The following is a 72,089-nucleotide window of genomic DNA, read 5'->3' as shown; positions in this document are numbered from 1 at the left end:
AATTAAATCCACTTAGAATATTCTATTTTATTCCTTATTTTAAAAAAATATTTCAATACATGCAACATAAATAGCTGAAACACATATCGAATGAAACCTTCTATAGTAACAAAACAAATGAAAAGTAATGAGATGGTCACAATTAGAATTCTAAGCAGAAATTTTCCATAATATATTCTACCTTCTGGATCACTGTTCTCGACACAGAAGCTCCACTGAAATTCTCAAAATAGAAACAGTCGAGTAATGATGATCAGTCTGACCATTTTGTCAAATGGAAACAGAATGAATCAAACTTAGCTTGCTCTCTTCCTGATTGTAAGAGCAATGTGAAATGATAGCACATGAATTACAACTTAAAACAGGACTGCGTTGACTGATGGTTGTCTACTTGGTGCTGAGCAGGGAGTTTGAATAGTTCAGTATTTTTGATTTTCATTCACAGATTTGGACAAGTAGATGCAAGGGTTAATAGTGACTCAGTAATTGAATGCATTATAAAGTAAAGTTTTGAGCCTACAGTTCAGGAAGAGCAGAAAGGTTCAGTTCCTGTTCCCAACTTAGTTGTACATATACAGGTAGAAGTGAAATCAGTACAATAGGAATTAATGTGCTCAGGCTAGGAAAAGGTTAAAAATACAAGTACTGTCTATCCTCCTTACAGTGCTACTTTCAGGGTCCATGCAAAATATGTGTTACAACAAGGTGCACAATAAAAGGAGTCTCAATAGGCATACTGGTGCTCATTATCACTGTGAAACCTATGTGGAAATCCTGGATATGGTAACAGATCATACAATATATTTCACTTCAATATTGTATTCTCTCAATATCAGCAGTAACCAAGGAAAGATAAGTCCAATCACAGTACTACATCCTTTACCACAATTCAGTACAGTGTAGTACATTAAGATACAATGTCTGGCAAACAAACTGTCAAATGCTCAGCTGGCATGGGACATCTCACTTTGAAGTATTGCCATATTCTAGGTTGTTTGAGTTGGAGCAGTCATACAGAATCAATAACATAAATCCCTAGTTCAGCATCGGGTATAATGTCCACATGCTCAGAGTATGTTTACTCTGTGTATTTACGATCTATCTAACACGTAACAATTAGAGGAAATCTTCCTCTAGATGGAGATTATTTTACATTCAAAATACTTCCCTTATAATTGCCTTTTGCTTTACACTATTCATTTGATTCTTTATTTCTCTTTGTATACATAAAGAGAAATCACTCCCAATAAAACATAGGAAAAGATTCTGTTTTGCCATCATTGGGTTCCCCTTCTAGTTGCTGGACCGTCCTAACACAAATGGATTTTTCCCCCCAAAGTGTTGACAGCTGCAGCTCAAGTCATGGAAGATTTGAAATTACATTGTGGGACAACAGGGTACGAATGCTACTGCTTTTCTCGGAAATCGCTTTATTTGCTGTTTTAATGGAGGCACTAGCCCATTTAAAATAGATGGGATTATGCCAACACTAAAATAGCCAATAATAGAATTTCCCATGACACATTAAATGTTTGTACATTGCTACCCCACCACGTCATTTCAAGGCCTAAATGTTTATAACGGCTTAAGCTGAAACGAAATTGATGCAGCAATGAAATAAAACTTATTTTATTCAGCTTGCCATATTCAAGGGATAAATTCTATATTTGACAGCTTGTTCTGAAGTATAATGTACAGTTTGTGAAATGGTGATGATGGATGAATCAATAACACTTTCTGATGTATGGAATGACTTGAATCATTTCCATGGAGGACTCAGTGTCTTCTGTGGGGGTTCCAAGAATATGTTGCTTGGACTACACATCACCACGGGAAAATCGCTCATGTGAGAATCTGTCCTGTCTATAATATCTAAGCTCTGCACTATAGTGGTTAGAAGCTGCCTCCATCTTTTTCCTGGGCTGAGATGGGACTGAAGGATATCCTTTACCTTCCCTTATAGAACACAACAATCCCTCTCCAATATGTGTAAACCCTACCCATAAAGGTGTGTAGGAGATGCAACATGTCATATGCAGCCTCAATCAGAGTAGCTTGCAATATTGAGGCGTTTTAATGAATTCAAATGTCAATGAGGATTCAAGTCTAACCACCATATTGTTAATTTATCCTCTAGGGTGGATTGGATTTCAGGCATCACCCCTTAATCTTTGAGATGAGTTCTTTGATATTCTTCAGTCCCTGGTCTACGGAATTCCAAACCTGGCCAAATGAGCTGTACCCATTCTGTTACTGCTCCTACACTTTTATTTGAAAGAAGACACCACTAATATCTGTACCCAGCTGCTCCTCCATTCACAGAAAATGCAGTATTTTGCTTTTGCTCCTCCATTCATCTTCCTTACAGCAGTCACATGGCCAAAGAACTTTGCATGCCATTAAGAACATGTTTTTAATGAATACTGAAACAGAGGCCCCGACGTTAACCCGGAGATGGGAATGGAACGGAACGGGAGAAAAGGGGTCCGATAGCGGGCGATGAACGCTCAGCATCGCAGGGCAGATGGGAATGGCCGATTTTCACAGGGATGCCTCATTATCATTTCAAATCCGGGTTTCATGTCTCTGCAGTGTGTGAGTGGGCGTGACGCGGCCCTGCATAATACAATTTCCGTCATGGGGTGGAGGGGTCTGTTAATATCGAGGCCAGAGTACCTGGGACAGACCCCCGGGCAACTCTACTCGGGCAAGCTTTTTCTATTCATCGTCACTTTTTGTTTTTAATTGCCAAAACACTTTTCAATTACACTAATCATTTTCTCATTAATTTCTTGAGTATCGCACCTCAATTTTTTCCAACATCCTCCAAGCTTTCAAGCCTGAATAGCAGTTTACACTTTCTCAGTGCTCCTTCTGCTCCTGGGGATTTCCCCCGTTAGTTTGCTCGCTTGATGATTGAACACAATCTTTTCTTTGATGTATTTTTAACACTGTTAAATTAGTGCCCATTATACCATCTCTTTTTGTTTCTGGATATTACTGTTTGATGCCATGCAAGGGTCACAAACTTCATTTCCATCTTAATCAGATATTTAATTGAAATTATTGATGATGGCTAGCTGGTTTATCTTACTGAGGTAAATTAAAAAGCAGTGGATCCAAATATTTGTAGCTACTGGCTCCCGTAACTCAATGTGGATACTAACCGTTTACTGCCAAAATTGCCTTTTCATCTACAAAACTAAATATAGGACCCATAGGTCAACATTTTACTCTTCCTGGTGGTTCCTGTGGGTATAAACCTTCACTTTCACAAATGCCTTTCAGACAACAACTCTCCAACTATCAACCCCTGTTTGATATTACTGTAAAAAAACCAACATAGCATTTACAACATTATTGGATCAGGATAATAGGAAATACTTCAATAAATAAAAAAGCTACGTTAACATGTAACCTTGACTCTCTAATGGATAATTGTAGCATAATATATTTATAAACTATAAGACTTTATTTATTCCTCAGGGTGACCCAGGGCTGGATTTACAAAAGTATCTTGTGATTTTTGTAAATCACAAGGCCCAAGTGAGCAAGAACAGAGCGTAGTGGAAGGGACAGCTGATAAGATTACACGCAGGAGGGCGCCGTCCTCTCCAAGCTCTGCTGATCAGGACAAAGATGCAGAACCCCTGGGGCCAGTGCTGAAAGGGAGTCTGCTGGAGGCACAGCAGCAACTGCGTGAGGTGTTGGCAGGCTAGCTAGGTGCAGTGTTCACAATGGCAGAGAGGGCGGAGGAGTCCAACCCGAACATATGTGGGGTGTGACACAGGGCTTTTCAACTCTGCAATCCACCATGGAACGTGTGGCGAGCTCTATGGAAATTATAGCCAGCTGTTTACGTGAGTCAATGCTGATAGCTGTCCTGTCCTGCATACAGGCTTAGATGGTGGCTCTGCAGACTAAGGGCACGAACATCTCTACCGGTCTTGACAAGATCGTAGACAGACTAGATCAGGGTTTCCAAGGCGTCATTGACCTCCTCCACTTTGCTCTCCCTCAGACAGGTAGGACTGAGGTGCCGTTGCCTCATGGGAGGGAGGATAGAGGAATAGGCGAGGCAAGTGCAGACCTTTCTCAGAACATCTGAACGTCTCATCCATTGCCACCTCCTCAACCAATACCCGAGATAGTACTTCTGCTCCAGCTGGCCCGCACTGCTCCTGCACAAGTGCAGGAGGAGCAGTCAGTGACAGGGCTCTCAGGGGCTCCAAAACCCAGAGATCATCGGCCACGAACAACCCATGACACTGAGAAAGGTGAGCAGCAGCCTTCCACGATCTCTACTGAAACCACAGGGCAGCACCTGCGGGAAAAGGAGATGGTGGACCTGTTGGTTGGTTCCCCGAGCAGACTGTTAAAGTCATTTGGCAGAATACCTCATCGCCAGAGCTCTCAAACAAGCACCAAGACATAGCTTGGCTGGTGGTGAGAAGGGCCCTTCCCGCCAGATCCTTCATGCACTCCAGGTGTCTCAGTGCCACCGCGCGCTGACTCCGAGGAGGCTGCGGTGCAGATGAGACCGTCACCCATCTCTTTCTGGAATGTGCCTTTGCAAAGAAGGTCTGGAGAGAGATTCAGTGGTATCTGTCCAGGTTCATCCCGAGCAGTTCGGTAACACAGTACTCTGTGCTCTACGGGCTGTTCCCGGGGACGCACACAAGACAGACATCAACTGCTGCTGGAAGACCATCAGCTCGGTGAAAGACGCCCTTTGGTCTGCCCGAAACTTGCTGGTCTTTCAGTGCAAGGAGCTGTCCTCGACCAGTGTTGCAGACTGGCACATTCCAAGGTCCAGGACTACGTGCTCAGGGACGCATTGAAGCCGGGTGCAGCCACCGCAAAGGCTCTGTGAGGAAAGGCTACCGTTTAGAGCCTTCCTGCCATTGCATACAGAGGGGCTGCAATCAGGGAAAAACCCCCTCGGGCAGAATATAAAACATAAATTTATGTAATGAAATGCAAGGTACCTGTAATGAATCTGTAATCAATAAGCTTATTGAGTGTAATGCAATGAGGCACCCTAGAGTGTTATGAACTGTAATTATGTACAATGTGTAACTGTATTGTTGGAATCATATTTGAACTGTACTTTACGCATCTTGCAAACTGTATAATCTGTATTGTGTACGTTCGAAATGTGATATGACAACTGTATTGTATGTATTGTTACAAATTTTATGAATAAAGTATATTTTTTGAAAAAAAACTGTAGAAGTGATAGACATAGAAAGAGACATAATATATAGATCACAGAGGGTTGACTCGTGGGTGTCACTTTTTTTTGTCTTGATCCATTGATTTATTCACCAGATTAAACATTTGCAACTCACACCATTCCCATGTGTCCCTTTGTTGAATGCAGACTTCACAGTCAGGTTTTAATTTAATGGGTGTGGAAGGTGGAGAGATGATTTGATTCTCACAAGTTGGGGGATGTTGGACCAATGCATTGAGGGTCACAAGACTGCTGGTGTGAGGTGGGTATGGTTGGTGGGGCGACAATGGTGCAGTTGACATTGGTTAAACTGAACCTACGTGCTATTAAAGCATCCCTTGCGTTACGGGCAGCAACATGTTCCCCTGGCCGTACGTCCGAGTCCCCACCTTCTCCATTATCATAGTTCTCCTCATCCGATGAGGAGTCATAAGTGCCTACTTCATCCTGCACCTCCAGATCTCTTGTCTGCATAATGTTATGTAGGACGTGGAATGCAACAATGATCCACGGCGCCCTGGTTGGTGAATGCTGTAGCGAACGTCCAGACCTGTCAAAGCACCTGAACATTAACTTCAGTATTACTATGGCTTGCTCGGTAATGCATCACGTGGTGATGTGGTTGGTGTTGTACCTCTCCTGTGATTGAGTGGAGGGGTTCCTCATAGATGTCATGATCCAAGGTTGAAGGGGGTATCCCTTGTCCCCAAGCAGTCATCCTGTTAAGTTTGTCCCAGGTAGAAATATTGTGGGAATATTCAACTGTCACAGTATGAAAGCATCATGGCAGGTCCCAGGGAATAGTACACAGACCTGCATGAACCTCTTTTTGTGGTTGCAGATGAACTGAACACTGATGGAGTAGAAGCCCTTGTGGTCACAAATGCTCCTGGCTGGTTGGGGGTGCTCCCATTGCTGCGTGCCTGCAATCTATGTCAGCCTGCACCTGTGGGAAGCCTGCCAGAGATGTGAACCCCGCTCTGTCTGACTATCTTCATCAGACAGAAACGTTATATATCTGTTGGCCCTGGAAAATAATCCATCCATCACCTGCCTGATGCATTTGTGTGTTGCTGAGTGCGACACCCTCGATATGTCTCCTGTCGCACCCTGGAAGGAGCCGGAAGCAAAGAAATTTAGGGCGATGGTTACTTTAACTGCTATTGGCATGGAACGGCCGCCAGGTTCAGCTGGCAGAAGGTCTTCCTCTCGGAGGCTGCAGAGGTTGGTAGCCACCTGCCATGTCATCCGGAGCCTCCTAAAGCACTGCTCCTCCAAGAGGTCAGGGAAATTGAGCCTCTGCCTGTACACCCTGTTGGGTGGGTAAAGCCTTCTGTGAGCACGGGCTTTATGTTGCTGCCTTCTCTGCTGCCCACCTGCAGCGTCCTCTTCAGCTTGCTGTTGCTGCTGGTGCTCCTCTTCCTCCATCTCTTCATCAGTCCAGAACACTGTAACAATGGCAGCAGCCATAATGGACTTATCCCTGGCCAACTCTAGAGTCTCAAAATCACTGTCTGAAGCCAAGTACTGTAACAAAACGGTGGCCTACAAGGAACTGAGGAAGCACCTGTGAGTGCAAAAGCTTTCACATGGGAACGTGTATTTAAGCATTTAAATAAACATCCTGCCAATCCTGCCTCCGTTTCTCTGGCGTCCTTGCCGACCCGCGGGAAACCTGTGCTCCTGTAGTTAAATATAATTTGGGGTCCTTATTGCATCATAGGACCCCGATTTAAATATGTTCATGAGCCTCCCACCTCTCCATAGTGGGACACTCATCGGACCCGTTGAAAGCCCCCATGCAAATTGCAACCAATGCATCCGCGTCGGGTTGGGGATGTGTTGGCCAATTTGTACATTTTAACCATTTGCCCGACCCTCTCCCGCTCATTGATGGTGGTGGGGTGGGGGGGGGGGGGGGCGGGGGTTGTTAATATCGAGGTCAGAGTACCTGATACAAACCCCGAGGCACTCTACTCGGGCAAGCTTGTTCTATTCATCGTCACTTTTTGTTTTTAATTACCAAAACACTTTTCAATTACACTAACCATTTTCTCATCAATTTCTTGAGCTTTGATCGTTTCTGAAAGTTTCATTTAAGGAAATTTATCAAAGAAAATAAGTAAATTGAGATTATACCATATCACCTTCACAATCACATTAGGTACCCAGCTCATTTATGTTTGCTGATATGATTATTTATTTATTAATGTATCAGGTAATGATTTGACATGCACTCTACTCTTAAATGATATATACGTTAATCAGTTCATGTCTGTCAAATTTTGATCGCCAGATAAACAGACAAGTCAACTGATTTTGGGATGAAATATACAATACGCAGATAAATATGCACCTCAATCTTTTCCAACATCCTCCAAGCTTTCAAGCCTGAATAGCTGTTTACACTTTCTCAGTGCTCCTTCTGCTCCTGGGGATTTCCCCCGTTAGTTTGCTCGCTTGATGATTGAACACAATCTTTTCTTCGATGTATTTTTAACACTGTTAAATTAGTGCCCATTTTACCATCTCTTTTTGTTTCTGGAGATTGCTAACCCCTTCTCCATGCAAGGACTTTGCAGATTAATTCCACTTCCAAAAGTAGACGCTCCACTGATCACTGCCTCATTTTCCACAAACTTAACTTCCTATTTATCAGATTTTAAGTTTTCTGGTTTTCTCTCCCATTTGTTATTAGGCTTGTCAGTCATATAGTTTTGGGCTAGACGGTTTGGTTATTTTGAATGGACCGTCCAAAAATTTCTAAAATGTAACCTGGACATCATTTTCTCCACATACATCTGCATCTTACTTTGTGGAGATATTAGTTATTGAGGTTTTCAATGCAGTTTCATCAGGAGCATAGCAAAAATCAAAACTTAAGCCTTCATTTCCTATTCCCTTGGTAAAAGTTAGCAGCCTTATCTGTCATTTTCTGAGCAACTCTGTTGTGGATATTACTGTTTGATGCCTTGCAAGGGTCACGAACTTCACTTCCACCTTAATTAGATATTTAATTGAAATTATTGATGATGGCTAACTGGTTTATCTTACTGAGGTAAATTAAAAAGCAGTGGATCCAAATATTTGTAGCTACTGGCTCAGCCGTAACTCAATGTGGATACTGACTGTTTACTGCCAAAATTGCCTTCTCATCTGCAAAACCAAATATAGGACCATAGTTCTGAGTTGACATTTTACTCTTCCTAGTGGTTCCTGTGGGTATAAATCTTCACTTTCACAAATGCCTTTCAGACAACAACTCTCCAACTATCAACCCCTGTTTGATATTACTGTAAAAATACTATTTCTTCATTTACCAACATAGCATTTACAGCATTACTGGATCAGGATAATAGGAAATACATTGATAAATAAAAAAGCTAAGGTTAACAAGTAATTTGACTCTCTAGTGATTAATGGTAGCAGAATATATTTATAAAATATAAGACTTTATTTATTCCTCAGGGTGACCTAGGGCTGGATTCACAAAAGTGTAATTTTTGTAATTACTAATTGCAGACATTTACAATTGTTTTTAGTTTAATATTATTCCAGAAGCTTTTTGTTCTTATAATTTCTAGGGTTAATAGGAATTTTCATAGTTTGTTCATTTCTGATGAATAGCAGTGAAGCTCTTATAAATATCCTTTATGATTTGTCTACTCAAGGTGGATGAGCTGAGCGGTAGATGCTCATGAAATATCCGACTAACGACTATTTTGGAACACCTCAAAAAAATTATCACACTCAGAAAATATTAACAAACATCTGAGGAAGGATTTTCAGGGGCTAAATAGCCTCCTAAACCTCCACTATGAAGGGCAGGGAGGGCACGGTCATTGTGAGCCAGCAGTACACCGCCCACCATATTGATAAATGCCAGAAAATCGGTGTGCAGTGCTGGCACCCCCTGCACCAACCCCCCACTACTACGGAAAGCCACCACTACCGCCTGAGCCTGTAGCCACCACCCACCCCACTTCCTGGTCGCCCTTCCTTCCTCACTCACCCGTGGGCCATTGCGACGCCAGCAGTGGCCCGATTCTCCATTGCATCTCCCCTGTAAGCTGCCTGTTGCTCCTGGCAGCTCACTGGCTCGATGTAAATGAGGCCCAAGGCCCAATATCGGCGTTATCGGGCCTCACCATTCAGACGCAGGTACTGTTACCTGCGCCATTGCCCCCCAACCCCCACCCCCCCCCCACCGTGCACCGGACAATGGACACACCTGAGTTGCTAGGCCATTTACTTGAAAGTGTTACTTGCATTGCCATTTATGATTCCATGCTGCCATGCATAAGGTTTGACCCTGTGGAACTCAAAACACCTCAATTATTTTTAGTCCTAATTAGAAGCTATTAGGGTGTTTCACTGCTGCCATCTTACAAACTGTAATCTGTAGAGCACTGGATATGCAAATAATCTGTCAATCATGTGAAAAATTTAATTAGCAGAGATGCCAAGACTAAGGTATTGTGATGTTGGAGTTTTCAAACAAATCCTGCATGTCTTTTTGACTGTCATTTAAAACTGCAGCTGTAGTGCCACAGCTTGTTAATCTGATCAAAGATGATTATTTCAGAGAGTTCAACTAAGTGTTATACAATTAATATCTGAAAATAAAAACACAAAAATACCGCACTAGCTCATTACAGAATAGGGGCAATTGGCTTTAATCTGGAATTAAGTCAGTTAATTTCAGATCCAATTCAGATTACAAAGGAATTACTGTGACATCTCTAGGTTACACTATTGTATAGTTAGATATTGGGCAATATGGGAACACCCCTAAATGTAAGCAGCTCAGACCACTTACAGGAGTGACCAGCATCACTGTACCCAAGAGAACATCTAAGACAAAATCTTGAAATTGTAAGAATCACTCTATGATGGAGCCAGTCTTGGGAGGTGTATGAACCATACATCCATCTCACCAAGGAGGGATCACATTTAATGCATCTCTAATTTGTTTCCATATCAGATGTTACAGGTCAAGCACCAACACAGCTGTAGTTTCAAAGACAGCTTCAGTATCAAGCTGCTGCAACTTCAGTATCAAACTACTAGATCTGGAAGTATCCCTTCACTCATGTGTTTACATTCATTCAGCCCAAAAGAACGTCCCCACCTAGTGAGCTGAAATAGAAGTTAAAATGAGGCGGGTTCAGTAACAGGCAGACAATCAGCTCTGCCAGATTACCATCCAGGTGGCAGAGTTGAAAATTAATCCCAATGAGTTATGACCATACCCTGATTTTTGCAGAGAAAGTGAATCAAGTGCATTACTTAATAATTAGCAGTTGTCTTTTCAATGGAAAGGAAAACCAGGTGGAGTGTATAACGGCTGCCTGTTTTACGCCATCGCCAAAAGTTCAAATTGCCCCCAGTATCTTACCTCATTGGTCATTGTCTGCTGGAAGATATCTGTTGTGTGTGTAGATATATGAGGAGTAGTACAAAGTGTGACCCTAGCAGTCTAAAGGAAGTTTGCATTTAGCAAATGTTGTGCCTTTGTTTAAGAAGGGAGGCAGGGAAAAGCCTGGGAACTACAGACCGGTGAGCCTGACATCTGTAGTGGGTAAGTTGTTAGAGGGTATTCTGAGAGACAGGATCTACGGGCATTTGGAGAGGCAGGGACTGATTAGGAACAGTCAGCATGGTTTTGTGAGAGGAAAATCATGTCTCACAAATTTGATTGAGTTTTTTGAAGGGGTAACCAAGAAGATAGATGAGGGCTGTGCAGTAGACGTGGTCTACATGGACTTTAGCAAAGCCTTTGACAAGGTACCGCATGGTAGGTTGTTACATAAGGTTAAATCTCACGGGATCCAAGGTGAGGTAGCCAATTGGATGCAAAATTGGATTGACGGCAGAAAACAGAGGGTGGTTGTAGAGGGTTGTTTTTCAAACTGGAGGCCTGTGACCAGCGGTGTGCCTCAGGGATCGGTGCTGGGTCCACTGTTATTTGTTATTTATATTAATGATTTGGATGAGAATTTAGGAGGCATGGTTAGTAAGTTTGCAGATGACACCAAGATTGATGGCATTGTGGACAGTGAAGAAGGTTATCTAGGATTGCAACGGGATCTTGATAAATTGGGCCAGTGGGCCGATGGAGTTTAATTTAGATAAATGTGAGGTGATGCATTTTGGGAGATCGAATCGGGCCAGGACCTACTCCGTTAATGGTAGGGCGTTGGGGAGATTTATAGAACAAAGAGATCTTGGAGTACAGGTTCATAGCTCCTTGAACGTGGAGTCACAGGTGGATAGGGTGGTGAAGAAGGCATTCAGCATGCTTGGTTTCATTGGTCAGAACATTGAATACAGGAGTTGGGATGTCTTGTTGAAGTTGTACAAGACATTAGTTAGGCCACACTTGGAATACTGTGTACAGTTCTGGTCACCCTATTATAGAAAGGATATTATTAAACTAGAAAGAGTGCAGAAAAGATTTACTAAGATGCTACCGGGACTTGATGGTTTGACTTATAGGGAGAGGTTGGATAGGCTGAGACTTTTTTCCCTGGAGAGTAGGAGGTTTCGGGGTGATCTTATAGAAGTCTATAAAATAATGAGGGCATAGATAAGGTAGATAGTCAAAATATTTTCCCAAAGGTAGGGGAGTCTATAACGAGGGGGCATAGATTTAAGGTGAGAGGGGAGAGATACAAAAGGGTCCAGAGGGGCAATTTTTTCACTCAAAGGGTGGTGAGTGTCTGGAACGAGCTGCCAGAGGCAGTCGTAGAGGCAGGTACAATTTTGTCTTTTAAAAAGCATTTGGACAGTTACATGGGTAAGATGGGTATAGAGGGATATGGGCCAAGTGCAGGCAATTGGGACTAGCTTAGTGGTATAAACTGGGCGACATGGACATGTTGGGCCGAAGGGCCTGTTTCCATGTTGTAAACTTCTATGATTCTACGATTCTAGTTTTGTTAGTGGCCCAATAGTGAGAATATATCTGACCTCTGCATCAGTAACAGGTATGTGTCCACTTTCCATAATGTGCTGAATGATCCAGAGGATAGTCTGCTTCTATCCCCTTGAGGAATAATGATAACTGCTCATGTTCCCTAAAGGTATAATGAAGATGATGTTTCTGTTCTTGCATGTAGTCCAAGGAGATCTACATACCTCTGAAGTCAAATCCTAATGAATCCTGTTTCCTCATCAGATAAACATTAGCCACAAGGTCCTGGACAAAGGAAGCCAGCAAAGATTAGCATTCAGCCACCCATCTTCCATTTCCCAGGAAAAGGAACAAGATTTCTAACACATAATCATCCTCATAGAGTCTATGAATGGGGGTAATTTTCACCTTCACTGCTTGGGCGGTAAGATGGTGGAATGGATTGCCCACTCATTATCGAACCCGCCTGATTTTCATTTCAACTCTGCTAATTTACTGGTCAAGTGGTGAATGTGAAAATGACTCCCAGTGTCTTCTACATTCCCATGAAAATGAGCCTAGAAATTGCTTACGGATGAATGCTTAACACGCTTGGATGACATTACTATATCCATTATTTTAACAGAAGCATTAGCCTTATTATTTTACCATCTCTCCTTTCAATAGCAGACAGAGGGATATCATTTGAATATGTTGTGTTCCTCAGCTATTATTTCAAACAGTAATTTCTAGCCAAATGCAGGTTAAGCGAGCTCTAAATTGTGCCCCAGTTGGGATTTATCAAGAAAAAATGACATTGTAATCTTTGCCTTTAGATATCAACTTTTGCCTTTTTCAGCTTCGTGGACCATTTTCTGTGTTTACATTGTTTTAACAAGTAAATCCTTGATTATATTACAACAAAGTCAAACCTCGATACTGAGCAAAAAAAAAACAGAATTTCTGTTTTTCTATTTTTCCTATGATCAACAGTTCTGTACTTCCAGCCTCCTATTACTATTGCAGCATTAGCCAGGTGAGTATGAATCTCCATCCATCACATAACCAATTGCCAATGTTCTGCCCAGGGATTTGGCTGAGTTCCAAACAGAATTTTTGAAATACAAAGGATTACAATAACAATTGGTTAAATCAGATCCATAAAATTTGTGATCTACTTATGGTAAAGGACAGCTCCTTTAAAGTGATCTAATTTATTTCCACAAGGCAATAAGCATTTTTTTTTCTCTGACTCCAACAAATTTTCAGTATCTTTTTAAAGTCCTTGATATGTCCTGGTTTCAAAATGAATTCAAAACACAAAACTTCAAAGTTGCCAAACCAGCCTTGGCACTGAAAAATCAAAATTTATCTTGACAGTAAATTTTACAATTTGTGCTCCTACTGCCGCCAGCTGGGAGCACATTTCAGGAATTTGAGGTTGGTGGTCAGCAGGCCCCACAGAATTTCCTGTCTCTAATGGGTTCCTCTGACTTCCAGGCCTGAAATCCTGATATGAACCAGTGGGCAAAGCTCCGTGCCAGGACCATGAATCCCTAATGCATACCCATTGATATTATCCTTACTGGGTTTAAAATTTAGATTTAAGTTTCCAGCTATTTATTCCTTTAATTTTTCTCTTCCTTTTCTGAAGGTGCTGACTCATGCTGGTTTATAGTTTCAACAGACAATTGTTCTTGTGTGTGCCTGGTCAATAAGTGGCAACCGGCTATTGAACCATGAGGATGTTACCCAACGCACACACATAGGGAGTGATTTTAAAACGGAGCCGGGAAGGGAGCGGGGGGGGGGGTTCATATTAAGGTCGGTAAACCTATTAGCACGGGTTTCCCGGACATCCTTACGTCTTTTTTTTGTCAGTTTCTCGTCCGACTGACCGGCTGATTGACAGGCTGGTCTCAGTCGGACGGGAGACAAGCCGGGGCCAGGGAGAGGACGTCTTCAAGTAAGTCTGCAGGTAAGTCTGTTTGTATGGATTGGGGGGAGGGCATGGGGGGGGCATGGGTGGGCAAGGGGCATGGGTGGGCAAAGATTGGCATGGTGTCGCGAGTCATGGGGATGGGAACGGGGTCAGTCACGGGGGGGGGGGCGTCGGGATCGGGGGACATCGTGGGGGTCCGCGGTCCTTGAGGGGGAGGGTTGGGGTTTGAGAATCGAAGTGAGGGGGTAGATTGGGGCCGGGGGTCAGAGGATTGGGGTCGGGGATCGGGGGGGGGAGGATCGGTGTTGGGGTCCGTGATCGGTGGTCGGGGGCCCGCGATTGGGGGCCAGGGGTCTGCGATCGGGGGGGGTCCGCGATCATTGGGTGGTCGGTGCAGGTAGGCTTGTTGGGCCTGGGGGGGCACTCTTGCTCCTCCGTGCCCACAAGCTGTGCCTTTCTAGGCACCTACCTGTTAGTCTCGGGCCTTCTCGCCTCCTTTCACGAAGCCTAAAACAGAAGGGCCAGGAATCCCGCCCCCCACCGGGGTTGAAATCGGGAATTGGTGAAAAATGGAGGCCTGAAGCCGCCTTGAAAGTTTTTAAGGCCCGACCCACCTCCTGGGAGTGGGTTGGTCACCTGCCCCTCGTCCCACCCCCGTGAAAACCGGAAATGGGCGGGCTGGGAGTGGGTCTGAAATGGTGGCAATTTTCATTGCCCCCCCACCCCCAACCCACCCATTTTTTAATTTGAAAATTGAGCCCATAGAATCATAGAAGTTTACAACATGGAAACAGGCCCTTCGGCCCAACATGTCCATGTCGCCCAGTTTATACCACTAAGCTAGTCCCAATTGCCTGCACTTGGCCCATATCCCTCTATACCCATCTTACCCATGTAACTGTCCAAATGCTTTTTAAAAGACAAAATTGTACCATATGCTTTCCAGTAATCTAAAGTGGTACAAACCAAGCATCAGAACTGGGATCTTCCTAATCTGTATGGCTCAGTACCAACCAGATGTTGCATCTGCTCACAAAGCTATTGGGAGAGTTCCAACATTTCCATAGTTAACTTGAAAAAAGCTCTATTAATGATACACCGTTTTGTAAGAATAATTAGAAGCTGTTAAATCTAATTAGTAGTTACAGATTTGAAATTGTATGTCATCAATGTATGTGTGGTACTATGATATTGCTGAAAGATACCTATATAACTCAGACATATGCCTGGAATTGCTGTTTTGTGCATTATTGTGCAATTAGCTGAGCTTTGCAGGCTATAGCACTGGTAGACTGTGAGCTTTGCATTCACCTGAAATGGGAACAGTTAACTCTGCCAGATCTCCCATTGTTGGCCTTCATTTTATATGCTCACTAAGCTCCCAGCCTGGAGTGGGCCTTCCACAGGGGGCTCACAAAATGTGAGAGGGTGCAGAACATCCAGGATGTTAACACCCCTTAAAAAGCTGCAGCAGGGACTTCAAGAGATGAAGCCGCTTAAAAGTAAAAGGGGTCCGAAATGTTTGGCCGTCTTTCTAAAGCTGTGGGCAAAAAGAAGTACCTGGCAAAAAACGGTGAATGGCAAAACAAGTGTGGAGGCAGGAAACAGAATCCATGGGCAAGCGATGCAACATCTGAACCCCTGTTCAATGGATGGTGAAGTTGAGGTACTGCTGCTTGGAGTAGACGCAAGCACAGTTGCCCTTTTTAGTGCTGCAGAGCACCATCTATAGGATAGTGTGTAATATAATAAGTTAACAGCTTGGTATAGGTAAAGGGCATCATGGGTTAGCATAGAGGGCTACAGTAAAGGAGAAGGTGTAGAAACCGTAGCTGTGCATTGGGTATGATTTAGAAACTCTGGTGAAAAATAATGAGTAAAATAGCTTACCAATACAGAATCAGTATTAATATCTGTATTTTATGAGAATGCATTCAGTGTGCTACAGGCTAACACAGGGTTTAAGTCGTTAGGATTCTGCAGGCCAAAGCTAAATAAGCAGGATGTGTCGTCAGTTTAAGGCAATTTACAATACATCAAAGGACCTGTATAAAGAATTATGGCTTTGTTTGGAGACAACGGCCTACAAATTGGCTTGCGCCAACCCGAACTGGGCAGACTGAACACAGGGATCGATTGGGATGGGGGTGGGGTCGAGCGGTGGCTGACAGCGACCCCTGGTTTAAATGGGGGGCCAGGAGGAGCACTCCTGCACCTCCCAGCTCTACATTAGTAAGTATTTTTTTAAAACTTACATTTTTGGTGACAGACTGCAGTGGTCCCTTTAAGGACCACCTGTTAGGCCACATGTAGACCTGGTTTTCCTGAACGACACCGAGATTGACCTCAGAGACTGCATGAAGGTATAATGTTCCTCAAACGTCCTTCTTTTCAGGAGAATACCCACTAGATCTTCTCCTCAGCCTCCACTGGGAAGGTGGCACATCGTCACCCCTTTCTCCAGTTCACTCATGCTCTGTGAATCACCTGGTGCCACATCCTCACTTCCACTATCTAATTGCCCCAGATGAAAGTGGTGAGTTGAAGAAGGTTGGGGCAAAGGAAAACTCGGCAGGACTGGGCAGCTCTAAATGGTGGGGAGCCTGATCCTTGTCCTCGTCTTCCTCATCATCATCATCACGAGGGAAAAAAAATCTCCTCAGTTCTTCCTCATCATCATTTCCTCTTCCTGTATCGCTCAGTGCTTGGTGGGTCTGCAGGAAAAGAGGATAGAGGGTAAGAATTGGATTAAAACCGAGAAATGGGCTGGTTCATTGTGTATGTGTGTCCTTCAGAGGGATGAGTTAGAGACGCCCTTAACCAGAGCGCGGGGTTAGTTGTGGAAGGTAAAAGGTGTGCTTGTGGATACGGTGGGCAAGGAAAAGAATGGGTAATTTGGCCAGCCCTGAAGAAGTCGTTGAAATTTTCGCAGCACGGTTCTGCTGTCCTGGGGGTCAGAGAGTTGGCGCTCGGTACCAGTGCCACATCCCTTCAGGCAGAATGAGTGACATTTCTGGCTGGCTTGGTAGCACCCACACCCAGGAGTCTGTGCATTCTGTCTTTGATTTCCTTGGGGAGGGCTTAAAGGTCTGAATCATTGAAGTTTTACATTCTTCTCTGCTGCCCTCTGGGTCCAGGTGATGTCTGTGCAGTCATATTTCTGGACAAGTATAATAAAAATATTATTAAGACGTAATGAAGTTATTAGTGAGTAAAATGAAAAAGCAAAGTGTATTCCTCTCTTACTTGTTTGTCCTCAGTCTGCTGAAGATTGCAAGCTGAACTGTCTTTTTAAAGCTGTCTACACCGATTTTAGATAGGTTTTACGCCAATGATTGTACCAATGGGAAAGCAAATAAGCGGACCCAGGAAACCCACGGGTATCTCCCTCTGCCGGCCACCAACAGGCACAATTTTTTTAAAAGGGGCATAACTTATTTTGAAGAAATTCTAGGCCTCTATTTTAGCAAAACAACAACAGTGTGCATTTATATCGCATCTTTAATGTAGTGAAACGTTCCAAGGCACTTCAAGGAGTGTTATCAGACAAAAGGAGATATTAGATCAGGGGACCAAAAGCTTGGTCGAAGAGGTAAATTTTAAGGATGTCTTAAAGGAGAAGAGAGAAGTAAAGTGGCGGAGAGGTTTATGGAGGGAATTCCAGAGCTTAGGGCCTAGACAGCTGAAGACTTGGCCATCAATGGTGAGGTGAAGGAAATTCGGGATGCTATGAGAATCATAGAATCATAGAAGGTTACAGCACGGAAGGAGGCCAATGGCCCATCGAGTCCGTGCCAGCTCTATGTATGAGCAATCCAGCTAGTCCCACTGCCCTGTCCTATCCCCGTAGCCCTGCACATATTTTCATTTCAAGTACTTATCCAGTTCCCTTTTGAAGGCCATGATTGAATCTGCCTCCACCACCCCCTCGGTCAGTGCATTCCAGATCTTAACCACTTGCTGTGTAAAAAGCTTTTTCCTCATGTCACCTTTGGTTCTTTTGCCAATCACCTTAAATCTATGCCCTCTGGTTCTTGACCCTTCCGCCAATGGGAACAGCTTCTCTCTATCTACTCTGTCTAGACCCTTCATGATTTTGAACACCTCTATCAAATCTCCTCGCAACTGTCTTTGTTCCAAGGAGAACAATCCCAGTCTCTCCAGTCTATCCACGTAATTAAAGTCTCTCATCCCTGGAATCATTCTAGTAAATCTCTTCTGCACCCTCTCTAAGCCTTCATATCCTTCCTAAAGTGCGGTGCCCAGAACTGGACACAATACTCCAGTTGTGGCTGAACCAGTGTTTTATAAAGGTTCATCATGACTTCCTTACTTTTGTACTCTATGCTTCTATTTATAAAGCCCAGGACCCCGTATGTTTTTTTAACCGCTTTCTCAACCTGCTCTGCCACCTTCAACGATTTATGCACATATACCCCCAGATCCCTCTGTTCCTCCACCCCTTATAGAATTGTGCCCTCTAGAGGCCTGATTTGGAGGAGTGCAGAGTTCTAGGAGGTTGTAGGGCTGGATGAGGTTACAGAGATCGGGAGAGGTGAGGCCATGGAGTGATTTGAAAACACAGGTGAGAATTTTAAATTCTCAAATCATCTCAGCTTCCCTCTGGCTCCAGTTTAAAATCATGACCTAAATTATTAAATAGCCTGTCCCTGATTAGCCAAAAAAATGATTTAACAATAAGTTTTTTTGACCAACCAGTGCTGCTTTTATTCCAGTTCAACTAGATCACATCATAGTTGTGATGCTGTTAAACTGAAGTGTATCGCACCAAGTCTCAAATGTGGCAGAATTCTTGTTTGTAAATTGAGAAATCTAGCTGAAAGGCCAAGGCCGAAGTGCAGAATGTTACCAAGGCTGAAAGAGTCAAAAAAAAGATGTTTTGTTGATCCCAAGCTTTGGTTCTATAGATTGTAGGAGGAAAGGAAGACTGAGGAAGATAAGGTGTTGGACAGTTTCAAGATCCTGAGAAACACAGAAACATAGAAATATAGAAAATAGGAGCAGGAGTAGGCCATTCGAGCCTGCTCCGCCATTCAATATGATCATGGCTGATCACTTATCTCAATACCATATTCCTGCTCTCTCCCCATACCCCTTGTTGCCTTTTTTATCTCGAAATATATCTATTTCTTTCTTAAATATACTCAGTGACTTGGCCTCCACAGCATTCTGTGGCAGAGAATTCCACCGGTTCACCACCCTCTGAGTGAAGAAATTTCTCTTCATCTCAGTCCTAAATGTCCTACCCCGTATCCTGAGACTGTGACCCCTCGTTCTGGACCCCCCAGCCAGGGGAAACATCCTCCCTGCATCCAGTCTGTCTAGCCCTGTCAGAATTTTATACGTTTCAATGAGATCCCCTCTCATTCTTCTAAACTCTAGTGAATACAGGCCGAGTCAACCCAATCTCTCCTCATACGACAGTCCTGCCATCCCAGGAATCAGTCTGGTGAACCTTCGCTGCACTCCCTCTATGGCAAGTATATCCTTCCTTAGGTAAGGAGACCAAAACTGCAGACAATACTCCAGGTGTGGTCTCACCAAGGCCCTGTATAACTGCAGTAAGACATCCTTGCTCCTGTACTCAAATCCTCTTGCAATGAAGGCCAACATACCATTTGCCTTCCTAACTGCTTGCTGCACCTGTATGTTTGCTTTCAGTGACTGGTGTACAAGGACACCCAGGTTCCTTTGTACATCAACATTTCCCAATCTATCACCATTTAAATAATACTCTGCCTTTCTGTTTTTCCTTCCGAAGTGGATAACTTCTCATTTATCCACATTATACTGCATCTGCCATGTATTTGCCCACTCACTCAACTTGTCTAAATCGCCTTGAAGCCTCTTTGCATTCTCCTCACAACTCACGATCCCACCTAGTTTTGTGTCATCAGCAAACTTGGAAATATTACATTTGGTTCCCTCATCCAAATCATTGATATATATTGTGAATAGCTGGGGCCCAAGCACTGATCCCTGCGGTACCCCACTAGTCACTGCCTGCACCCGGAAAAAGACCCATTTATTCCTACTCTCTGTTTCCTGTCTGTTAACCAATTTTCAATCCATGCCAGTATGAATGCCAGGAAGGAATGAGTTTGAGTAGAAGATGGTACAATGACCCTTGATTTCAGCGCAGTGAGGATAGAGGGAGGATTAACAAGGGAAAAGTTCAGAAATGCAATGCCTATAGCAGTATTTATAAAACAGGGACAAGAAAGTATGTGACAAAGAAAGAGAGAGAGAGGTTACAGGATAGAGATAAGAAGAGGATGGCTATCAGACTACAAGCTTTTTCTTGTATCCTGTCCAGAGAGGAATGTCAGAGTGACTGATGCTCTCTTCAGTTCTGCCTGGGAAAGAAAGAATGAGGATAAAAAAACACACGAGTCAATTTTGTGAAATAGTATCCAGTAAGAGGAGGTACTAGCAGGAGTAAAAGCTCTATATACTATTGGCCATGTGAGTGAAGGGAAGTCAAAGAGGAAAATAACAGAATTAAGTAATGAAGCAATTGCTGATAATAGCAAGTATCCAATATATTCTGAATATTTCTGTGTCTGCATCAAGGTCAGCCACCAAAGTGTCTCATCACACAACTGACCAATGTCAAAAGTAAATGTGTCATTGAAATGTTGCTAAAATCTCATGTAATACTTTCAAAATGTTAGAATCTGTGGTGTGAACTAGATACTTTTTTTGCAATTGTTTTTTATTTCTGTAAAGGTATCATTTTTGCTGAATATTGTTTTCAAGTTAAGTACGGGGACATTTTTCTGCTCTTTGCCCTAATGCCAACAAAAGGTACGCCTGTTAGATATCGCACAGGTTAGATGCGAAGTAACGATCCCTCTACACTGCCTCTGAACCTTCTCAACCAATGCGTCATTTCCATTTCTGACACAGCTAACCTGGTGGTCTTGCTACGGGACTGGCAATTTAATGTCAACTTATGAGCTGATTCTGCAGGGGATTTGCAGCCACTTGGAGCTGAGTTGGCATTCTTCAAACTCCATTGTTTTAGGACCCTAGCAGCTGACATATAGGAAATTTGCTGGATTGAAATATAAGCAAAAAAGACAAAAGAACATTTTAATTCACTGCACTACTAAGCCCCCAGAAATTAAAACATTTGTGACTCAAATCACAGAATCACACTTGTTACATATCAATAAGGAAGTGGCTTCAATAGTCCATTTTTTATATAAATTAGCAATAGTACTTGTTCAAGTGTTTGTTTTTCCAAACAAGGCTTTCTATTTGCACCTGTACAATTTCATTGTAGAGGACAGGACAATTGTACAGGTCAGGACCATACATTTAGAAGTTTTCTTTGATAATTTCCATTGCTGGTTTTAGTGGCCCCTGGAGAGCTGTGGTTGGTTAGATCTGCTCGTCTCCAAAATGTTGTGCTGAACTGCGTATAAAGTTATTTCAAAGTGCAATAGCAACACTTGCTGGCAAGATTACTCTACTGCATGAACATAAACATTGGGGTCTATATCGTACCACCAAAAGCTAGACACAGCTGGTGAAAATTTTAGCTGGTTTGGGACATAAAACAAAATAAAACTTTGAAAAAAATAAAGACAACTACAATTAAGGTTGAAAAAATAAAGTAACAACTCTTGACCTGTACATTGATTTATTATTTGTTAACAATTTTAGGTTAAATTTTCTAATCTCATCAATTGCATGTAGAGGACAAATATTTGTGCAGAAACAGGACAAATCCAAAATACTTAATGATAAGGTAATGATACCTCAGTGAAATGTAACTTTACCTTATGGTTAAAACATTCAGCAAACAAAACAAACAGGTTGAACAGAGTGAACTCAGCCTCCACCACTTTTGGGGCAAAGAATTCCAAAGATTCACAACCCTCTGGGAGAAGAAATTTCTCCTCATCTCCGTCTTAAATGAGCGACCCCTTATTCTGAGTCTATGCTCCCTAATTCTAGATTCCCCTATGAGGGGAAATATCCTCTCAGCATTTACCCTGTCAAGCCCCCTCAGAATCTTACAAGTTTCAGTAAGATCTTCTCTCATTCTTCTAAACTCCAGTGAGTATAGACCCAACCTGCTCAATCTTTCCTCATAAGAAAACCCTTCCATGCCTGGAATCAACCTAGTGAACCTTCTCTGAAACACCTCCAATGCAAGTATACCCTTCCTTAAATAAGGGGACCAAAACTGTACGCACTACTCCAGTTGTGGTCTCACCAGCACCCTGTGCAGTTGTAGCAAGACTTCCCTGCTTTTATACTCCATCCCCCTTGAAATAAAGGCCAATATTCCATTTGCCTTCCCAATTACCTGCTGCATCTGTATGCTAACTTCTTGTGTTTCATGTACGAGGACACCCAAATCCCTCTGTACTGCAGCATTCTGTAGTCTTTCTCCATTTATATAATATTTTGCTTTTTTATTCTTCCTACCAAAGTGGACGACTTCACGTTTTCCCAAATTATATTCCATCTGCCAAATGTTTGCCCACTTGCTTAACCTGTCTCTACCCCTTTGCAGACACTTTGTCTCCACCTCACAACTTACTTTTCCACCTATCTTTGTATCATCAGCAAATTTGGCCACTGTACACTCACTTCCTTCATCCAAGTCGTTGATATAGATTATAAATAGTTGAGGCGCCAGCACTGATCCCTGCAGCACCCCACTACTTACAGATTGCCATCCTGAAAATGACCCCTTTATCCCGACTCTCTGTTTTCTGTTAGATAGACAATCCTCTATCCATGCTAATGTATTACCCCTAACATCATGAGCTTACCTTGTGCAGTAACCCTTTATATGGCATCTTATCAAATGCCTTTTGGAAATCCAAATACACTACATCCACTGGTTCCCCATATCCACCCTGCTCGTTACTTCCTCAAAGAACTCTAATAAATTTGTCAAACATGATTTCCCTTTCATAAAACCATGTTGACTCTCCTTGATTTTATTTTGAGTCTCCAAATGTCCTGCTACTACTTCCTTAATAATTGATTTTAGCATTTTCCCAATGACAGATGTTAGGCCAACTGGTCTATAGTTACCAGCTTTCTGTCTCACTCCCTTCTTGAATAGGGGCGTTACATTTGCGGTTTTCCAATCCGCTGGTACCTTTCCAGAATCGAGTGAATTTTGGAAGATTACAACCAATGCATCCACTATCTCTGTAGCCACTTCTTTTAAGACCCTCGGATGCAAGCCATCGGGTCCAGGGGGCTTGTCTGCCTGCAGACCCATTAGTTTGCCTAGTACTTTTTCTCAAATGATAGTGATTGTTTATCGATCCTCCCTCCCCTTTGCCCCTTGATTATCTACTATTATTGGTATGCTTTTAGTGTCTTCTACTGTGAAGACAGATATAAAATATCTGTTCAATGCCTCTGCAATTTCCTTGTTTTCCATTATTATTTCCCAAGTCTCATTCTCTAAGGGACCTATACTTACTTTAGCTACTCTCTTCCTTTTTATATACTTGTAAAAGCCCTGTTAGTTTTTATAATTCTTGCTAGTTTACTCTCATAAATCTATTTTCTCCCTCTTTATTATTCTTTTAGTCCTCCTTTGCTGGTTTCTAAAGTTTTCTCAATCTTCGGGCTTACCATTAATCTTTGCCATGTTGTATGCCTTTTCTTTTAACTTGATACCATCCTTAACTTCCTTAGTTAGCCATGGTTGGTTCACCCATCTCGTAGAGTCTTTCCTCCTTACTGGGATATATTTTTGTTGAGAGTCATAAAATATCTTTTTATATCTCATACCTTCTAATCTGTTTTCCCAGTCCACTTTAGCCAACTCTGTCCTCATGCCATTGTAATTGCCCTTATTTAGGTTTAATACAGTAGTTTCAGATCCAAGATCCTCACTCTCAAACTGGATGTGAAATTCTATCATATTATGATCACTGTTTCCGAAGGGATCCTTTACTTTGAGGTCATTAATTAATCCTGTCTCATTACCCATTACCAGATCTAAAATGTCCTGTTCCCTGGTGGTTCCACAAAGTATCGTTCTAAGAAACAGTCCCAAATACACTCAATGAACGCATCCTCAGGGCTCCTTTTGCCATTTTGATTCGTCCAATCTATATGAAAGTTAAAATTGCCCATGATTATTGCATTACCTTTTTTACAAGCACCCATTATTTCTTGATTTATATTTTGCCCTGGAGTGTAGCTACTGTTAGGGGGCCTATAGACTACTCCCACCAGTGATTTCTTACCCTTGCTATTTCTTACCTCCACCCAAATTGATTCTACATCTTGATCTTCTGAGGCAAGATCATTTCTCACTATTGTACTAATTTCATCCTTTATTAACAGAGCTACCCGACGACCTTTTCCTTTCTTCCTATCCTTCCGCAATGTCAGATAGCCCTGAATATTCAGTTCCCAACCTTGGTCACCTTGCATCCACGAGATCATACCCATTTGTTTCTATTTGTGCTGTCAATTTATCTATCTTATTATGAATGCTGCGCGCATTCAGTTAAAGAACCTTTAAATTTGTCTTTTTACAATTTTTTCCTACTCTGACCCCATTTGTGGCTGCACTCTTATGTTTGTTCACTCTGTCCCTTCCTGTCACAATAGGGCTATCATTACCCCATCTCTTCCCTGTACTACTTCCTTGTCCTTTCTCTTCAACATTCTAAATTTCCCCCCACCTGAACCCTCCCCCCCACACCCCCCATTTAGTTTAAAGGCCTATCTATAGCCCTAGTTATTCGATTTGCCAGAACACTGGTCCCAGCATGGTTCAGGTGAAGCCCATCCTGATGGAGCAGCTCTCTCTTTCTCCAGTATTGGTGCCAGTGCCCCATGAATCGAAACCCACTTCTCTCACACCAATCTTTGAGCCACGCATTTATCTCTCTGATCTGATTTACCCTGTGCCAATTTGCTCGTGACTCAGTTAATAATCCAGAGATTATTACCTTTGTGGTTCTGCTTTTTAATTTAGTCCCTAGCTGCTCGAACTCTCTCAGCAGAACCTCTTTCTTAGTCTTACCTATGTCGTTGGTACCTACGTGGACCACGACAACTGGATCCTCCCCCTCCCACTCTAAATTCCTCTCTAGCCTGGAGGAGCTGTCCTTAACCCTGGCACCGGCAGGCAACACAGCCTTCGGGAATCACGCTTTTGGCTGCACAGAACTGTATCTATCTGCCTAACTATACTGTCGCCTACTACTATCACCTTCCTTTTTACTCCCCCCACTTGATTGGGTTCCTGTACCACGGTGCCATGGTCAGTTTGCTCATCCTCCCTGCAGTCCTTGCTCTCGTCCACACAGCTTGCAAGAACCTCGTAATTATTAGACAAGTGTAAGGGCTGAGGCTCCTGCAATGCGACCTCCTGGATCCCTGTACCTGCCTCACTCGCAGTCACACCCTCCTGTCGCTGGCCACGGGCCAAATCTAAAGAATTCAGTCTAAGGGGTGTGACTGCCTCCTGGAACAAAGTGTCCAGGTAACTTTCTCCCTCCTTGATGTAACGCAAAGTCTGCAGCTCGGACTCCAGCTCCTCAACTCTGAACCGAATTTCCTCGAGCTGCGGACACTTACTGTAGATGTGGTCGCCCCGGACAAGACTGTCTAGTAGCCCCCCCGTATTGCAGCTGCAACACATCTGCTGCCCTGCCACATCTATAGTATTTATTTAATTAATTACGTCACTGTCAATCAAATTATTTGATTGACAGAGACATAATTAAGTGAACCAAATTGACTGGATACTGATATCTGTGCTGTTGGGGACCTCAGGTGAAGATCAAATAGGATTATCCACTTAGTACCTTTGGCCGAAAACACTTTCAAACAGTTCAGCCTTGTCTCTTGCACTCATATACTGAGTTCCACCATGGTTGCGGATGAGGATGTTCATGGAACCTTATTCACCTGTTACCGACCTGGTTACCACTATCATTTTTGATTGGATGTGGTAGGATAGATAGCTTTGCTCTGATCCGTTGGTTATGGAACCACTTAGCTCCAGCTGTTGTTTAGCATACAGGTAGCCCAGTGTAATAGCTTCATTAAGTTGGCAACTCATTCTATGGTATTGCTGGTGCTGCTCCTGGCACATCCTTCTACACTCCACATTGAACCAGTGTTGGTCTCCTGGCTTACTGGTGATAAAAGAATGGGGTATCATAAGGTTTAGAATAGCGATAGAAAAGGACACAGACCACTCGAAAGTAAAAATACTCAATTGGAGGAGGGTCAATTTCAATGGGATGACCCGGGTAAATTGGAATCAAAGATTGGCAGGCAAAACTGTAATTGAAAATGGGTGGCCTTTAAGGAGGAGATGGTTCGAGTACAGTCTAGGCACATTCCCACGAGGCTGAAAGGTTGATAAAGCCAGAGCTCCCTGGATGACAAAAGAAATAGTGAGTAAGATGAAACGGAAAAAAGGGGGGTATGACAGATGTCAGGTTGATAACACAAGTGAGAACCAGGCAGGATATAGAAAGTTCAGAGGGGAAGTGAAAAAGGAAATAAGAGGGGCAAAGAGAGAGTATGAGATTAGACTGGCGGCAAACATAAAAGGGAATCCAAAAGTCTTCTTCAGGCATGTAAACAGTAAACAGGTAGTAAGAGGAGGGATGGGGCCAATTAGGGGCCGTAAAGGAGATCTACTCTTGGAGGCAGAGGGGATGGCCGAGGTACTAAATGAGTACTTTGCATCTGTCTTTACCAAGGAAGAAGATGCTGCCAGAGTCTCAGTAAAGGAAGATATAGTTGAGATACTGGATTGGCTAAAAATTGATAAAGAAGAGGTACTTGAAAGACTAGCTGTACTTAAAGCAGATAAATCACCCAGTCCAGATGGAATGCATCCTAGGTTGCTGAGGGAAGGGTGCAAATTACGGAGGTACTGGCCACAATCTTCAAAACATCCATGGATGCGGGGGTGGTGCCAGAGGACTGGAGAATTGCAAATGTTACACACTTGTTCAAAAAAGGGTGTAAGGATAAACCCAGCAACTATAGGCCAGTTTAACCTCAGTGTTGGGGAAACTTTTAGAAACGATAATCCTGGACAGAATTAACAGTCACTTGGATGAGTGTGGATTGATGAGGGAAAGCCAGCACAGATTTATTAAAGACAAATCATGTTTAATGAACCTGATAGAGTTTTTTGATGAGGTAACAGTGAGGGTAGATGAGGACAATGCAGTTGATGTGGTGTATATGGACTTTCAAAAGGCGTTTGATAAAGTGCCGCACGGTAGGCTTATCATCATGATTGCAGCCTATGGAATAAAGGGGGCAATAGCAAATAGATACAGAATTGGCTAAGGGACAGGAAACAGAGAGTAGTGGTGAACGGTTGTTTTTCGGACTGAAGGGAGGTGTACAGTGGTGTTCCCCAGGGGTCAGTGCTGGAACCACTGCTTTTCTTGATACGTATTAATGATTTAGACTTGGGTGTACAGGGCACAATTTCAAAATTTGCAGATGACATAAAACTTGGAAGGATAGTAAACAGTGAGGAGGATAGTGATAGACATCAAGAGGATATAGATAGGCTGGTGGAATGGGCCGATATGTGGCAGATGAAATTTAATACAGAAGAAAGTGAAGTGATACATTTCGGTAGGAAGAACGAGGAGAAGCAATATAAACTAAAGGGCACAATTCTAAAAGGGGTACAGGAACAGAGAGATCTGGGAGTATATGTGCACAAATCATTGAAGGTGGCAGGGTAGGTTGAGAAAGCAGTTAAAAAAGCATACAGGATCCTGGGCTTTATAAATAGAGACATAGGGTACAAAAGTATGGAAGTCATGATGAACCTTTATAAAACACTGGTTCGGCCACAACGGGAGTACAGTGTCCAGTTCTGGGCACCGCACTTTAGGAAACATGTGAAGGCCTTAGAGAGGGTCCAGAAGAAATTTATAGAATGATTTCAGGGATGAAGTTATGTGGACAGACTGAAGAAGCTGAGGTTGTTCTCCTTGGAACAGAGACGGTTATGAGGAGATTTGATTGAGGTATTCAAAATCATGACGGGTCTAGACAGAGTAGATAGAGAGATACTGTTCCCCTTGGCAGAAGGGTTAAGGACCAAAGCACATAGATTTAAGGTGATTGGCAAAAGAACCAAAGGCGACATGAGGAAAAACTTTTTTACACAGCGAGTGGTTAGGATTTGGAATGCACTGCTCGAGGGGGTGGCGGAGGCAGATTCAATCATGGCTTTCAAAAGGGAACTGGATAAGAACTTGAAAGGAAAACATTTGCAGGCCTATGGGGAAAGGGCGGGGGAGTGGGACCAGCTGGATTGCTCTTGCATAGAGCCGGCGCAGACTCGATGGGCCGAATGGCCTCCTTCCGCGCTGTAACCTTTCTATGATTCTATGTGCTGGGCCATGAGTTTACAGATTATGACGGTACACAATTCTACTGCAGCTGATGGCTCACAGTGCCTCACACTCAATGTTGGGCTGCTAGATATGTCCTTAGGTTTGTATGGAAAGGGTTATTCAGTTTGGCAGCAGAGTTTTTCCAACTGACTTGAAGTGATCTGTTGAAGTACGTTAATATAATACTGCTATTGATTTGTCTTTATATTGTAGTAATGTTAACTTTTAACCATTGTTTAAATGGGGAAGTATGATTCATAAATTGTAATGTCTTAAATTTGTAAAGATGGAGACCATTGAGCTTTTGAACTAGGAACTGACCCTTACGTTAAGTTAATTGGAAAGGTGCTGGTCCCAAGTTTGAGAAAATTGCTACACTCAGATAATTGCAAGAACAAAACATCTGGGTAAAATATTGGCCTCAATATTAATCCCCGCACAACGGACAGAAGGTGGCCAGGGGGGTGGTGTGTAAAAAACTTAAATATGGAAACGCGTCCACAGCATGCACTCACGCGCCCGCTGCCTTTATTATGGCGGCGGATATCAGGGTGTCCAAGTGTCCCGCCGTGGAGAGGCCGGACATATTAAAGTATTTAAATCGGGCTCCCACAGTGCAATTGGGAGCCTGATTTAAAATTCATTGCTGTTGCACAGGAAACTGGGCAGTGAAAAGGAGATGGGAGCTGCCGCCTCCACAAGGTAAGTGCCTTTTGCAGCACTCCATCTGGGCCAGGAGTACTCCCCCCACCACCCCTAGGAAGCCTTCGGCCTCTCCCATGCCGATCGCCTCCCTCTCTCTCCCCAGCCCCGATGGCCTCCCTCTCTCTCCCCAGCACCGATGGCCTCTCTCTCTCTCTCCCCAGCACCGATGGCCTCTCTCTCTCTCTCCCCAGCACCGATGGCCTCTCTCTCTCTCTCCCCAGCACCGATGGCCTCTCTCTCTCTCTCCCCAGCACCGATGGCCTCTCTCTCTCTCTCCCCAGCACCGATGGCCTCTCTCTCTCCCCAGCACCGATGGCCTCTCTCTCTCTCTCCCCAGCACCGATGGCCTCTCTCTCTCTCTCCCCAGCACCGATGGCCTCTCTCTCTCTCCCCCCAGCGCCAATGGCCTCTCTTTCCCCCCAGTGCCGATGACCTCTCTCTCTCTCTCCCCAGCACCGATGGCCTCTCTCTCTCCCCAGCACCGATGGCCTCTCTCTCTCTCCCCAGCACCGATGGCCTCTCTCTCTCCCCAGCAAAGATGGCCCCTCTCTCTCCCCCCAGCACCGATGGCCTCTCTCTCCCCCCAGCACCGATGGCCTCTCTCTCCCCCCAGCACCGATGGCCCCTCTCTCTCCCGCCAGCACCGATGGCCCCTCTCTCTCCCGCCAGCACCGATGGCCCCTCTCTTGGCCCAGCACCGATGGCCCCTCTCTCCCGCCAGCACCAATGGCCTCTCTCTCTCTCCCCAGCACCGATGGCCTCTCTCTCTCCCTCCCTCCCCAGCACCGATGGCCTCTCTCTCTCTCCCCAGCACCGATGGCCTCTCTCTCTCTCTCTCCCCAGCACCGATGGCCCCTCTCTCTCCCCAGCTGCAATGACCTCTCTCTCCCTCCAGCCACGATCACCAACCTCCCCCCAACCCAGTCCCGATCACCGACCTTTCCTCCCTCCCGATTGCCAGTGACCGTCCCCCAGCTGCTCCCACTCTGCCGCCGTAATTTCACCGGAAGCAGGGCAGGAATGGTGTTTCCACCATACTTCCAGTGAAGTTTAGGCAAGAAAGTAGGAGCTGCTCCGAGGAAATTGCAGACCATAATTACTTTCAGTATAGTCACTTGATTTGATGTCATTGGCATATATTTTGGACCGTTTTTGAGTTGTCAGCTTTTTCAACAGTGTTGGTCAGCATTTGCTAGCTGTCTAAGATGACATGTATGCCCTAGTTAGATAAGGCAAGTTGTGTGCAAACTGCTGTACGACAGACCACACAAGCTGCTATATTATTTTGCCATTGTGTTAGTGGTTGAGGTAGAAACTATGTCAACATTCAAGATTAGATCGGATAGGTGGAGGAATAAAAAGTGGATAAACAACAACAACTTGCATTTATATAGTGCAGTTATACTGAAACGTCCCAAGGAGCTTCACAAGTGTGTTATCTAACAAAATTAGGCACCGAGCCACATAAGGGAATATTAGGACAGGTGACCAAAAGCTTGGTCAAAGAGGTAGGTTTTAAGGAGGATCTTAAAGGAGTAGAGGGAGGTAGAGACGTGGAGATGTTTAGGGAGGGAATTCCAGAGCTAAGGGCCTTGGCAGCTGAAGGCACGGTGTGATTAATATCGGGGATGCGCAAGAGGCCAGAATTGGAGGAGCGCAGAGATCTCGGAGAATTGTAGGGCTGGAGGAGGTTACAGATATAGGAAGGAGTGAGGCCATGGAGGGATTTGAAAACCATGATGAGAATTTTAAAATGGAAACGTTCCTGAACCGGGAACCAATTTAGGTCAGCGAGCACAGGGGTGATGGGTGAACGGGACTTGGTGCGAGTTAGGATACAGACAGTAGAGTTTTGGATGAGCTCAAGTTTATGGAGGGTGGAGGATGGGAGGCCGGTCAGGAGAGCATTGGAATAGTCAAGTCTAGAGGTAACTAAAACATGGATGAGGTTTTCAGCAGCAGATGAGCTGAGGCAGGGGCGGAGATGGGTGATGTTACAGAGCTGGAAGTAGGCGGTCTTGGTGAAGGAGCGGATATGTGGTCGGAAGCTCATCCCAAATAAGACACCAAGATTGCGAGTGGTCTGGTTCAGCCTCAGACAGTGGCCAGGGAGAGGGATGGAGTCGGTGGCTAGGGAACGGAGTTTGAGACGGGGTCTGAAGACAATGGCTTCGATCTTCCCAATATTTATTTGGAGGAAATTTTTACTCATCCAGTACTGGATGTCGGACAAACACTGTGATAAATCAGAGACAGTGGAGAGGCCGAGGGTGGTGGTGGTGAGGCAGAGCTGGGTGTCGTCAGCGTACATGTGGAACCTGACGTGTTTTCAGATGTCACCGAGGGTCAGCGTGTAGATGAGAAATAGGAGGGGGCCAAGGATAGATCCTTGGGGAACTCCAGAGGTAATGGAGCGGGAGCGGGAAGAGAAGCCATTGCAGGTGATTCTCTGGCTATGACTGGATAGATAAGAATGAAACCAGGCGAGCGTACTCCCACCCAGCTGGACGACGGAGGAGAGGCTTGGAGGAGGATGGTGTGGTCAACCGTGTCAAAGATTGCAGACAGGTTGAGAAAGATGGTCAGTCACATAGGATGTCATTTGTGACTTTGATAAGGGCCGTTTCAGTGCTGTGGCAGGCGCGGAAACCTGATTGAATGGGTTCAAACATGGAGTTGTGGGAAAGATTGGCACGGATTTGGGAGATGACAACACGTTCAAGGATTTTGGGAGAGGAAAGGGAAGTTGGAGATGGGGCGGTAAGTTGCAAAGAAAGAGGGGTCAAGGGTGCATTTTTTGAGGAGGGGTGTGATGTCGGCAGATTTGAAAGGTAGGTGGACAGTACCTGAGGAGAGGGAACGGTTAACATCAGCTAACATGGGGCCCAGGAAGGGAAGTTGGGTGGTCAGCAGTTTGGTGCGAATAGGGTTGAGGGAGCAGAAGGTGGGTCTCATCATGGATAAGATGAGCTTGGAGAAGGCATGAGCGGAGCTAGGGATGTGAGTTCAGGGCTAAGGAAGGAGGGAACCTATGGGGAAGTTTGGCTTGGTGGGCTAGGGGAAGGAAGGGAAGCGGCAGAGGCAGCTGAACGGATGGTCTCAATATTAGTGTCAAAGAAGTCCATGAGCTCCTCGCACTTGTTGTTGGTGAGGGTGGAGGGGAGAGGGGTTTAAGAAGATGGTTTGTAGTGAAGAGAAGCCAGGATTATCGAACCTAAATTAGTGAGCAGTTTTGGGAAAGGAGAGCAGGACCCAATAATGCTTTATATGGTCCAGCCAGATCTGGCGATGAATGGCTAAACCAGTTGTCCTCCATAACCATTCAAGTCTGCATCCCTTGGACAAAAGGGAGCAGAAATGAGGGCCGTACCTGGGAGAACAACCAGGGAGAGAGAGAGAGTAATGATTTTAATGGGGACAAGGGCATCAAAGGTGGAGGTGAGGGTGTGATTGAGCAGATCGGTAGCCACAGATATGGTATGGTGAATGGAGGGCCAAACGCTAGACAGTTCGATATTTGAAAGTGCCATTTTGACTTGGGGGAAAGAGTATTTTCCAGGGGCGGACACAGAAGAAAGTGGGGTTGGGAGGGGGAAGAGGACGTGAGTGGAGAGGGAAACAAGGAAGTGATTAGAGATGGCCTTGTATGAGAACCGTAGAATCATAGAAAGTTACGGCACAGAAGGAGGCCATTCGGCCCATTGTGTCCGTGCCGGCCGAAAAAGAGCTGTCCAGCTTAATCCTATTTTGCAGCACTTGGTCCGTAGCCCTGTAGGTTAAGGCACTTCAAGTGCACATCCAAGTACTTTTTAAATGAGTTGAGGGTTTCTGCCTCTACTACCCTTTCAGGCAGTGAATTCTAGACCTCCACCACCCTGTGTGTGAAAAAAATTCCCCTCAGCTCCCCTCTAACCCTTCTACCAATTACTTTAAATCTATGCACCCTGATCACTGACCCTTCTGCTAAGGGAAATAGGTCCTCCCTATCCACTCCCCTCATAATTTTATACACCTCGATTAAGGCACACCTCAGTCGCCTCTGTTCTAATGGAAACAGCCCCAGCCGATGTAATCTTTCCTCATAGCTAAAATTCTCCAGGCCTGGCAACATCCTTGTAAATCTCCTCTGTATCCTCTCTAGTGCAATTACATCTTTCCTGTAATGTTGTGACCAGAACTGTACATAGTACTCAAGCTGTGGCCCAACTAGTGTTTTATACAATTCTAGCATAACCTCCCTGCTCTTATATTCTATGCCTCAGCTAATAAAGGAAAGCATCCCATATGCCTTTTTAACCACCTTATCCACCTATCCTGCTACCTTCAGGGATCTGTGGACATGCACTCCAAGGTCCCTCACTTCCTCAGTATCCTCCCATTTATTCTGTATTCCATTGCCTTGTTTCCCCTCCCCAAATGCATCACCTCACACTTCTCCGGATTGAATTCCATTTGCCACTTTTCTGCCCATCTGACCAGTCCATTGATATCTTCCTGCAGTCTACAGCTTTCCTCCTCACTATCAACCACACGGCCAATTTTAGTATCATCTGCAAACTTCTTAATCATGTCCCTTACATTTAAGTCTAAATCATTAAAATATATCACAAAAAAGCAAGGGGCCGAGTGCTGAACCCCACTGGAAACAGCCTTCCTGTCACAATAACACCCGTGGACCATTGACTATGGGAAGAGTGCGGGTCAATGTGCTGATTTGCCGGTATGGAGGGTAAACACCCACATGGACTGGTGGGGCTCGAATGGCCAGTTTCTGGGTTGTACCTTCCATGTATTTTTTTTCTCTCTCTCTCTCTCAGTTCCAGCCCGTGTCCCGGCAGTTGGCTGTATTTCGGTCCACCCTGTAGGTCGGTGGGGCCGGGTCGGTGCTGAAGTTCAGGCCGACCCCGGGGAGCGGGAGAGAGGCGGGCCCACTGCACAGTGTTAAACCAATCCGCACTCGCGCCCCGAGGTGATTGACGGCGCTCCGGACCAATCGCGTCGCGGATTCGGCCCAGTTTATGACGTAACCCGACCGCCCTATTAGCATTCGCAGGAAAGGAAGCAAATAAGGCGGGACTTCCGGTGTGACGTGTGCGGCCCTCATGGAGAGGGAGGAAGAAGCGACGGCGGTGCCAATAGACGCGATCAGTAAGCTGCGTATTACTGGTGTCTGGACTTTCCTATTGTCCGTAAGTAAGGGAAGGGGGGGGGGAGTCGTCTGGTGTAATAACAAGCGTCAGGTGCTGGTCACTACCGAGCGTTTGACACGTCACGGCGGCTCGCCTTCTCCTGGTGACGCGGAATCGGCGTTGCTAAGGTGGCGTCAGGACTGGTTGACGTCATCTTCCCACGGCGCTGACGTCAGTCAGTCCACGTGCTTCAGTGTCAGTGATTGTTGGTAAATGTGGGTCCCAGTAACAGAGCCTGCGGAATGAGGGCAGGGACAGGAGCAAAAACCCCTTCACCAGCTGAAGCAACCATGAGTTGTAAGAATGCCATGAAATGTTTAGAAAAAACACTGTTTCGGCCGCAACTGGAGTATTGTGTCCAGTTCTGGGCACCGCACTTTAGGAAAGATGTGACGGCCTTAGAGAAATAATGCAGAAGAGATTTACTAGAATGATTCCAGGGATGAGGGACTTCAGTTACACGGATAGAGTGGAGAAGCTGATTCTATTTACATCTATGATTCTATTTACATGGGTAAGATGGGTATAGAGGGATATGGGCCAAGTGCAGGCAATTGGGACTAGCTTAAACTGGGCGACATGGACATGTTGGGCCGAAGGGCCTGTTTCCATGTTGTAACTTCTATGATTCTATGTTCTCCTTGGGTAGTAGTAAGTGACAGTATAGTTAGGGGCACAGATACTGTTCTCTGCAGCCAGGAGCATAAGTCCCGAAGGCTGTGTTGGCTACCTGGTACCAGGGTGAAGGACACCTCTCTCAGGCTGGAGAGGAACTTGGAGGGAGAGGATCCAGTTGTTGTGGTCCACGTAGGTACCGACGACATAGGTAAGACTAAGAAAGAGGTTCTGCTGAGAGTATGAGCAGCTAGGGACTAAATTTAAAAACAGAACCACAAAGGTAATAATCTCTGGATTATTACCTGAGCCATGAGCAAATTGGCATAGGGTAAATAAGATCAGAGAGATGAATGCGTGGCTCGAAGATTGGAGTGGGGGAAGTGGGTTTTGATTCATGGGGCACTGGCACCAGAACTGGGGAAAGAGAGTGCTATTCTTTCAGGATGGGCTTCACCTGAACCATGCTGGGACCAGTGTTCTGGTGAATTGAATAACTAGGGCTGTAGATAGGCCTTTAAACTAAATGGGGGGGTGGGGGGAAACTTAGAATGTTGAAGACAAAGGACAAGGAAGTAGTACAGGGAAGAGATAGGGGTAATGATAACCAGAGTGTGACAGGAAGGGACAGAGTGAACAAACATAAGAGTGCAGCCACAAATGGGGTCAGTAGGAAAAAATGGTAAAAAGACAAAATTAAAGATTGTTTATCTGTGCGCCGCATTCATAATAAGATAGATGAATTGACTGCACAAATAGAAACAAATAGGTATAATCTCGTTGCCATTACAGAGACATGTTGCGAAGGTGACCAAGGTTGGGAACTGAATATTCAGGGGTATCTGACATTGCGGAAGGATAGGAAGAAAGGAAAAGGTGGTGGGGTAGCTCTGTTAATAAAGAAGGAAATTAGTACAATAGTGAGAAATGATCTTGCCTCAGAAGATCAAGATGTAGAATCAATTTGGGTGGAGGTAAGAAATAGCAAGGGTAAGCAGTCACTGGTGGGAGTAATCTATAGGTCCCCTAACAGTAGCTACACTGTAAGGCAAAATATAAATCAAGAAATAATGGAGGCTTGTAAAAAAGGTAATGCAATAATCATGAGTGATTTTAACTTTCATGTAGATTGGACAAATCAAATTGGCAAAAGTAGCCCTGAGCATGAGTTCATAGAGTGTATTTGGGAGTGTTTCTTAGAACAATATGTTCTGTAACCAACAAGGAACTAGCCATTTTCGATCTGGTAATGGGTAGTGAGACAGGATTAATTAATGGCCTCAAAGTAAAGGATCCCTTAGGAAACAGTGATCATAATATGCTAGAATTTCAACTACTGTATTAAACTTAAATAAGGGCAATTACATTGGCATGAGGTCAGAGTTGGCTAAATTGGACTGGGAAAACAGATTAGAAGGTATGACGGATAAGCAGTGGCAGACCTTTAAAAAGATATTTTATGACTCTCAACAAAAATATATCCCAGTAAGGAGGAAAGACTCCATGAGGTGGGTGAACCAACCATGGCTAACTAAGGAAATTAAGAATGGTATCAAGTTAAAAGAAAAGGCATACAACATGGCAAAGATTAGTAGTAAGCCCGAAGATTGGGAAAACTTTAGAAACCAGCAAAGGAGGACTAAAAGAATAATAAAGAGGGAGAAAATAGATTTATGAGAGTAAACTAGCAAGAAATATAAAAACTGACAGAGCTTTTACAAGTATATAAAAAGGAAGAGAGTAGCTAAAGTAAGTATAGGTCCCTTATTGCATGAGACTGAGGAAATAATAATGGAAAACAAGGAAATTGCAGAGGCATTGAACAGATATTTTGTATCTGTCTTCACAGTAGAAGACACTAAAAGCATACCAATAATAGTAGATAATCAAGGGGCAAAGGGGAGGGAGGAACTAAAAACAATCACTATAACTAGAGGAAAAATTACTAGGCAAACTAATGGGTCTGCAGGCCGACAAGTCCCCTGGACCCAATGGCTTGGATCCGAGGGTCTTAAAAGAAGTGGCTGCAGAGATAGTGGATGCATTGGTTGTAATCTTCCAAAATTCACTCGTTTCTGGAAAGTTACCAGTGGATTGGAAAACCGCACATGCAACGCCCCTATTCAAGAAAGGAGGGAGACAGAAAGCTGGTAACTATAGGCCAATTAACCTAATATCTGTCATTGGGAAAATGCTAGAATCAATTGTTAAGGAAGTCGTAGCAGGACATTTAGAGACTCATAATACAATCAAAGAGAGTCAACATGGTTTTATGAAAGGGAAATCATGTTTGACAAATTTATTAGAGTTCTTTGAGGAAGTAACAAGCAGGGTGGATATGGGGAACCAGTGGATGTAGTGTATTTGGATTTCCAAAAGGCATTTGATAAGGTGCCACACAAAAGGTTGCTGCACAAGGTAAGTGCTCATGGTGTTGGGGGTAATACATTAGCATGGATAGAGGATTGTCTATCGAACAGAAAACAGAGAGTTGGGATAAAGGGGTCATTTTCAGGCTGGCAATCTGTAAGTAGTGGGGTGCTGCAGGGATCAGTGCTGGCGCCTCAACTATTTATAATCTATATCAATGACTTGGATGAAGGAAGTGAGTGTACAGTGGCCAAATTTGCTGATGATACAAAGATAGGTAGAAAAGTAAGTTGTGAGGTGGAGACAAAGTGTCTGCAAAGGGATATAGACAGGTTGGGTATATGGATAGGTTGACACTCCAGTGCAGTTTCTGAGGGAGTGCTGCATTGTCGGAGGTACCGTCTTTCGGATGAGGTGTTAAACTGAGGCACCGTCTGCCCTCTCAAGTGGAAGTAAAAGATCCATGGCACTATTTGAAGAAGAGCAGGCTATTCTCCCTGGTGTCCTGGCCAATATTTATCCCTCAACCAACATCACTAAAACAAATTATCCGGTAATTATCGCATTGCTGTTGTGGGACCTTGCTGTGTGCAAATTGGCTGCCATGTTTCCTACATTACAAAAGTGACTACACTTCAAAAACTACTTCATTGGCTGTAAAACGCTTTGGCACATCCTGAGGTCGTAAAAGGCACGATAAAAATGCAAGTCCTTTCTTTCCTTAAGATATCACTTGCCCTGTTGGCAGCTTTGCCCATTTGTTTTGAACACTGCTCTGATGATCAGCAGTAAAGTTGTTGAACATACGAATTAAGAGCAGGAGTAGGCCATTCGGCCCCTCAAGCCTGCTCTGCCATATTCAGTGACTCTGCCTCCACCGCTCTCTGGGGAAGGGAGTTCTACAGACTCACGACCCTCTGAGAGAAAACATTTCTCCTCACCTCCGTCTTAAATGGGAGACCCCTTATTTTTAAACTGTGTCCCCTAGTTCCAGTCTCTCCCACAAGGGGAAACATCCTCTCAGCATCTACCCCTTCAAGTCCCCTCAGGATCTTATATATTTCAATAAGATCACCTCTCATTCTTCTAAACTCCAGTGTATACAGGCCCAACTTGTCCAAGCTGTCCTCATAAGATAACCCCCTCATCCCAGGAACCAGTCGAATGAATCTTCTCTGAACCACCTCTAAAGTAGTTATGTCCTTTCTTAAATATGGAGACCAAAACTGCACACAGTATTCTAGATGTGGTCTCACCAATGCCCTGTACAACTGTAGCAAAACATCTCTACTTTTATATTCCATTCCCTCACATTAAATGACAACATTCCATTTGCCTTCCTAATCACTTGCTGTACCTGCATACTAACTTTTTGTGATTCATGTACTAGGACACCCAGATCCCTCTGTACCTCAGAGTTCTGCAATCTCTCTCCATTTAAATAATATACTGCTTCTCTATTCCTCCTTCCAAAGTGGACAAGTTCACATTTTCCCACACTATACTCCATCTTCCAAATTTTTGCCCACTCACTTAACCTATCTATATCCCTTTGCAGACTCCTTATGTCCTCTTCACAACTTACTTTCCTACCTACCTTTGTGCCATCAGCAAATTTAGCAACCATACATTCGGTCCCTTCATCCAAGTCATTGATATAGATTGTAAATAGTTGAGGCCCAAGCACTGATCCCTGTGGCACTCCACTCATTACATCTTGCCAATCTGAAAATGTCCCATTTATGCTTACTCTCTGTTTCCTGTTAGCTAACCAATCCTTTATCCATGCTAATATGTTACCCCGTTCATCATGAGCTATTATTTTGTGTAGTAGCCTTTGATGTGGCACCTTGTCAAATGCCTTCTGGAAATCGAAGTACACTACCTCCACAGGATCCCCTTTATCCACATTGCTTGTTACTTCCTCAAAGAACTCTAATAAATTAGTCAAACATGATTTCCCTTTCACAAAGCTGTGTTGACTCTGCCTGATTGCATTGAGATTTTCTAAGCTATAACCTCCTTAATAATAGATTCTAGCATTTTCCCTATGACAGATGTTAAGCTGACTGGCCTGTCGTTTCCTGCTTTCTGTCTCCCTCCTTTCTTGAATAGAAGATTTACATTCATTATTTTCCAATTTGATGGGACCCTTCCAGGATCTAGGGAATTTTGGAAAATTGATACCAATGCATCTACTATCTCTGCAGCCACTTCTTTTAAGACCCTAGGATGAAGTCCTTTGGGACCTGGGGACTTGTCAGCTTTTAGTTCTAATAATTTTTTCAGACCCCTTTCCCTGGTGATTGTAAATGTTTTAAGTTCCTCCCTCCCTTTTACCTCTTGATTCACAATTATTTCTGGCATGTTATTTGTATCCTCTACAGTGAGGATGGACGCAAAATATCTGTTCAATTCATCCGCTATTTCCTTGTTCTGCATTATTAGTTCCCCAGACTCTCTCTTTAGAGGACCAATGCTCACTTTACTTACTCTTTTCCTTTTACCTGTAGAAACTCTTACTATCTGTTTTTATATTTCTAGCTAGCTTTCTCTCGTACTCTAATTTCTCCCTCCTTATTATTCTTTTCGTCATTCTTTGCTGTTTTTTATATGCCGTCCAACCTTCTGACCTGCCATTAATCTTTGCGGAATTGTATGCTTTTTCTTTCAATTTGATACTATCTTTAACTTCCTTAGTTAGCCACGGATGGTATGTCCTTCCCCTAGAGTCTTTCTTTCTCACTGGAATGTATCTTTGCTGAGTGTTATGAAATATCTCATTAAATGTCTGCCACTGCATCTCTACTGACAAATCCCTTAACCTAAGTTCTCAGTTCACTTTAGCCAGCTATGTCTTTATGCCCTCATAATTGCCTTTATTTAAGTTTAAAACACTAGTCTTAGACCTACTCTTCTCTCCCTCAAACTGAATGTGAAATTCAATCATATTGTGATCACTGCTACCTAGAGGCTCCTTGACAATGAGGTCATTAATTAATCCTGTCTCATTACACATTACCAGATCTAGAATAGCCTGCTCTCTGGTTGGCTCTAGAACATGCTGCTCTAAGAAACTGTCCCGAAAGCAGTCTATGAACTCATCTTCCAGCCTACCTTTGACAAGATTCTTCCAATCTATATGTAGATTAAAATCACCCATGATTATCGCCGTTCCTTTCTCACAAGCCCCCATTATTTCTTCCTGTATACTCTGTCCTACAGCGTGGTTACTGTTGTGGGAGTAGTTTATAGACCCCCTAAGTGACTTTTAGCCTTTACTATTTCTTATCTCTACCCAAAATGATTCTACATCTTGGTCTGTAGAACAAAGCCATTTCTTTCTATTATACTCATGTCATCCTTAATTAACAGAGCTACCCCTTCACCTTTTCCTCGCTTCCTGTCCTTCTGAAATGTCAAGTACCCTTGAATATTCAGTTTCCAGCCTTTGTCATCTTGCAGCCATGTCTCTGTAATGGCTATTGTATATATTTATTTCTATTTGAGCTGCCATGTTGTTACGAATGCTACGCGCATTCAGATCCAAAGCCTTTAGTGCTGTCTTTTTACTATTTTTGCAACCTCTAGCCTTGTCAGCTGGCGCACTCTTAAGTTTACATGCTCTGTCCCTTCCTGCCACTCTGATTATTATTTCCATTAATGTTACCATGCTCTCTTGCCTTGTCTTCTTTCTTTAATTTAATTTATCACATCTTCCCTTACTTGATCCATCGCCCCCATATCTAGTTATGCAATTCATCACAACCAGCACGGTTCGGATGAAGGCCGTCCCAGCTCCCACTTTCCCCAGTACTGGTGCCAGTGCCTCATGGATCGAAACCCATTTCTCCCACACCAATCTTTGAGCCACGAATTTAACTCTCCAATCTTATTTACCCTATGCCAATTTTCTCATGGCTCAGGTAATCCAGAGATTATTACCTTCAAGGTTCTGCTTTTTAATTTAGCCCCTAGCTGCTCATACTCCTGAAGCAGAACCTCTTCCCTCATCCTACCTAAGCCGTTGGTACCTACATAGACCACAACAACTGGATCCTCCCCCTCCCACTTCAAGTTCCTCTCCAGATGTCCCGAACCCTGACAACACAGCCTTCTGGACTCTCGTTCTGCAGAGAAATGTGTCTATCCCCCTGACTACACTGTCCCTTACTATCACTACATTCCTAACTCCCCCCTCTTGAATGGCTTCCTGTACCGTGGTGCCACGGTCAGTTTGCTCATCCACCCTGCAGCCACCACTTTCGCCTCTACAGGCTGCAAGCATCTCAAACCTGTTGGACAATTGCAAAGGCAGAGGCTCCTCCACTTCTACCTTCTCGATCCCCTTACCTGCCTCGCTCGCAGTCACACCCTGCTGTCTCTGAACACTGACCAATTTAGACGACCTTATCCAAAGGGGTTTGACCGCCTCCTGGAACCGAGTGTCCAGTTATCTTTCCCCTTCCCTGATGTGTCGCAGTGTCTGCAGTCAACCTCCAGTTCGATGACTCTGAGCCGTAGCTCCTCAAGCCGCAGACACTTACTGCGGTCGCGTTTGCCCTGGATCATACTGGCGTCCAGGAGCTCCCACATTCTGCAGTTGCTACACATCACCTGCCCTGCCATCTTCGTTATGTGTTAATTAATTTATTATTTTTCTTAATTTAATTTATAATTTATAAATCTACTACTCCCAATAAACTTTACAACTGCTAGTAAACCTTCTACTACTAAAACCTTACAATTACTAAGTTGCACTAGTTTTGAAAGTTAAACGAGTCAAATAGTCACTAACCAATCACTTACGTTTTTCCCTGTGTTGTCACACTTGATTTTTCTCAGAACGTGGTGGGTGGGTTCTGACTGGCAGCGACTGAACTCCTGCTTTCTCCGCGCTGTTTATATCCCCACTCTGGTTTGGATCTTTCCCGCCACTCGCCGACTGAACTCCTGCTTTCTCCGCACTGTTTATATCCCCACTCTGGTCTCGCTCTTTCCCGCCACTCGCCGACTGAACTCCTGCTTTCTCCGCACTGTTTATATCCCCACTCTGGTCTCGCTCTTTCCCGCCACTCGCCAACTGAACTCCTGCTTTCTCCGCGCTGTTTATATCCCCGCTCTGGTCTCGCTCTTTCCCGCCGCTCACCAACTGAACAAGGATCACAAACTCTTGTTTAGTAGTGGTCCTTGATACCAAAGTGAGATTATTGTATGTAAGCATGTTACCCACCCTGCCTGCTTTCTGTGGAGGAAGATGTAGCAGGAAATGGAACTGCCCTGTATTAGTCCTATGGTAGCCTCAAATTTTTAGCATTGGTGTGAAGCAGTTATGGCTTTGCAATGATGCTAAACTTGTAAAATGTAAATCACTTGTCAAAGTCATAACTGACTCTGAACTGAAGTGAAATGAGACATCCTCCTCTAGGGAATCTTGTTTCTGTATGCTCTGGTGTCAGCACAGTCCCCAAGTCTGGACTCTGGCTTTAATTACACGATAACTGCAGTCCAGTGTGACACAAAACTGCTACTTGGGTTTGTGGCTAACAAGCATTTCGTGAAATTTATATGCTTTATAGGTGAGAACTGGAACTATAATCCATGCATTCTGATTTATGAATCATTTACACTGAGAATTAAGTCCCTGAAATTAGAGCCCCCAGCATCATTGAATTACCCTATTATTGAATCTTATTTTAAAATCCATCCCACTGATGGGCATTCTGTTTAAAACAATTGAACACAAAAATGTACATTTTGCATGGATATTTTTAATTCAGGATGGGAGTTTGGTAGGTGGTGGGGGATGGCCAGGTGGGTTGAACATTATGATCTGTAAACCTTCACTGACTCTCAAACTCCGTACCTTTGCAATCTTCGCATTCTATTCAATCTCCTCAAATACTCTCCATCAAAAAGGCCGTCTACTTTCACATTTGTAACACCACTTACCTCTGCCCCGCCTCAACTATTTTCCATAAAAATCCTCATCCATGCCTTTATCACCTCCAGACTCGACTATTCCAATACTCTCATGGTTTGCCTACCATTCTTCAACCTTCGTAAACCTCAGCTCATCCAAAACTCTGCTACCCATAACCGCACTAAGTCCCACTCATCCATCACCACTGTCCTTGCTGACCTACATTGACTGCTGGTCCCCCAATGTCTCATGCTTAAAGTTCTCATGCTTGTGACTATATCTGTTCACAGCTTTGCCCCTCCCTATCTCCGTAAATTCCTTCAGCCCGACAAACTTCCCGACAAACTTTCCGTTCCCCTGATTCTGGCCTTTTGTACACATGCCCCCCCCCCCCCCGCTGCTGCCAACGTGCACCCAACCATTGGCGGTCGTGTCTTCAGCCGTCCAGGTCCCACGCTCTGGAATTCCCTCCCTAAACCACTCTACCACCTCTTCCTTTCAGCCCCTCCCCAAAACGTTCGTCTTTGATCAAGCTTTTCTTAATACCTCTGTGAAGCGCCTTTGGACAACTTTCCATATTAAAAGCATTATATAAATGCAAATTGCTACTGTGCTGGAAAAGCTTAGTAGTATGTTTGTCTCGCAGCACAAACATTCTGAACTCTTGATTTTTTTTTGAGTGATCATGTTAAAATAAGGATTGAGATAGAATCATAGAAAGGTTACAGCATGGAAGGAGGCTATTCGGCCCATCGAGTCCGCGCCGGCTCTATGCAAGAGCAATCCAGCTAGTCCCACTCCCCTGCCCTATCCCCATAGCCTGCAAATTTTTTACTTTCAAGTACTTATCCAGTTCCCTTTTGAATCTGCCTCCACCACCCCCTCGGCCAGATCCTAACCATTTGCTGTGTAAAACAAAAAGTTATTTCCTCATGTCACCTTTTGGCTCTTTTGCCAATCACCTTAAATCTATGCCCTCTGTTTCTGGACCCTTCTGCCAATGGGAACAGTTTCTCTCTATCTACTCTGTCCAGACCCTTCATGATTTTGAATACCTCTATCAAATCTCCTCTCAACCTTCTCTGTTCCAAGGAGAACAATCCCAGCTTCTCCAGTCTATCCATGTAACTAAAGCCCCTCAACCCTGGAATCATTCTCGTAAATCTCTTCTGTACCCTCTCTAAGGCCTTCACATCTTTCCTAAAGTGCGGTGCCCAGAACTGGACACAATACTCCAGTTGTGGCCGAACCAATGTTTTATAAAGGTTCATCATGACTTCCTTACTTTTGTACTCTATGCCACTATTTATAAATCCCAGGATCCTGTATGCTTTTTTAACCGCTTTCTCAACCTGCCCTGCCACCTTCAACGATTTGTGCACATATATCCCCAGATCTCTCTGTTCCTCTACCCCTTTTAGAATTGTGCCCTCTTGTTTATATTGCCTCTCCTCGTCCTTCCCACCGAAATGTATCACTTTGCATTTTTCTGCGTTAAATTTCATCTGCCACGTGTCCGCCCATGCCACCAGCCTGTCTATATCCTTTTGAAGTCTATCACTATCCTCCTCACTGTTCACTATCCTTCCAAGTTTTGTGTCATCTGTAAATTTTGAAATTGTGCCCTGTACACCCAAGTCCAAGTCATTAATATACATCTAGAAAAGCAGTGGTCCTAGCACCGACCCCTGGGAAACACCACTGTACACCCCTCCCTCCAGTCCGAAAAACAACCGTTCATCTCTGTTTCCTGTCACTTAGCCAATTCTGTATCCGTGCTGCTGCTGCCACCTTTATTCCATGGGCTGCAATCTTGATGACAAGCCTACCATGTGGTACTTCATCAAACGCCTTTTGAAAGTCCATATACACCATATCAACCTCATTGCCCTCATCTACCCTCTCTGTTACCTCATCAAAAAACATCAGGTTAGTTAAACATGATTTGCCTTTAACAAATCCATGCTGGCTTTCCCTAATCAATCCACACTCATCCAAGTGACTGTTAATTCTGTCCCGGATTATAGTTTCTAAAAGTTTTCCCACCACTGAGGTTCTGTCAGTCAAAGCAATCATTTTGTAATTAAGTCTGCTGGGAGATGCTACTGCACATTCCTCGAGCATGCAGTCTGATACCACTTACACAACTATATTTGGTGTTACAGTTTGGGCTATTGACATTGCTTTTTATTTGTGCCTTCTGTAAACGCCAGCTTCTATAGAAGTTAAGCTTGACATAATGCACAAAATGTCTAGGATAGTGAGCTGCAGGTTGAACAGTGAGCCCTTTTTTACCATTCGGGGGACTATTATTAATCTTATTAAGAAGTATTTTTAAAATGATAATCTGTGGCTGAAGAACACATGGTCGCGCCAGTGTATTTGGCAGAAAATTCATGTTTGTTTTTATAAAAAGGCCTCTGGAGAATCCGAGATATTGGGCAGCATTTTAGCACCCACTATCGGGTGCGTTCCTGGCAGGGGGGCCCCGAACCCGTGCACTTCCGGGTTCCCCGCTGACGCGCCGGCGTGCGCGCGCAGCCCCCGCTGGTGGGAATCCCGCAGGCAATTAAAGCCAGCGGGATGCCACTTGAAGGTATTTATTTGGCTTGTTCAGGTCATTAACTGACCTGATTAAGGGATTATGTGAGGAGGGGTGGGATTTTAGAGCAAACTGGAACTGTTTCCCACACTGGGGGAAACACTCCCAGTTCAAATGGACCTGTTGCAGCCATCAGCCTGTGGCAGCTGCAAAGGTCCATTTGACAGGTGTGGGGGGGAGACCCTCACTCATTGCAGGAGGCCACTCTGTCACTTGGGACAAAGTTTGGCCTCCACCACCCTCCTCCTGACAATCAAAGTCACCAACTTGTACACTTACCCCGGTGTCCAGACACATGTACCTACCTTGCGGACCCCCTCAGGTGTACATCTTCCGGATGGGGGCCGCCGTAGCTGCAGTCATGACCTCCTCGGAGGGCGAACAGCATCACCAGCCTCGCCATCCACGCCATCCACCTCTGACACGTGGAGCTCCACAACAGAGTGCTGACACACATCCACCTGCACAGCAGGAGGGAGGGCTACCGCAGAGAGAGATGCGTCGCAGAGGGCACTACCCTCGCCACAGGGTGTACAGACCGAGGCTCAGCTTCATGGACCTCTCTGAGCAGCAGTGCACACGGAGGCTCAGAGTCACTCGACATGTAGTCGTGGACATCTGCAGCCTCCTTCATGCCAAGCTACTCCTGGCTGGCCCGAGCACCATCTTCTTACCTGTCGCTGTCAAAGTCACCACTGCCCTCAACAACCTCTCCTCCGCATCCTTCCAGGGTGCAACCGGGGACATCACCAACGTCTCTCAGCCGTCTGCACAAAAGAGCTCTGCAAATACACCTACACTCACTCTGCAGTGACACAATGGGTGGCATCAGTTGTGGGTCTTCATAGTGATCCTCAGGAGAGGGCATTATTGCACAGACCAGACAAGATTCGCGAAGACATGGCAGTAGTGGTGCCAATATAATATGTAATGTGAGTTGGTCAGAAATTCAATATAAGTAACAACCATGACAAACCCTCAAACACCCTTGTGCATCCCCTTCATGCTCACGACACGTTTGCCTTACGCTGCCTACTGCACATAAGTGATGCATGCCCTGTGGTTGCAGCACAGGTAGTGGCAGGTTGAGTGAGGCTGACCGTGAAAGAGATGCACGAGAGGGTAAGTACGAGATAGAGCCATGAGATTGTATGAGGATTGGGTTGAGTGGTAGTGGCGGGATGAGTACTGGCGAGGTGAGTAGGTGCAGGTAAGATGAGGATGAGGTTTGAGTGGGTGTGAGGGGTGATGTGACAGAGTAGTGTTGGCAGTGCAGAAGGAGATGTGGGGTGGGGGCGGTGATGTGGCAGATGGAGTGTAGGGGAATGAGTAAGTGTACTCACTTTGGCTGACCTACTGCGGTCATTGGAACGCCTCCTGCACTGTGTGCAGGTAGGCGATATGTTGGTGGTGCTGGTGACCTCCTCTGCCACCTCGAGCCAGGCCTTCCTGGTGGCAGAGGCAGGCCGCTTCCTCCCGCCCGCCGGGGGGAAGATCTCTGTCCTCCCCCTCCTCCTCACCCCATGTATTGATACCTGGAGTGAGGCATCATTAAACTGGGAGCAGCCTTCCCCCTGGGCTGCTCCATGCTGTAATTTTTTCTGTTTGTTGCAGCGTCAGTCAGTGGAGGACTGCCCCTTTAAATAGAGCTCCTCCAGCTGACAGATCTTACTGCGCAGTGGGGAACCCGGAGGAGCAGGTAAGTGGATCCAATTATGCTACGATCGCGCGGGGAGCTGACTGATTTCGCCGGGCGCGTTATCCACGCGCCCGATAGCCCCCCCCCCCCCAGCCAAGAACCCACAGCCCTGGTAACATCGGGCCCATTGTGAGCAGTTTTATCCAATATGCCCTGTGCCCAATGCTGGTTGACCATGGGGTTGCTCTCTCCAGTTTAATTGTCCCAGTGAAAGGTGAAGTTAAAGAAATAGATCACATTATTAATGAGTGAAAACTACTACTACAGATTACAGAAAACAGGAGAGTTCATTTTAATAATTTATTACTTATTTACTTGGGGACCTTCAAGAGCCATAAATATAGAACATTACACTAATGGACTCTAAATGAGACATGAGTTATGTCTGTTATATTGGTAGTCAGTTATTTAGTTCAACTGCTGATGTCAGCACTTTTTTTTTGTCTTGTCTTGTTTGAGTGGACTTAAAATGAGACACTGGGCAATGCTGCAAATAGAGTTGCTGAAGGAGCTTTTAAATTTGTGCCTGCGATTTGGCTGACACTGGCAAGGCTGCATTTATTGCCCATCCCCAATTTTCCTGACAAGGTGGTGATGGTGGCGGCCTTCTCCTTGTAGTGCTTGTGTCAGTGGTTCTCTCACAATGGTGTTGGGTCGAGAATTCTAGGATATTGACCCAGCAATAATGAAGGAACAATGATATATGTCGAATTTAGAAAGGTGTGTGACTTGGAAGTGATGATGTTCCCATGACATTGTTGCTGTTGAGCCTCTCGGAGGTAGAGGTCACACAGGGAGTGAGTTGCTGCAGTGCATTCTGTAGATCGTATATACTGCAGCCACAGTGCGCTGGTGGTGAAAGGTGGATACAGAGTCCAGTGACAGGAGTACCAATCAAACTGCTCTGTCCAGAATGGTGTTCAACTTCTTGAGTTTTGCACCTGCTTCCAATCAAATGAATGGTAAGTATTCCATCACAATCTTGACTTGTAGGTGGTGAAGAGGCTTTGAGGAGTCGGGAGGTGAGTCACTTGTTGCAGATTACCCAGCCGCTGCCCTGTTCTTGTAGCCATGCTATTGATATGACTGGTCCAGTTCAGCTTCTGATCAGTGATGATCCCCAAGATGTTGATATTGGGGACTCAGTAATGATGGTGTCATTGAATGTCAAGAGGAGATGGCTGGGATTTCTGTTGTTTGAGATGGTCATTACCTGCCATTTATATGGCATGAACGTTACCTGCCACTTGCCTTGTTTGTCCTCCCTAAATTCTGTACCTAACACGTCACCAGATTGAATTCCATTTGCCACTTTTCTGCCCACCTGACCAGTTCATTGATATCTTCCTGTAGTCTACAACTTTCCTCCTCACTATCAACCACACGGCTAATTTTTGTATCATCTGCAAACTTCTTAATCATGCCCCCTACATTTAAATCTAAATCATTAAAATATACTACAAAAAGCAAGGGACCTAGTACTGAGCCTTGCAGAACCCACTGGAAACAATATTTCAGTCACAAAAACTCCCATCGACCATTACACTTTGCTTCCTGCCACTGAGCCAATTTTAGATCCAACTTGCCACTTTCCCTTGGATCCCATGGGCTTGTACTTTTTTGACCAGTCTGCCATGAGGGATCTTGTCAAAAGCCTTGCTAAAATCCATGTAGACTACATCAAATGGGCTTCCCTCATCGACCCTCCTCATTACCTCCTCAAAAAAAATTCAATCGACATGAGTATTAACAAAGTAGCAACACAGTTGGGTAGTTGAAGGCAAAAAGAAATTTGTACAAAGTATAAAGCGGTCGATTTTACGATTTAACATTTCCGGTGCAGGGCCCTGCACGATGGGAATGCACATTGGGAAGTTGGGTGTGAAAGTCATTGTGCCCAATTTGTGGCCCTTGTTGCACAAAGCCATGTGCCGAGAAGACCACGTTGCAAAATCCACCCCAAGAACTTTTAATTGAGAGCAATTAAGTAAAAACGTAGAGAGATTTATATTACAAGTCTTTTTTTTTTAAAGTGATCTTAGTTATTTTGTAAATCTGCTCTTCATTGTTTTTTGTGTTACAGGTTCAGTGGTCAGAGCCATGGCTGATTGGGCTGCTAGCTTTTCATGCTCTATGCTTCCTACTTACCTTGACAACAATTAAATTCTACAGACTGCAGATTGCCCATTTTCTTTTTATGCGTAAGTTGCTTTTATGTTTGTATTGGTGTGAAAAATGTAAGATTGTAGAAGTATTGGGTATTCAGTCAGGGCGTAGGGCCTCATACATCGCTTGTGATGAAGCTGTGATTGAGATGGATTGTGTACATATTTGTTGCATATAATTCTGTTTATACTTTTTCATATATTTTTAAACGAGTCCAAAAATGACTTCAAGGATTCGTAGTTCTAGGATGCCCTGATTAACCTATATTGACACCAGAACACTTAATAGGCCAAATTATTATTTTCTGTGTAGAATATCAATATATTTAGAAATACTTAATCTTCATTTTTTAAATTATACCATCTGACAGAAATGTAAATCAGTTAAACACAATTTTAGATTGCACAGCAGAGGATGTCCAAAATCGGAATCTGTCTTGCATGACTGGAGACTGTGGCCGTGTTACCCGTTGGTGCTAGTTTGCTTTTCAAAACGCCTCTGTCCCTTCCTCACTGTTCTGGCTTGGATCATGGTTTACTCACGGTTCCATCTGTCAGAGGGCTTCTGCACAACCCTAGTCTCTCCCTATTTCACTCTAAATAAATTGCAGAGCACCTGGCAAAGCATTTTTTTTTTACCTTACTGACCATGAGTGGGGAAGTGTGGCTGTGACTCGTGCCGAGGTGATACCTGGAGAACATCAGTTAAAGTTCTTACAAGAGAAAATACCTTAGTTTCTCTATCACTCGTTCATTGAAAGCAACTGGCCACAAAATGTTGGAAAAGCTTTCAGATTTTACTGAAGTACTGCAAGTCTGTTATGTAACTAAACAAATGTCAGCTACAAAATTGAGCTTCAGTGTGAGTAATGTTCCTCCATCTCCAATAGCATATTCTTGTTACTTCTGTGCTTGAGTTAGTAGTACCCATGCTATCTAGTGTATAACATTTAATGTTTCTATATCATGACACCTTCATCCACCATAACTGGGGTGCAAAACTACTATCTTGCAAAAATGAGGTAGATTTGCATGTAGGACAAACAAAATGTTTTGTTTAATTCATGTGAATTAGGGAAACACTGAAAATAGTGTTGCAGACCAAACTGCTCAACCTCTTTTAAACTTTTGTAAACAATTTTACAACACCAAGTTATAGTCCAGCAATTTTATTTTAAATTCACAAGCTTTCGGAGATTTTCTCCTTCCTCAGGCAAATGTTTCAAGATCTCCTTGAAGCCTACGCATTTATACATAAATGCGTAGGCTTCAAGGAGATCTTGAAACATTTGCCTGAGGAAGGAGAAAATCTCCGAAAGCTTGTGAATTTAAAATAAAATTGCTGGACTATAACTTGGTGTTGTAAAATTGTTTACAATTGTCAACCCCAGTCCATCACCGGCATCTCCACATCTTTTAAACTTTGCAGTAACAGGCACAAAGTTTGTAGTAACGCTTGGCATTGCAGTATGATTATTGCCACTAGAGGACAGTATCGTGCTTTGTAAATCTATTGTAGTAGACATGGAAGTACTACACAGCTACAAATAACCTGTTAAACAGTGGAAAGATGTTACAAGGCAGTAACTTTATTGAAAAGTGAAACCTAAGCAATTTATCCAACTGATCCTCAATTTCTTGTCTTTAATTCACACTTACATTTTAATATTTAGTACAATGATCAGTGTTTTGAAGAAATAGAGCCAGTGTCATTGAAGCTGGGTGAATCATAGAATGGTTACAGCATGGAAGGAAGACATTCGGTCCATAGAGTCCGTGCCGGCTCTTTGCAAGTGCAATCCTGCTGGTCCCACTCCTCTGCCCTATCCCATGGCCCTGCAATTTTTTTCCCCTTCAAGTACTTATCCAGTTCCCTTTTGAAAGCCACGATTGAATCTGCCTCCATCACTCTCTCAGGCAGTGCATTCCAGATCAAGAAAAGTTTTTCCTCGTGTCATCTTTGGTTCGTTTTCCAATCATCTTAAATCTATGTCCTCTGGTTGTTGACCCTTCAGCCAATGGGAACAGTTTCTCTCTGGCTACTCTGTCTGGACCCTTCATGATTTTGAATACCTCTATCAAATCTCCTCTCAACCTTCTCTGCTCTAAGGAGAACAACCCCAGCATTTCAGTCTATCCGCGTAGCTGAAGTCCTTCATCCCTGGAATCGTTCTAGTAAGTCTCTTCTGCACACTCTCCAAGGCCTTCACAACTTTCCTAAAGTGCGGTGCTCAGAACTGGACACAATACTCCAGTTGTGGCCGAACCATTGCTTTGTTGTTCATCATAACCTCCTTGCTTTTGTACTCTATGCCTCTATTTATAAATAGCCCATGATCCCGTATGCTTTCTGAACCTATCCTGCCACCTTCAACGATTTCTGCACATATACCCCCAGATCTCTCTGTTCCTGCACCTGTATCTTTCAGCTTATATTGCTTCTCATCGTTCTTCCTACCAAAATATATCACTTCACACTTTTCTGCATTAAATTTCATCTGCCACGTGTCCACCCATTCCACCAGCCTGTCTATGTCCTCTTGAAGTCTATCACTATCCTCCTCACTGTTCACTACCCTTCCAAGTTTTGTGTCACCTGCAAATTTTGAAATTGTGCCCTGTACACCCAGGTCCAAGTCATTAATATATATCAAGAAAAGCAGTGGTTCCAGCACTGACCCCTGGGGAACACCACTGTATACCCTCCTCCAGTCCGAAAAACAACTGTTCACCACTACTGTTTGTTTCCTGTTACTTAGCCAACTTCGTATCCATGCTGCCATTGGTCCTTTTATTCCATGGGCTTCAATCTTGATGAAGACAAGCCTATTGTGCGGCACTTTATCAAACGCCTTTTGTAAGTCCATATACACCACATCAACCCTCTCTGTTACCGCATCAATAAACTCAATCAAGTTAGTTAAACATGATTTGTCTTTAACAAATCCATGCTGGCTTTCCTTAATTAATCCACACTTGTCCAAGTGACAGTTAATTTTGTCCCGGATTATCGTTTCTAAAAGTTTCCCCTCTACCGAGTTAAACTGACTGGCCTGTAGTTGCTGGGTTTAGCCTTACACCCTTTTTTGAACAATGGTGCAACATTTGCAGTTTTCCATTCCTCTGGCACCATCCCCATATCTAAGGATGATTGAAAGATTATGACCAGTACCTCTGCAATTTCCACCCTTACTTCCCTCAGCGACCTAGGATGCATCCCATCTGGATCGGGTGATTTATCTACTTTAAGTATAGCCAGCCTTTCTAGTACCTCCTCTTTATCAATTTTTAGCCCATCCAGTATTTCAACTACCTTCTCTCTTACTGTGATTTTGGCAGCATCTTCTTCCTTGATAAAGACAGATGCAAAGTACCCATTTAGTACCTCAGCCATGCCCTCTGCTCCAAGTGTAGATCTCCTTTTTGGTCCCTAATCGGTCCCACCCCTCCTCCTACTACCCGTGGAGGGAATCCTAATTAATTGTGGTATTAGCCACCAGCTGTCCACATCTTAATTGCTATGTACATACATGGAATCTACGGACCCAAACGCAGACAAACATTTGGTATTGCTAAACAAAATGTATTTTAATACCTATTTACAGTATTCATGGTTCATTATGGAATGATCTAAGGCTGTGAGACATCTGATAGATTTTTATGATCTGTTGCATGTTCCCACTGGCCTCACAATGTTCTGCAACCTTGTGATGTTTTTGTTGTCATGACTCACTTCCTTTTCACCTTTAAAATCCCCATCCCTTCAGCATTCAACAACTGTCTCTGTCATATGCCTTGGGATAGTCATAGATCCCTAGTTTGTTGCAGTTTAATTCTCAATTTTTATTCAGTATGCTTATGTAGTTAATTGTTAACTTTTTTTTAAACTTTATGCCTTTTTATAAGGCTGTTTTTTGGGAACCCACCAGAAAATATGTTGAAGTAAATTAATTACAGAGATTATGTTTTGCGGTACATGGACTTTCAATTCAACAGGGAACTATAAGCAGTGCATGTTATGTGAGATGTAGTGAGGAGTTTGTTGCATAATTATTGCTGAGTCATTTCCTTTGGTCAAACTCTTTTTTTACAATTGTAAACAATTTTACAACACCAAGTTATAGTCCAGCAATTTTATTTTAAATTCACAAGCTTTCGGAGACTTCCTCCTTCCTCAGGTAAATGTTCAGGAGCTCCTGAACATTTACCTGAGGAAGGAGGAAGTCTCCGAAAGCTTGTGAATTTAAAATAAAATTGCTGGACTATAACTTGGTGTTGTAAAATTGTTTACAATTGTCAACCCCAGTCCATCACCGGCATCTCCACATCTTTTTTTACAGCCAAATATGCAGCCACTGTGAATCTTAACTATTGGTATACAAATTAAAAACAATATATTGTAATACTGTAAACAGATGTATAAAATGTTGTGTAGAGAGAGTCTGTGATGATGTTGGTGGTTGAGTGGATTCATCTTTGAGTTTCAATCCAGCCTAGAATCTGCTATCTCAGAGCCTCATATGGGATGCTTTATTTCAGTGATATCCAAACTTTTATCTTAGCCGACTACTTAGTTATTCACATATAAATAATTATGACATAAAATACCAATTTCAAGGAACATTTTAATGAATTTAACACCACTTTGGCCACTCATTTAAAAACTGTTAGAATTAAACTAAAGCCATTGGTTTTATTTTTCTTTAATACTTACTAATCAAAGTGTACAGCTGCACCTTAACTACAGTGAAACATGACACTGCTTATCTTCATCCAACTTGTCTATGCTGAGAGCCATGTTGGAACTAACGATGGACATTCTCTGCTGTAGAGGAACACCGTAAATTCCTGTGACACTTAGTTATTGAAGCACTTATTCAGAGCAATAAAGAAAATGTGCTAACACTTGAATTTTTATTCCTACTTAAAAAAAATTATAAAGCTGACCTTTAGTTGTCAATGATGGAGTACAAGCTTAGAGCTCATGGTGCAGGTGTTCTGGTTTCTGAGGTAATTTTATTTTAAATTAAAAATTAACATTATGTAATTTAATATTGATGTGAATGTGTGAGACCTTTTAGACTGAGAATGGAGATTGCATTTAGGTGTCATGTTACAATGACAGTGGGTTTGATGAAAGATAACAGTGCAGAGCTGCTTGCAAAAACAGAGATAATATGGGAGGTGCAGCAGTAAGGTGATACCATGGTCGTTGGTGGTTCAGTCATCTATAACCATGGCTGATGGTTCCCATGGGCCATGGGTCATAGGTTTGACACCTGATCTACAGGTTGTTTTTTTTAGGCTCTTTGATTGCAATAAGTGGTATTTGCTGATATTGTCATCAGATGAATGGTATGATACCATTGTTTCAGTAATTAGTTTCAGAGGCCATTTTATTGAGACAGATGAACAATTTAGTCATTTTGTTTTTAAAAAGTACTTTCTCTTTAAGGTTGCATTCATCAAGGTGAGCTGAATATGCGATTGCAGTTTTCATGCTAGCCTTTGCCCTAATTCAGTTAAAGTATAGAGTAGTATTAAATTACTTGTCTGACCCAGATTCCGTTTTATTGTTGGCTTTTGCATCTCGGCACCGAGTTGCAGTGTTTGATTTAAATGATAATTCACGCTTTTGATCAGTCTGAAGTAAACAATGATACTGTATATAACTCAGAAATCCTGTTGTGAATTGTCTGCAAATGCATTTTACTTGTCTCCACCATTAAATATAGATAGCATTGCTAGGATTAAGAGAACTGTATTTGTTTTATTCCAAAACTTGAAATTAGAGAATATTGGGACAATCACACTTCATCTGTCACATTTCAAAGTGTCCAAAGTATAGAAAATGAAAAAGAAGGGCTATCATCACATGCCAGTTTCTTCTGACCTGGAACTGGAAGTTTACAAGCACCCGTCAGTCTGCAAACCTCCTTCACTATCAGTAGTTAACTTCTAATTGACCTCACATTTACAACAATTAGATTTTTGTGGCCTTAAAGGATACAGATCTAGTTAAAGATAGCTGCGCCTTAGCAGCAGAATACTATATTGCACATAATATGGTATAAAAGCTCCTATCATTTGAGTTCTGCATGTGTTTAAGTATGTGAATAAAATAAACATCCACCATGTAGACCCATGGCCTGACAACTCAAGTAGACTATTACTGTACAGTTGTTCTCACTGACTTAGAAGTTTTGGCTGGTTAACTGGATGGAAATTAGGACTATATCCTGTAAAACAAAGTATCTAACCCAGATTACACTAAAACACCCTCTTTCTTTTTGAAGGAAAAAAATGCGATACATTACAAGTAAAATTTTGTGGTCTCTATCTGCTCAGGAAATCGACCACATTGAGTAGATTGGGCTGTGCTTGAGTCCAAACAATGTCTTGTTCCTAGAAATTGTTTGAATCCAGTTCAGACTGGTAAGATTAAAGTCTCTTTTCTCTCTAATAGTTGGAAGCGTCCTGCATGAAATGAGGGTGGTTGTCTTTCTCCATTGGCAATCAGTAGCACAAAGCTGCCCATAATTTGGTTCTGAATTGGGCCTGACATGGACCACAAGGATGGCTCGTGTGGAAAATCCTGTACTTGTATAGTTAGACTTTTAGAGGATATTGTTAAGATTTGTTGGGATGCAAGTTCGATGCAATGTTGCTGACATCACTCTGCTTCTAACCTGTTAATTGCCTTGCCTGACCTGAGATGGATTATTTTTACTACTCAGCACTGACAGGATATCATTCACCTTGGCCACACACTAACTAAAGCTGCATTTACACTATAATCGCAGTGTCATTACAAAGCAGAACAGCTTTGCACTAATGCTAAGTGTAGTCACAGTCTTAAGCAGTGGGAAAAAAAAATCCGTCATGGCAGAATTAGTATTATGCGGCCAGTTTTAGGGAAAATTAAAGTAAACTTACATAATGTACATGCATTAAATTCCATAATTACCCTGATCCCCAACCCTCTTCCATGATTTTCATCCCTCCCCCCCCCCCCCCCCCAAAAAAAAAATGTTGGGAATAAAGTGAAAATTTTCCTGAAGTTACCTTTCATCCTACATTTCCTCATGCACAAGATGGTGAAACAGAACAGCTGAGTTGAGGTTACTGATGGGTTTACACTTAACAGCTGTAACTGAAGCCAAGGCCCAGAACAGTAAGTTCTATTCTGGTTTTGTACTAATGGTTTGAGTTTACATTTGCAATGTGAAGCTATAATGCCTTCAATATTAACTTCACACCAGTATAATAGTGGTGTAAGGGACAGGGAGTAGATTATGTAAAGATTTTTTTAAAAAACTGCAAATGCTGAAAACCTGAATAATTTTAAATTAATTGAATTATTTGAATGTTGAAATATCAAAATTGCTCATAATAACAAGTTGGTCATACAGTGAAATAAAACAAAGTTCAATTTAGCAGTTAAATGTGCATCCCTATTTCATTTGTATCACCTTACTGTTTTCTCTTTATTGCAGTTGTGTTGGTATACTGTGCAGAATACATTAACGAAATGGCAGCAATGAACTGGAGGTAAAGGAAATGGAAATCTTTTGTAATGTTAAAACTATTAAAATGTAAACTCCATAAGCAACATCTTGTGTCAATATTATTGTATTCATTTCTCACATTTAGACACTTTAGATATGCATATCAAAAAGTCACATAGTTTGCCATAGTATAAATCAAATCCAATGTGTCAATCAAGTAGTGTATTGATTAGCTCTGTCCTACAGCTGCATAAGGGCTCATGGGTTTGGGGGTAATATGCTAGCATGGATAGAGGATTGGTTAACAGACAGAAAACCGAGAGTAGGGATAAACGGATCATTTTCAGGTTGGCAGGATGTAACTAATGGGGTGCTTGGTCAGTGCTTGGACCTCTTCTATTTACAATCTATAATAATGACTTGGATGAAGGGACCAAGTGTAATGTATCCAAGTTTGCTAGTATCCAAGTTAGGTGGGAAAGTAAGCTGCGAGGAGGACACACAGAATCTGCAAAGGGATATAGACAGGTTAAGTGAGTGGATAAGAAGATGGCAGATGGAGTATAATGTGGGGAAATGTGAGGTTATTCACTTTGGTAGGAAGAATAGAAAAACAGAATATTTTTGAAATGATGAGTAACTATTAAATGTTGGTGTTCAGAGAGATTTGGCTGTCCTCATACAAGAAACACAAAAAGTTAGCATGCAGGTGCAGCAAGCAATTAGGAAGTCAAATGGCATGTTGGCCTTTATTGTAAGGGGGTTGGAGTACAAGAGTAAGGAAGTCTTGCTGCAATTGTGCAGGGCTTTGGTGAGACTACACCTGGAGTACTGTGTACACTTTTGGCCTCCTTATCTAAGGAAGGATACACTTGCCTCAGATGCAGTGCAATGAAGAGTCACTAGATTGATTCCTGGGATGAGAGAGTTATCCTATGAGAAGAGATTGAGTAGAATGGGCCTATACTCTCTGGAGTTTAGAAGAATGAGAGGTGATCTCATTGAAACATACAAGATTCAGAGGGGACTTGACAGGGTAGATGCTGAGAGGCTGTTTCCTCGGCTAGAGAGTCTAGAACCAGGGGGCATAGTCTCAGGATAAGAGGTCGGGCATTAAGACTGAGATGAGGAGGAATTTCTTCACTCGGAGGGTTGTGAATCTTTGGAATTTTCTACCCCAGAGGGCTGTGAATGCTGAGTTGTTGAATATGTTCATGGCTGAGATCGATAGATTTTTGGACTCTAAGGGAACCAAGGGATATGGGGATCGTGCGAGAAAGTGGAGTTGAGGTCAAAGATCAGCCATGATCTTATTGAGCAGGCTGGAGGGCCTACTCCTGCTCTTCTTTCTTCTGTTTATATAATATTGAATGGTTTGAACGCTGTGAATCATTGTAATATGCAGTAAATTATCTATACTGTTTAATCTGTATTGAATCAGAAAAGGAGATGTTGCTGCACGACCGGTGTATGCTAAAACTACTGGTCCCAACTCCATTTTCACTGCATCTCCTTTTTTATGTCCCTTCTTACGGAGTCCCTAGTTGCTACTTCAGCCTAACCCCACTAACTACTGTTCACTGAATGATTTAGGTATAGGGCTGGGGAAGCGGTGTCCAAACTTGCAGATGATTCTAAAATAGGAGGCATGGTAAATAATTCTGAGGACAAAGAAAGCTGCATGGGGATATTGATAAATGGTGGAATGGGCAAGAAAGTGGCAGATGGAATTGAATGTCAATGAATCTGAGGCGGTACATTTTGGTTTTTAAAAAAAAGTTGTAATTGTACTTCGGGAGGAAGCTGGATGATGTCGAAGAGAAGATGGATTTGGAGGTTCAGGTAAAAAGACATTAAAGGAACCATTTCTAGTGAATAAGGCCATTTAAAAAAGCTAATGGAATACTGGATTTTATGGCAAGTGATTTAGAATATACAAGTCAATATGCAGTGGCGAATCTATATAAAGCCTTAAGATCACAGCTGGAGTACTGTTTGCAGTTTTGGGTTCCACACTAAAGGAAAGATGTTGAGGCAATAGAGAGGATACACCACAGATTTACTAGGATACTGCCTGATCAGAGAAAATACAAATCAGTAAAGACATGCAAACTTGGAGCTGTTTTCGTTAGAACAGAGCAGTTTAGGGATGACTTGATACAGATGTTTAAACATTATGAAGGATTGGGACAGAGTTAATAGAAAGAAACTGCTTCCAATGATTGACAGGTCTAGACTGAGGGGACATGGATATAAGATTAAATGTAAGAGATTTAGGACAGCGAGCAAGAAAATCTTTTTGCACAGAGGGATGTGAGGCTGTGGAATGTAGTGATTGAAGCAGAGACCATGTCAACCATGGCAACATTTAAGAATAGGTTAGATAGGTGACTGAATGAAAGGGGAATAAAGATATGAGGGGACATGGGATTAGGACTACTGCTCGTGTGGGGAATGAACACCTACATAGACTGGTTGGACCGAACTGCCAGTTTCTGAACTGTAATTCTAAACTGTTACTTGTAAGCAGCTCAACTGGAATCTAGTACTGACTAATTTGGAATTATTTTAATTTTTCTTTTAATAGTATTATTAGAACTTTTATCCAAGGACAATTGTTGTTCTGAATATTGCCATTTTAATTTAATAGCATATATTAACTGAAGATTTTTATTTAATCTTGTAATATTGCTCTTTTGGAAAAAATATAGCTGCAAACACTAAATATTTATAATTTATTTCAAGTATTTACTTTGTTCTTCAGGCTTTGGCTGTTGTTCTTGTTCCTTTTGTAGTTTAAAATAGTAGTTTAATATAGTAAACTTTCTTGTATTTCTGGACTTTAGTAAAAAGCTCAGATTGCAAAAACTACATCTTACATTTTTTTTTCAGATTATTTTCCATGTATCAGTACTTCGACTCCAATGGGATGTTCATTTCACTCGTCTTTTCAACTCCACTTCTACTGAACACAATGATCATTGTGGTATGAGTTCATTTCCACCTGTTTTAGTGCTTCCAGTTGCCCAAGAATTTGCATCATTTTTTCCACAATGTAACCATTTGCTGTTATTTTCTTAGATTGTGTGGGTATACAGAACATTGGCAGAAATGACAGAACTAAAGTCGCTGAAGCAGAAAAGGAAAGCAAAGAAGGAAACGGGAAAGAAAACTGCATAATAAGACTCTCTTTTACTGTTTTCTTTTAAAGTCCTGTGTATAAAACCTCTCAATCATCTGGGGTTGTGTTTTTTTTCCATTTTCTAATGTTTGTAAAAAACCAGCTTGAATACAAAGCAGGGAACTCTGCTTTAGACCCATGCTGACTTTTTCACTAACATTAGTGAACGGAGGAAAATATATCCTTTGGTGTTATATACCTCTCTCCAGTGCTTTCTCAGCACAGAATGTTCTTTTCCATTAAATATTGGGTGACGACTGGATAACTAACAGGATCAGTTATCTGACAAAATTGGACTTGGTTGCTCAGAACACGAAGACCTGCAGTAAATTTTAGTTTTTAGCACTGCCAGTGCAGAGCTTCATGTGGTCAGGGTGCATACCACTAAAACTAATGACTAGAAACTAGTGAGTGGCACTTGCCTAAATTCCTGATAAGCACCCTCAACATGTGAAGCTTTTCAGTAGAAGACAAATAAATTACCTTTTTGGATAATTTCCACAGAAGTCCAGAATCACCCTGTAGCTTCATGAGTGCAACAGTGCATAATTCACACAATGCTGAATTCCTCGTTTTGAACATGGTCTTGAGTTGGTGCACAATACATACTGCACTGTGGGATTTTGTATCTGTTGTAATCAGCAGTGTCTTTATCACTCTTGTCCTTATCTGTAATAAGGGATTTTATACAAAGATATCTGATCCTGGAAATGTGAGTTCAGCAGGAGATGGAACATTCCTTAGAGTGTGTGTGTTGGTGGGTGGGTGTGTTATTTAACTCATAGCACATGGCAACTGGGTAACTTTGACTCAAAAGATCTGTAAAATGTGGTAGGCCACTTGCCCATGTCCTTCCTAGAGGTGCATAGCAAAAAAAACACTCGTTTGGAGCAGTGTGAGAAGGAAAATGGCCCCGAATATCCACGTAGGTGCGTCCCTCGAACTGGATGCTCCCACATGGATCCTCTAGCAATGAACCCACCAGAGAATACAGGTGAAGATTACAGCATTAAAATATCAATAGTGGGTGCCAAAAAAATTGAAACATTTTCTAAGTCTTTGGGGATTCAGGCCTGAACCCTGGTTTGAATGGGCAAGTGGGTCCCACTTACATTGGCCAATTTCTTGACATACTCTACGTACCACCGCCCGGCAGAATTCCAGGCCAAGGACAAGGAGATTCACGTCCTGGGAGCCTCCTTCTTCAGCCGCACTGCGGACAACTTTCTTTGGGATGGAAATTCTATCCAGGCCAAACAAATCCCCATGAGAACTGATGGAAACAGCCAGGACCTGGCCTGTCTGGTTTCTGGCCTAATCTCTGGCCCCATTGCCGAACTCCCGCCAGACATACCGTATGCTGGAAAGGCCACAGATTTTCAGCTTCATTATATCTTGATTAAAAATATTTGTAACTATATATCTGAAATGGATACTTGAGATTTTTGATACATCTGCTGTGCAGCGAGTTTACATCAGTGTCAGGGATTTCTTTGGTTTTCAAAGCTGTTTGCCTCTTATATCACTGGGATCCCGCCCAACTTAAGCAAATGAATACGAGTCCAGAAATTCAACAGGAGCAATAGCGGTTTCAGTGGAGCATAGATAAGGCCCATCCCACCACAGTTCTGGGAGCAGTGCTTTTGGAGAGGAAAATCCTGGCTAATACCTCAACATTTCCTCAGCATTGCACTGGGTTTCAATCAGACAAATCCTAATCACTGTTTTAAGTCTCCCACTTAATGTTATTTATTGTCCTTTTTAGAAATCTGATTTAGCCCTGCAAATTGTTAGATTATGCAAATTAATTATATAAAATGTCAGAGTTTAATTTTCAAAGCTGCAGTTTGATATTTGGCTACCCTTCACTTGCTCGTAAACCGTGCCAATTTAATATTTTAGAGGCCTTTCTTACCTTTTATAAACCAGCATGTATGAAGCTTCCAATTAGGCTGACATAGCGAGAGAGGTGAAAGCTACTGCATACATTAAATCCTATGGGTTGCTGAAGCAACTTCTAATAACAGGCCATGGTCAGTGGTGTGAATATAGTATTTCTTCTATCTTTGGGAGAAGAGCAAACTAAAGAACATGGCCTGGGATTTCCTGGAATGGAGCAAACGGCGATTTATGTCAGTAATTACGCCATTGCCCCGTCTGCTCCTTGCACTCATGACTTTCGCCAAAATTTCCTGGAAAAGTCATTCAAATACACTGCAACGAGATTAATGGTGAATCAGGGACCTCAGAGCAGCACAGCCAATAGCTTGACTCAACAATGACCCATATAGTTCAGCAATGCTTGGCAGTGAGAGTGAAGTACCAAGATGATTTATGCGCCTGATCTGATATCATTTCATTAAGTTACTTAAAACAGTTAATTACTGTAAAAAGTAATTTTTAGTGTCTGCACATCCCCATTTCCGTAGATAGGTTGCAAGATGAATCAAGAAAAGGGGGCCTTGAATTTGGGCCAAGAACCTTGATGAAGTTGAATGGCGCCGAGAGCGGCTGCTGGGAGTGTTAAGGGGGAAGGGCCCTCCCCCTCCGCAAAGTCAGTCAGGCAATGTGGAAGGAGGTGGCAGCAGCCCTGAGCGGCGCTTAGCTGACGCCACATTTCGGGGTCAAGTGCCACAAGAAGTACAACGACCTGACCAGGTCAGGCAAGGTAAGAAACTCTGCATGCTCTTCAAAGGAATAGAAAGTCAAAGCCAATGTAAACGCAGATTTTTCTTTCTTTGATATTGCTGCTGCTTTTTTTCCTGAGTGTTTTTAGCAGGTTCTGGACATATTTCCTGTTCTTTAAAAGCAGAGTTCTTTTAAAAGCTCTGAGCAGCAGGACCCAAATAGGACCTGGCCTTTCAATGCAGGAATTTGAGGAGGGGGTGGGGTAGGCAGCTGCTTTCATGCTCAGGGTGTTTGTTTACTCTGGTCAGTACCGAAAAGCAAAATGTATTGACAAAACTCTGTTGCCAGGAAAGATGGACTTTTAAAAGTGGGCTGCAGTTGAATTGGGCAGCTACAGGTCTCTGCTCAAGGACATCTAGCAATGCCTACAAAAGTTCCCACAGAAAGCGGCAAACAAGTAGCAGAACCAAGCAACTGGAATTTTGACATCTGCACCTCTCGCACGATAACTCAATGTTCTGTGCACCATACCTATAATCTTTGCACAGGGCAAGTTGACACAAAATGTGTGTGAGCATGCTGAAACCCAGAGGGGGTCAGCCTTCCTCAAAGCACTAACAGTGCACGAGGAGAAGGCTCTCCAGCTCCAGGGATATCATGGTGCCTTGCCTATGGCACGCGTCGAGGTCAGTGGCAACAGCATGCTGCAAGGTGAGTTAAAAGCCCCTTGTTTTGTTTTCTGGGCAGCAATCTGCCCCATGAATGCATTTGAGGATAGACATGGTTCACGTCGGGCCAGGATTGCATAGGTATGGGAACAGGACTTCAGGGGTCCGCATCTCAGAAGAAGGCTGCTCCAAGAGCATCGCAGATACCTGCTGCAGCAACGAGATTAGGACACAAGATGGCCAACTTTCGCCCAGAGGAGACCTCGATGGCTACCCTGCAGCTGATTCCCGTGTTCCCCCAGTCAGTGTCGTCCACTATGGTGACGGCCATGGTCCCAGGGAATAGGCTGCTGGTTCTCGGAATGGCTGCACTTCCCAGGGCTGCGGCCTTCTTCCCCCGGGTTTTGTCATTGGCACAAATCAGGCGAGACCAGGCTGCCCAGGAGCACCCTCCACTGACTCGGGCAGCAACAGCCTCATCACAGGAGGCAGCTGCTGGGAGTCAAGGGATACCTCTGCCCTAATACAGCATCGGGACCTCCACCATCTCCTTTAAAACCTGGCAACGTGAAGAAAGGATCATCTCGGCCTATGGGGAAAGCACAGTGTCCCAAGGGTGGTATAAACGCAAAAATGCAGACCAGTTTGTTCCAGGTAAAAAAAAAACTACTGAACAAATTATTTAAATATTTTTGTATTATTGTAAATACTTTGCACAGCTTGATACTGAACACTCTCACCACTGTGTCACTGCCACGGCCACATCCTTGTTACAGCTCCTTTGACAGTGTTAAAATGCTGCACCGAGTGTCTGAACTTTAATAGTTCACATGCTGCATCGCTGCACAGCCATACTGCTTTCTGTAGAAGGGTGTGGACCTCGCCATCTGTCTCTTCTGATTTTGAAACAGTTCAATTTTCTGTCATTGTTTCTTGTTGAATAAAAGTTTTTCCGATGTCGTTGGTGGGACAAAAGTTTAGTACAGCTGTTTTTGAAGTCTTTTTTTATTGCTGTTCTGTTTGTTACATTTTCTAGCCTCGTGTTTGCAGCCCCACGGGGATCATTGCACAACATTATCGTTTCAGACTACCTCATGGTGCTTGATTTGGCAGATTTGACGGGGGGTGGGGGGGTTCTAAGAGTTGGGGGTTATCATTGGCCAAACATCTATGCTGTTGGGCTTGTTTTACACCATTAAATTCCCAGGAAATTATGGTGTGAGTTACGGCATTATTTACATGGCACTATATTTTCCTGAGAGTTTTGCAGTGCTCTGCAGATACGCTTGCTGAAACCCCGAAAAGTTGATCATAGCTCCGCTCCCCAATCAAGTTAATGACGATTGCAAATTTCCTGGATTTGCTTGTGATTTATTTTATATTTAATGATTCATCATTGATCTTTTCTTTCATTCCTAGTGAAAAATGCAACGTTAGTATACTCGCTGTAACATTTTCACTAACTGAATGGAGAAAATTATACCCCCAAGTTTTTCACAATATTGCCATAAACGAGGTTTGTTGGGTAACTTAGTATATAGAGAATAACGCCGAACACCACCTTACGTTTGTGCCATCTTTGTCACTAATGAATGAGTGACTTAAGTTACAATGTGATCTAGATCTTCAGCAGAAAAAATGCATTAAGCAGCTTCCAGTGCACTGTTTTTCATTGTATATATTTGTCAGTTAAATATTTATAAGTAAACTTCTCTTAGTAGTGGAGTATGGTGGTTTCTTGCTTGGAATTAATATTGTTAAATGACACAATTATTGCGTACAAGTTTTTGTGCTTTCTCCTTAGGATCATTGGTGCTGTAAGCAGTTGTTTTTTTAAAAGAAACGATTGCTGGGAATGTTGGTTTCCTATGCCGCGTACGTGGAATAAGTTCCATGCTCCATGTATGCAAGGACTAATTATTACATAGAGTCGAACTTCACTATAACGAACCCACTCGGGACCGGCAGAAAATATTGGGGTATTCACTATAGTTGAGTCTGGCAATTTGTTGCATCAGAAAAATGAAGAAATTACCAATTTGAATTGAACATCATTTTGTTCTGTTAAGAAAACTATACAGCGTAGAATGCTTCACATCATTCATGCTTTTCTCAGTGCATGTTGTTTCTATGTTATTAACCAGTCCAAAAAGATCCTCAGTTCCAGATAATGACTGTGAAGTTTCACACAGTTACTGAACTCATCCAGTGAAGGGATAACCGCTTCTGTGCCTTCCACATCCTCCTCACCAGAAGTTTCCTCATCCTGTACCCCAACTCAATGTCACTGATTCAGTAATGTCCTCATTACTCATAGTTGCTCGTGTAGAGGCTTGATCTTCCTCAAATACAGCGTCCTGTCATTTTGTGTGCTGTCTCATCAGGCAACGAATGCGTATGTCATGCGGGATTCCCACCACAATAGGTTATCTTTCAACATGCCTCAGCTTGCATTCTACCGTTATGTCCAGGTAGGTTTTGCTTAAGTGTTTGTTGTAGGACTGATTTCCATCGAAAAAAGATTGGATCTTGTCGTTTGGGATTGTTAAAACCAGGGGTTCGTTAAAGTGTAGTTATACTGTTGTGTTATTGGGCACATTTTCTGTAAAATAACATTTGCTGCATTATTAAAAGCAGCTGACCAGGGGTTTCTTTATTGTAGTGTAGTAAAGTATGTTTTTGTAAACTAGTTGCACAAGTCCGATGCTACACAAACAATATAGAACATTAAAATAAATGTACATTGTTTAAAGATAAATAAAATAGAAATAAATTGTTACTTTGTAATGCAGGATACAGTGTGTTCAAAAGTATTAGTTGCATAAACTTGGGTCATGTTTATACCTGTCATATATATTTAGGAAATAACAATGTATAGTTTACCAGAGGTTTTCTGCTTTGATAAATGTGCTATTCAGCCATATGATTAAAGTAAAGTTAAGGATCGACAATTCACAATCACAAATAGTAATAAAGGAAAGAAAGAACTTGCATTTATATAGCACCTTTCATGACCTGAAGATACCCCATAAGTGCTTTACAGCCAATGAAGTACTTTTGAAGTGTAGTCACTGTTGTAATGTAGGAAACGCGGCAGCCAATTTGTGCACAGCAAGGTCCCACAAACAGAAATGAAATAAATGAATAGATATCTGTTTTAATTATTTTGATGGAGGGATAAATGTTGGCCAAAACACTGGAAGAACGCCCCTGCTCTTCTTCGAAAAGTATCAATGAATTCTTTACACTCATCTGAGAGTGGAGACGGGGCCTCATCTGAAAGACAGCACCTCCGACAGTGCAGCATTTCCTCAATACTGCACTGAAATGTCAGCCTAGATTATGCGTTCAAGTATATGGAGTGGGATTTGAACACATGACCTAGCTCATAGGTGAGTGCTACCACTGAGCCACTATACTTAGGGCCTTAACTCTCAAAACTGATATTCATTGAAGTCCTGTCATGTACTCAGTAAACAACATTGTTATAACCACTAAAATGAAGCATACTGTTGTTACATATTTGCATAATAGCAATGAATAAAAACAACTGGAAAGTTAAGAAAATATGTCTAGTTTAGTGGAAAAAGTCACAATCCTTTTATATAAATGATGTTCAATATCTTTCATAAAATTCAGGTTCATAATCTAATATCTTGACTAATGACCATCATAAGCTCAAACTGAGAGGATGGTCTTATTTGAATTACTATACCATAATTGAGAGGTGCCCAGTATCTTTCTATTATTAATAAAGCATTCATTCTATATGCTATGTAATAGGCTTGAATTAAAGTTATGAATGATTGAAATCCTGAAGTATAAATATTTGAGATGTGTATTTGGTTCTGAATAGCTACATTTTAGATTCATAAAATCATGGTTGTATATTTGATGCCTAGTTTAACATAGAGTGTATGATCCAAATTAGCAGAAATTTGACTATAACCCAAATTTGTGCTCAAAATTCGGTTTTGTGCTTGATCAAAACTAAGTGAAGAATTTATGGAAAGGTGAAAGGCCTTTTACTGTATTCTTATGGATTGGACAGAATATGAACAATATTCCTAGCTTTTACCCTGTCATTTACCCATCACAATCAATGACAAATACTGTTCCTGTTCATTTGTGTAATCTCATAGATACGTCTCAGCCACTGTTCCTGTTTATTTGTGTAATCCCATAGATACATGCCTTCTCTTTAGAAAATCATCCTATGTGGACAATACCACATTTACAGTTACCACTCCAGCCATTTTATGTGCTGTTTCAGGGATATTGTCAGTTAGCTATCAATTAGTGCCAAATTATGGGCAGCTTTATCATGAACCTCGGAATTTCTACTAGGAATTGGATTGAGACTACTGAAACTCATAGTATATGAAATGAAACCACAGCAATTGTTAACATGCAGAAATTGACTGATATTAAAGTAATATAGCAGCAGTGATACTAAGGAAAATAATGAGGGATTAGATGGAAGTGATAATAGAAGTGGAACACTCAGTTTGTTTCTCAAGCCATTGTAGTCTAGTTAACTGAAGTTTTATTTATTTTCTATTCCGTCTTAATAATGGGTGTTATAAATTGGATAGCCAAGTGGTGAAGGATAGAATACTAGAGCCAGGTCTTCAGTTGCTTCCAAGCCTTTATTCACAGAGAGTCCCTTTACATACACATCACACCCGAGATAAGCTCACATATAAAAAGGATTCAAGAGAGTCCCCAAATGATGCACACCACCTGAATACAATTAACACTATTGATCTAAATCACATGATACAATTAATAGTGGGGGCACTTTTAACACTCCCAAAAATGTTTTGTCAGCTGCCTTTCCATCTCTGTACTTACCACTGACCAACCTCCTGAACTCCTAAATTGAGAAGAATAGTTACATTAATACCTGACACAGTACAGAGAGGAAAAATGGGTAGGGAGGATTGCATGCCTGCAAGGAAACCCACCCACTTTTCGATCCATGAATTTAAGGTCGCCAACGGTCCTGGAGTCCCCATTTGCAATCCTCCAGTCCTCTGGCACCACACCCATATCTAAAGAAGATTGGAAGATTGTGGCCGCACCCTCTGCAATTTACATCCTTACTTCCCTCAGCAACCTAGGATGCATCCTATCCGGACCAGGCGACTTTTTTACTTTGAACGCTGTCAACCTTTTAAGTACCTCCTCTTTATCTATTCTTATCCTATTCAATTTCTCTACTACCCCCTCCTTTACTGTGACATTGGCAGCATCCTCTTCTTTAGTAAAGACAGATGCAAAGTACTCATTTGGTACCTTAGCCATGCCCTCTGCCTCCACAAGATCATCTTTTTGGCTCCGCCCTTCCGCTATTTATGTTTATAATGGACTTTTGGGTTCCCGTACCTGCTAATCTATTCTCATACACTCTCTTTGCCCCTCTTATTTCCTTTTTCGGTTCTTAACTGTACTTTTGTATTCAGATTGGTTCTCTACTGAATTATGAACCCAACATTTATGATAGGCCTCTCTTTCTGTTTCATTTTAATCTCGATATCTTTGGTCATCCAGGGAGTTCTAGCTTTGGATTCCTTTCCTTTTCCCCCTCTTGGGAATGTATCTGGTCTGTATCCGAACTATCTCCTCTTTGAAGGCCATTGCTCGTTTACTGTTTTACCTGCCAAACTTTGATTCCAATCTACCTGGGCCAGATCCCTTTACAACTCACTGAAATTAGCCATCCTCCACTTGAGTATTTTCACATTTGATTTTTCCTTATGCTTTTCCATAACTACTCTAAACCTAATGATATTGTGATCACTGTTTCCCATATGCTCTCCCACTGAAACAAACAGATGAAAGAAAAACAGTTGCAATAATGCAGTAAGTGTGGACCTAAAGGCAAGTATAAATAGAAAGAAAGAACATGCATTTGCAGAACATTTTTCATATCCTCAGGATATCCCAAAATGATTCACAGTCAATTAATTATGTTTTGAAGTATCATCAATGTCTTAATGTAGACAAAGGTGGCAGACAATTTGTGTACAGCAAGGTCCCACAAACAGCAATGAGATGAATGACAAAGTAATCTGTTTTGGTAGTATTGGATGAGGATAAACGTTGGCCAGGACACTGGGAGAATTCCCCTTCTCTTTGAAAAATGCTAGGAGATCTTTTACATCCACCTGAAAAGAAAGGCAGGGCCACTGTTTAATGCCCCATTTAAAAGATGGCATCTCTAACAATGCCGCGCTCCCTAAAGTACTGTACTAAAACTTCAGGCTAGGTTATGTGTTCAAGTCCTGCAGTGGGGCTTGAACCTATAAACTTCCAACGCAGAGGCAAGTGTACTACCAAATGAGGCAAGCTGGCATTTAGGAAGGGGGAAAGTATGGGGCTATCACCGAGGGTGGGGAAAAGGGGAAACTGAGGAACCCCCAATTCAGAGACCTCCCATTTCAGAGATCCCCGATTGTCGAGACCCCCTGATTGCCGACTCAGCAGCCCCCTCCCGATTGTACTGCATATGGCTGAGGCTCTCTGCAGGTGATGTCATCGAGCCAGAGGCTTCTCTAACAGCAGCCGGAGATGTCACGGGGAAATTTAAATCGCTGAATCTCCCAGGCTGCTGGAGGCAGCACTTTTGAGGAACTCCTGATTCCGGGAAACTCTTGGTCATTCCAGAGGGCTGGGAACCCTGGGTCTAATGTAAACAGATTTGGAAAACAGGATTTGATCACCACAGCCAGTGATCAGTACAAACAGATTCTACTGCAGCTACCTTTAAAAACGGCTAAATCCTTTGCAATTTACTTTCGGAATAAGAAATCTTTGTTGTAGCCTCCAGCAAGGCATTGACTTACTCCAAAACCTGAATACAAAACTGGCCCTAACTTTGATGTATCCATTGTAAACAATTTTACAACACCAAGTTATAGTCCAGCAATTTTATTTTAAATTCACAAGCTTTCGGAGGCTTCCTCCTTCCTCAGGTGAACGATGTGGAAGGAGGAAGGAGGAAGCCTCCGAAAGCTTGTGAATTTAAAATAAAATTGCTGGACTATAACTTGGTGTTGTAAAATTGTTTACAATTGTCCACCCCAGTCCATCACCGGCATCTCCACTTGATGTATCCAGGCACTATTTAGAGCCAGTGAATAGTGTTTATTCACACTCGCAAAGAATGCTGGGATTGGATCAAAGGTCATTTAACTGTGCCCCACCCCCCAGTCTTATCTCAGGTTAAGCAAACAAAGCAATTGAAATATTCAAAATGTAAAACAAGCACAATGTGGGTAAGAGTAAGTATTTAACACACAAAAACTTCTCTGTTAACATTTAAGAAATTATAATTTCAATAATTATGCATTTGAGAATACCATTGAAAACAGTTTGGTGCACTGCCAACAATGTATATGATGAATGCTGAGGTTGTAATTAGGCACCCAGTGAGTGTAACGACTGCCATTTAATGCTTGACATTATTCCATAGTTTCTCAGAAATCTAAAATTGTAAGTGACCTCAATAGTAGACTTGAAAATGAATAATGTGCTCCACATTATTTTACTGTTGACTATTTCACCATTTTTAAAGACCGACATGTATTAAAGAAGGAAATAAGAATGAGAATCCAACAATTTTAGAGGTAATTAGCTGACTTAACTAAAAACAGAATGTAAATGTAGTAGTAACAATTTATATTCCTGTTCTCATTTAGCCTAGTTGTTGCCTGCCCTACTGGACTTTTACTTGTAAATAGTTTAACACAGGAAGACGATAATTGAATAATTATAGGCCAATAATTTAAGGCTACAACTATTGTACCATTATGACTACATATAGAAATGGCCTGATGATGGAAAAAGTGGTGGTGAAGGGTACCTGGGGGCTCAAGAGAATGGATACATTAGGGGGGAAGGTTAATAGGCAAGAACATGGTGAAAGGTTGGAGCCCAATGGTTTCAGAGGGGCCAATAGCCAATAGCAGTTTGAGCGTCATTCTACTGGGTCCTGCTGTCCACAAGGCTATTAAACCCTGCTCTAGCCCAAACAAAATTTTAAAATCTTGGGAATTTAACGTTTGCACATTTTGTCTTCTGGGTATTTTGCGAGCACAGGGGAGTAGTACAATTCCAGGAACATTGGAGAGGGAGCTTCTTAGACCACTGGGGCAGGTCTCAGGATCCAAGAACATTGAGGTAGAGCTGGGATCAGGGAGTACCAGGATACAGTCTAAGGTTTTATGAGCACTGACACAAGGTCCTAGGGTCAATCAGGACATAAGAACATAAATAGGAGTAGATGCAAGCCATACGATCCCTCGAGCCTGCTCCGCCATTCAGTAAGATCATGAGGAGGAGGTTTTG

General features: G+C 42.9%; 1 protein-coding gene and 1 long non-coding RNA gene across 2 annotated transcripts; one reads left to right on the top strand and one right to left on the bottom strand.

Moving 5' to 3' along the window:
- Positions 1-15,973: 15,973 nt before the first annotated feature.
- LOC137321351 (uncharacterized) lies at positions 15,974-34,124 on the bottom strand. The gene is made up of 2 exons (XR_010962786.1): positions 33,972-34,124; positions 15,974-16,787 (listed from the first exon to the last, which is right to left on the bottom strand). It is a non-coding gene; the product is annotated as an uncharacterized lncRNA (long non-coding RNA).
- A 131-nt stretch (positions 34,125-34,255) lies between these two features.
- tmem18 (transmembrane protein 18) lies at positions 34,256-61,861 on the top strand. Its single transcript, XM_067984199.1, has 5 exons — positions 34,256-34,378; positions 49,671-49,788; positions 57,249-57,303; positions 60,153-60,246; positions 60,342-61,861. The coding sequence occupies exons 1-5, from the start codon at positions 34,292-34,294 to the stop codon at positions 60,438-60,440; spliced, it is 453 nt and encodes a 150-aa protein (XP_067840300.1). The 5' UTR covers positions 34,256-34,291; the 3' UTR covers positions 60,441-61,861.
- The last annotated feature ends 10,228 nt before the right edge of the window (positions 61,862-72,089 follow it).

The sequence above is a fragment of the Heptranchias perlo genome, chromosome 5, assembly GCF_035084215.1.
Source record: "Heptranchias perlo isolate sHepPer1 chromosome 5, sHepPer1.hap1, whole genome shotgun sequence".
Classification (NCBI taxonomy): Eukaryota; Metazoa; Chordata; class Chondrichthyes; order Hexanchiformes; family Hexanchidae; genus Heptranchias; species Heptranchias perlo.
Note: the sequence above shows the minus strand (reverse complement) of the source record. Positions and strands in the feature narration are given on the sequence as shown.

What these genes read in the sequence shown, in the direction of transcription:
- tmem18 (XM_067984199.1), top strand. Translation starts at nt 34,292, where the DNA reads ATGGAGAGGGAGGAAGAAGCGACGGCGGTGCCAATAGACGCGATCAGT. An exon ending in ATGGCAGCAATGAACTGGAG is followed by an intron (nt 57,304 to 60,152) that starts GTAAAGGAAATG and finishes TTTTTTTTTCAG; the next exon opens with ATTATTTTCCATGTATCAGT. An exon ending in TGAACACAATGATCATTGTG is followed by an intron (nt 60,247 to 60,341) that starts GTATGAGTTCAT and finishes TTATTTTCTTAG; the next exon opens with ATTGTGTGGGTATACAGAAC.